Raw genomic sequence first — 72,089 nt, forward strand, 5'->3', positions numbered from 1 at the left:
TCCTTCCCTTTCCAAACCTGAGAGCCGTTCTATAGCATGAGATGTGATAACCAGGTCCTTCCCATTCCAATCCTTAGACCCTTCCTACAGCATGCAATATGATATCTCAATGATTCTAATAACAAACCTGAGACCCGTACTATAGCATGAGATATGATATCCAAGTCCTTCCCATTCCAATCCTGAGACCCTTCCTATAACACGAAATGTGATATCCAACTCCTTCCCATTCCAACCTGAGACCCTTCCTATAGCATGAGATGGGATATCCAACTTCTTCCAAATCCAATACTGATACCCTTCCGATAGCATGAGATGTGATATCCCAATGCTTCTACCAAACCTGAGACCCATACTATGGCATGAGATGTGATATCAAACTCCTTCCCATTCCAATCCTGAGACCCTTCCTATAGCTTGAGGTGTGATATCCAACTCCTTCCCATTCCAATTCTGAGACCCTTCTTATACCATGAGACTTGATATCTCAATGCTTCTAATATTAAACCTGAGACCCGTCCTATAACATGAGATGTGATATCCAAATCCTTCCCCTTCCAAACCTTAGACCCTTCCTTTATCATGAGATGTGATATCCAAATCCTTCACATTCCAATCCTGAGACCCTTCCTATAGCATGAGATGTGATATCTCAATGCTTCTAATACCAAACCTGAGATCCTTCCTATAACATGAGATGTGATATCCAATTCCTTCCCATTCCAAACCTGAGACCCTTCCTATTGGATGAGATGTGATATCCAACTCCTTCCCATTCCAACCTTGAGACCCTTCCTATAGCATGAGATGTGATGTCTCAATGCTTCTAATACCAAACCTGAGATCCTTCCTATAGCATGAGATGTGATATCTCAAGGCTTATACCAAACCTGAGACCCTTCCTATAGCATGAGATGTGATATCCAACTGCTTCCCATTCCAATCCTGAGACCCTTCCTATAGCATGCAATATGATATCTCAATGATTCTAATAACAAACCTGAGACCCGTCCTATAGCATGAGATATGATATCCAAGTCCTTCGCATTCCAATCCTGAGACCCTTCCTATAACATGAAATGTGATATCCAACTCCTTCCCATTCCAACCTGAGACCATTCCTATAGCATGAGATGGGATATCCAACTTCTTCCAAATCCAATACTGATACCCTTCCGATAGCATGAGATGTGATATCCCAATGCTTCTACCAAACCTGAGACCCATACTATGGCATGAGATGTGATATCAAACTCCTTCCCATTCCAATCCTGAGACCCTTCCTATAGCTTGAGGTGTGATATCCAACTCCTTCCCATTCCAATTCTGAGACCCTTCTTATACCATGAGACTTGATATCTCAATGCTTCTAATATTAAACCTGAGACCCGTCCTATAACATGAGATGTGATATCCAAATCCTTGCCATTCAAATCCTGAGACCCTTCCTATAGCATGAGAAGGGATATCCAACTCCTTCCCAATCCAATCCTGAGACCCTTCCGATAGCAGCGACGTGATATCTCAATGCTTCTACCAAACCTGAGACCCTTCCTTTAGCATGAGATGTGATATCCAAATCCTTCACATTCCAATCCTGAGACCCTTCCTATAGCATGAGATGTGATATCTCAATGCTTCTAATACCAAACCTGAGATCCTTCCTATAACATGAGATGTGATATCCAATTCCTTCCCATTCCAAACCTGAGACCCTTCCTATTGGATGAGATGTGATATCCAACTCCTTCTCATTCCAACCCTGAGACCCTTCCTATAGCATGAGATGTGATGTCTCAATGCTTCTAATACCAAACCTGAGATCCTTCCTATAACATGAGATGTGATATCCAACTGCTTCCATTCCAACCCTGAGACCCGTCCTATAGCATGAGATGTGATATCTCAATGCTTATACCAAACCTGAGACCCTTCCTATAGCATGAGATGTGATATCCAACTGCTTCCCATTCCAATCCTGAGACCCTTCCTATAGCATGAGATGTGATATCTCAATGCTTCTAATACCAAACCTGAGATCCTTCCTCTAACATGAAATGTGATATCCAACTCCTTCCCTTTCCAAACCTAAGAGCCTTCCTACAGCATGCAATATGATATCTCAATGATTCTAATAACAAATGTCTCAATGCTTCTAATACCAAACCTGAGATCCTTCCTATAACATGAGATGTGATATCCAACTCCTTCCATTCCAACCCTTAGACCCTTCCTACAGCATGCAATATGATATCTCAATGATTCTAATAACAAACCTGAGACCCGTCCTATAACATGAGATGGGATATCCAACTCCTTCCCATTCCAATCCTGAGACACTTCCGATAGCAGAGATGTGATATCTCAATGCTTATACCAAACCTGAGACCCTTCCTATAACATGAGATGTGATATCCAAATCCTTCCCGTTCCAAACCTGAGACCCTTCCTTTAGCATGAGATGTGATATCCAGCTCCTTCCCATTCCAATCCTGAGACACTTCCGATAGCATGAGATGTGATATCTCAATGCTTCTAATATCAAAACTGAGACCCTCCCTATAGCATGATATGTGATATCTAAGTCCTTCCCATTCTAATCCTGAGACCCTCCCTATAGCATGAGATGTGATATCCAACTCCTTCCCATTCCAATCCTGAGACCCTTCCTATAGCATGAGATGTGATATCTCAATGCTTCTACCAAACCTGAGACCCTTCCTTTAGCATGAGATGTGATATGCAACTCCTTCCCATTCCAATCCTGAGACCCTTCCTATAGCATGAGATGTGATATCTCAATACTTCTAATACCAAACCTGAGATCCTTCCGATAACATGAGATGTGATATCTCAATACTTCTATTACCAAACCTGAGATCCATCCTATAACATGAGATGTGATATCCAACTCCTTCCCTTTCCAAACCTGAGAGCCGTTCTATAGCATGAGATGTGATAACCAGGTCCTTCCCATTCCAATCCTTAGACCCTTCCTACAGCATGCAATATGATATCTCAATGATTCTAATAACAAACCTGAGACCCGTACTATAGCATGAGATATGATATCCAAGTCCTTCCCATTCCAATCCTGAGACCCTTCCTATAACACGAAATGTGATATCCAACTCCTTCCCATTCCAACCTGAGACCCTTCCTATAGCATGAGATGGGATATCCAACTTCTTCCAAATCCAATACTGATACCCTTCCGATAGCATGAGATGTGATATCCCAATGCTTCTACCAAACCTGAGACCCATACTATGGCATGAGATGTGATATCAAACTCCTTCCCATTCCAATCCTGAGACCCTTCCTATAGCTTGAGGTGTGATATCCAACTCCTTCCCATTCCAATTCTGAGACCCTTCTTATACCATGAGACTTGATATCTCAATGCTTCTAATATTAAACCTGAGACCCGTCCTATAACATGAGATGTGATATCCAAATCCTTCCCCTTCCAAACCTTAGACCCTTCCTTTATCATGAGATGTGATATCCAAATCCTTCACATTCCAATCCTGAGACCCTTCCTATAGCATGAGATGTGATATCTCAATGCTTCTAATACCAAACCTGAGATCCTTCCTATAACATGAGATGTGATATCCAATTCCTTCCCATTCCAAACCTGAGACCCTTCCTATTGGATGAGATGTGATATCCAACTCCTTCCCATTCCAACCTTGAGACCCTTCCTATAGCATGAGATGTGATGTCTCAATGCTTCTAATACCAAACCTGAGATCCTTCCTATAGCATGAGATGTGATATCTCAAGGCTTATACCAAACCTGAGACCCTTCCTATAGCATGAGATGTGATATCCAACTGCTTCCCATTCCAATCCTGAGACCCTTCCTATAGCATGCAATATGATATCTCAATGATTCTAATAACAAACCTGAGACCCGTCCTATAGCATGAGATATGATATCCAAGTCCTTCGCATTCCAATCCTGAGACCCTTCCTATAACATGAAATGTGATATCCAACTCCTTCCCATTCCAACCTGAGACCATTCCTATAGCATGAGATGGGATATCCAACTTCTTCCAAATCCAATACTGATACCCTTCCGATAGCATGAGATGTGATATCCCAATGCTTCTACCAAACCTGAGACCCATACTATGGCATGAGATGTGATATCAAACTCCTTCCCATTCCAATCCTGAGACCCTTCCTATAGCTTGAGGTGTGATATCCAACTCCTTCCCATTCCAATTCTGAGACCCTTCTTATACCATGAGACTTGATATCTCAATGCTTCTAATATTAAACCTGAGACCCGTCCTATAACATGAGATGTGATATCCAAATCCTTCCCCTTCCAAACCTTAGACCCTTCCTTTATCATGAGATGTGATATCCAACTCCTTCCCATTCCAATCCTGAGACCCTTCCGATATCATGAGATTTGTTATCTCAATGCTTCTAATATCAAACTTGAGACCCTCCCTATAGCATGAGATGTGACATACAAGTCCTTCCCATTCCAACCTGAGACCCTTCCTATAGCATGAGATGGGATATCCAACTTCTTCCAAATCCAATACTGATACCCTTCCGATAGCATGAGATGTGATATCCCAATGCTTCTACCAAACCTGAGACCCATACTATGGCATGAGATGTGATATCAAACTCCTTCCCATTCCAATCCTGAGACCCTTCCTATAGCTTGAGGTGTGATATCCAACTCCTTCCCATTCCAATTCTGAGACCCTTCTTATACCATGAGACTTGATATCTCAATGCTTCTAATATTAAACCTGAGACCCGTCCTATAACATGAGATGTGATATCCAAATCCTTCCCCTTCCAAACCTTAGACCCTTCCTTTATCATGAGATGTGATATCCAAATCCTTCACATTCCAATCCTGAGACCCTTCCTATAGCATGAGATGTGATATCTCAATGCTTCTAATACCAAACCTGAGATCCTTCCTATAACATGAGATGTGATATCCAATTCCTTCCCATTCCAAACCTGAGACCCTTCCTATTGGATGAGATGTGATATCCAACTCCTTCCCATTCCAACCTTGAGACCCTTCCTATAGCATGAGATGTGATGTCTCAATGCTTCTAATACCAAACCTGAGATCCTTCCTATAGCATGAGATGTGATATCTCAAGGCTTATACCAAACCTGAGACCCTTCCTATAGCATGAGATGTGATATCCAACTGCTTCCCATTCCAATCCTGAGACCCTTCCTATAGCATGCAATATGATATCTCAATGATTCTAATAACAAACCTGAGACCCGTCCTATAGCATGAGATATGATATCCAAGTCCTTCGCATTCCAATCCTGAGACCCTTCCTATAACATGAAATGTGATATCCAACTCCTTCCCATTCCAACCTGAGACCATTCCTATAGCATGAGATGGGATATCCAACTTCTTCCAAATCCAATACTGATACCCTTCCGATAGCATGAGATGTGATATCCCAATGCTTCTACCAAACCTGAGACCCATACTATGGCATGAGATGTGATATCAAACTCCTTCCCATTCCAATCCTGAGACCCTTCCTATAGCTTGAGGTGTGATATCCAACTCCTTCCCATTCCAATTCTGAGACCCTTCTTATACCATGAGACTTGATATCTCAATGCTTCTAATATTAAACCTGAGACCCGTCCTATAACATGAGATGTGATATCCAAATCCTTCCCCTTCCAAACCTTAGACCCTTCCTTTATCATGAGATGTGATATCCAACTCCTTCCCATTCCAATCCTGAGACCCTTCCGATATCATGAGATTTGTTATCTCAATGCTTCTAATATCAAACTTGAGACCCTCCCTATAGCATGAGATGTGACATACAAGTCCTTCCCATTCCAATCCTGAGACCCTTCCTATAGCATGAGATGTGATATCTCTATGCTTCTAATACCAAACCTGAGACCCTTCCTATAACATGAGATGGGATATCCAACTCCTTCCCATTCCAATCCTGAGACCTTTCCAATAGCAGAGATGTGATATCTCAATGCTTATACCAAACCTGAGAACCTTCCTATGGCCTGAGATGTCATATACAACTCCTTCCCATTCCAATCCTGAGACCCTTCCTTTAGCATGAGATGTGATATCTCAATGCTTATACCAAATCTGAGACCCTTCCTATAGCATGAGATGTGATATCCAATTCCTTCCCATTCCAATCCTGAGACCCTTCCTATAGCATGAGATGTGATATCTCAATGCTTATACCAAACCTGAGAGCCTACCTATAACATGAGATGTGATATCCAAGTCTATCCCATTCCAATCCTTAGACCCTTCCTACAGCATGCGATGTGATATCTCAATAATTCTAATACCAAACCAGAGACTCTTCCTATAACATGAGATGGGATATCCAACTCCTTCCCATTCCAATCCTGAGCCGCTTCCGATAGCAGAGATGTGATATCTCAATGCTTATACCAAACCTGAGACCCTTCCTATAACATGAGATGTGATATCCAACTCCTTCCCGTTCCAAACCTGAGACACTAACTATAGCATATGTGATATCCAACTCCTTCCCATTCCAAACATGAGACCCTTCCTATAGCAAGAAAGTAATATCCAACTCCTACCCATTCCAATCCTGAGACCCTTCCTATAGCAAGAGATGTGATATCCAAATCCTTCCCATTCCAATCCTGAGACCCTTCCTATAACATGAGATGTGATATCCAACTCCTTCCCATTCCAACCTGAGACACTTCCTATAGCATGAGAAGGGATATCCAACTCCTTCCCAATCCAATCCTGAGACCCTTCCGATAGCAGAGATGTGATATCTCAATGCTTATACCAAACCTGAGTCCCTTCCTATGGCATGAGATGTGATATCCAACTCCTTGCCATTCAAATCCTGAGACCCTTCCTATAGCATGAGAAGGGATATCCAACTCCTTCCCAATCCAATCCTGAGACCCTCCCGATAGCAGCGACGTGATATCTCAATGCTTCTACCAAACCTGAGACCCTTCCTTTAGCATGAGATGTGATATCCAAATCCTTCACATTCCAATCCTGAGACCCTTCCTATAGCATGAGATGTGATATCTCAATGCTTCTAATACCAAACCTGAGATCCTTCCTATAACATGAGATGTGATATCCAATTCCTTCCCATTCCAAACCTGAGACCCTTCCTATTGGATGAGATGTGATATCCAACTCCTTCCCATTCCAACCTTGAGACCCTTCCTATAGCATGAGATGTGATGTCTCAATGCTTCTAATACCAAACCTGAGATCCTTCCTATAACATGAGATGTGATATCCAACTCCTTCCATTCCAATCCTGAGACCCGTCCTATAGCATGAGATGTGATATCTCAAGGCTTATACCAAACCTGAGACCCTTCCTATAGCATGAGATGTGATATCCAACTGCTTCCCATTCCAATCCTGAGACCCTTCCTATAGCATGAGATGTGATATCTCAATGCTTCTAATATCAAACCTGAGTTCCTTCCTCTAACATGAAATGTGATATCCAACTCCTTCCCTTTCCAAACCTAAGAGCCTATCTATAGCATGAGATGTGATATCCAAGTCCTTCACATTCCAACCCTTAGACCCTTCCTACAGCATGCAATATGATATCTCAATGATTCTAATAACAAACCTGAGACCCGTCCTATAACATGAGATGGGATATCCAACTCCTTTCCATTCCAATCCTGAGACACTTCCGATAGCAGAGATGTGATATCTCAATGCTTATACCAAACCTGAGACCCTTCCTATAACATGAGATGTGATATCCAAATCCTTCCCGTTCCAAACCTGAGACCCTTCCTTTAGCATGAGATGTGATATCCAGCTCCTTCCCATTCCAATCCTGAGACACTTCCGATAGCATGAGATGTGATATCTCAATGCTTCTAATATCAAAACTGAGACCCTCCCTATAGCATGATATGTGATATCTAAGTCCTTCCCATTCCAATCCTGAGACCCTCCCTATAGCATGAGATGTGATATCCAACTCCTTCCCATTCCAATCCTGAGACCCTTCCTATAGCATGAGATATGATATCTCAATACTTCTAATACCAAACGTGAGATCCTTCCGATAACATGAGATGTGATATCCAAATCCTTCCCCTTCCAAACCTGAGACCCTCCCTTTAGCATGAAATGTGATATCCAACTCCTTCCTATTCCAATCCTGAGACTCTTCTGATAGCATGAGATGTGATATCTCAATGCTTCTAATACCAAACCTGAGATCCTTCCGATAGCATGAGATGTGATATCTCAATGCTTCTAATACCAAACCTGAGATCCTTCCTATAACATGAGATGTGATATCCAAATCCTTCCCCTTCCAAACCTGAGACCCTCCCTTTAGCATGAGATGTGATATCTAACTCCTTCCCATTCCATTCCTGAGACCCTTCTGATAGCATGAGATGTGATATCTCAATGCCTCTAATACCAAACCTGAGATCCTACCTCTAACATGAAATGAGATATCCAACTCTTTCCCCTTCCAAACCTGAGAGCCTTCCTATAGCATGAGCTGTGATATCCAAGTCCTTCCCATTCCAATACTGAGACCCTTCCTATAGCTTGAGATGTGATATCCAACTCCTTCCCATTCCAATTCTGAGACCCTTCCTATAGCATGAGATGTGATATCTCAATGCTTATACCAAACCTGAGAGCCTACCTATAACATGAGATGTGATATCCAAGTCCATCCCATTCCAATCCTTAGACCCTTCCTACAGCATGCGATGTGATATCTCAATGATTCTAATACCAAACCAGAGACTCTTCCTATAACATGAGATGGGATATCCAACTCCTTCCCATTCCAATTCTGAGACCCTTCCTATACTATGAGACTTGATATCTCAATGCTTCTAATACCAAACCTGAGACCCGTAATATAACATGAGATGTGATATCCAAATCCTTCCCCTTCCAAACCTCAGACCCTTCCTTTATCATGAGATGTGATATCCAACTCCTTCCCATTCCAATCCTGAGACCCTTCCGATATCATGAGATGTGATATCTCAAAGCTTCTAATATCAAACTTGAGACCCTCCCTATAGCATGAGATGTGATATCCAAGTCCTTCCCATTCCAATCCTGAGACCCTTCCTATAGCATGAGATGTGATATCTCAATGCTTCTAATACCAAACCTGAGACCCTTCCTATAACATGAGATGGGAATATCCAACTCCTTCCCATTCCAATCTTGAGACCCTTCCGATAGCAGAGATGTGATATCTCAATGCTTATACCAAACCTGAGATCCTTCCTATAACATGAGATGTGATATCCAACTCCTTCCCATTCCAATCCTGAGACACTTCCTATAGCATGAGATGTGATATCTCACTGCTTATACCAAACCTGAGACCCTTCCCATAGCAGGAGATGTGATATCCAACTCCTTCCCATTCCAATCCTCAGACCCTTCCTATAGCATGAGATGTGATATCTCAATGCTTCTAATGTCAAACTTGAGACCCTACCTATAGCATGAGATGTGATATCCAAGTCCTTCCCATTCCAATCCTGAGACACTTCCTATAGCATGAGATGTGATATCTCAATGCTTCTAATACCAAACTTGAGACTCTTCCTATAACATGAGATGGGATATCCAACTCATTCCCATTCCAATCCTGAGACCCTTTTGATAGCAGAGATGTGATATCTCAATGTTTATACCAAACCTGAGACCCTTCCTACGGCATGAGATGTCATATTCAACTCCTTCCCATTCCAATCCTGAGACCCTTCCTATAGCATGAGATTTGATATCCAACTCCTTCCCATTCCAATCCTGAGACCCTTCCTATAGCATGAGATGTGATGTCTCAATGCTTCTAATACCAAACCTGAGATCCTTCCTATAACATGAGATCTGATATCCAACTCCTTCCATTCCAATCCTGAGACCCTTCCTATAGCATGAGATGTGATATCTCAATGCTTATACCAAACCTGAGACCCTTCCTATAGCATGAGATGTGATATCCAACTCCTTCCCATTCCAATCCTGAGACCCTTCCTATAGCATGAGATGTGATATCTCAATGCTTCTAATACCAAACCTGAGATCCTTCCTCTAACATGAAATGTGAGATCCAACTCCTTCCCTTTCCAAACCTAAGAGCCTATCTATAGCATGAGATGTGATATCCAAGTCCTTCACATTCCAACCCTTAGACCCTTCCTACAGCATGCAATATGATATCTCAATGATTCCAATAACAAACCTGAGACCCGTCCTATAACATGAGATGGGATATCCAACTCCTTCCCATTCCAATCCTGAGACACTTCCGATAGCAGAGATGTGATATCTCAATGTTTATACCAAACCTGAGACCATTCCTATAACATGAGATGTGATATCCAACTCCTTCCCGTTCCAAACCTGAGACCCTTCCTTTAGCATGAGATGTGATATCCAGCTCCTTCCCATTCCAATCCTGAGACACTTCCGATAGCATGAGATGTGATATCTCAATGCTTCTAATATCAAAACTGAGACCCTCCCTATAGCATGATATGTGATATCTAAGTCCTTCCCATTCCAATCCTGAGACCCTTCCTATAGCATGAGATGTGATATCTCAATGCTTCTACCAAACCTGAGACCCTTCCTTTAGCATGAGATGTGATATCCAACTCCTTCCCATTCCAATCCTGAGACCCTTCCTATAGCATGAGATGTGATATCTCAATACTTCTAATACCAAACCTGAGATCCTTCCGATAACATGAGATGTGATATCTCAATACTTCTAATACCAAACCTGAGATCCATCCTATAACATGAGATGTGATATCCAACTCCTTCCCTTTCCAAACCTGAGAGCCGTTCTATAGCATGAGATGTGATAACCAGGTCCTTCCCATTCCAATCCTTAGACCCTTCCTACAGCATGCAATATGATATCTCAATGATTCTAATAACAAACCTGAGACCCGTCCTATAGCATGAGATATGATATCCAAGTCCTTCCCATTCCAATCCTGAGACCCTTCCTATAACACGAAATGTGATATCCAACTCCTTCCCATTCCAACCTGAGACCCTTCCTATAGCATGAGATGGGATATCCAACTTCTTCCAAATCCAATACTGATACCCTTCCGATAGCATGAGATGTGATATCCCAATGCTTCTACCAAACCTGAGACCCCTACTATGGCATGAGATGTGATATCAAACTCCTTCCCATTCCAATCCTGAGACCCTTCCTATAGCTTGAGGTGTGATATCCAACTCCTTCCCATTCCAATTCTGAGACACTTCTTATACCATGAGACTTGATATCTCAATGCTTCTAATATTAAACCTGAGACCCGTCCTATAACATGAGATGTGATATCCAAATCCTTCCCCTTCCAAACCTTAGACCCTTCCTTTATCATGAGATGTGATATCCAACTCCTTCCCATTCCAATCCTGAGACCCTTCCAATATCATGAGATTTGTTATCTCAATGCTTCTAATATCAAACTTGAGACCCTACCTATAGCATGAGATGTGACATCCAAGTCCTTCCCATTCCAATCCTGAGACCCTTCCTATAGCATGAGATGTGATATCTCTATGCTTCTAATACCAAACCTGAGACCCTTCCTATAACATGAGATGGGATATCCAACTCCTTCCCATTCCAATCCTGAGACCTTTCCGATAGCAGAGATGTGATATCTCAATGCTTATACCAAACCTGAGAACCTTCCTATGGCCTGAGATGTCATATACAACTCCTTCCCATTCCAATCCTGAGACCCTTCCTTTAGCATGAGATGTGATATCTCAATGCTTATACCAAATCTGAGACCCTTCCTATAGCATGAGAGGTGATATCCAATTCCTTCCCATTCCAATCCTGTGACCCTTCCTATAGCATGAGATGTGATATCTCAATGCTTATAGCAAACCTGAGAGCCTACCTATAACATGAGATGTGATATCCAAGTCCATCCCATTCCAATCCTTAGACCCTTCCTACAGCATGCGATGTGATATCTCAATGATTCTAATACCAAACCAGAGACTCTTCCTATAACATGAGATGGGATATCCAACTCCTTCCCATTCCAATCCTGAGCCGCTTCCGATAGCAGAGATGTGATATCTCAATGCTTATACCAAACCTGAGACCCTTCCTATAACATGAGATGTGATATCCAACTCCTTCCCGTTCCAAACCTGAGACACTAACTATAGCATATGTGATATCCAACTCCTTCCCATTCCAAACATGAGACCCTTCCTATAGCAAGAAAGTAATATCCAACTCCTACCCATTCCAATCCTGAGACCCTTCCTATAGCAAGAGATGTGATATCCAAATCCTTCCCATTCCAATCCTGAGACCCTTCCTATAACATGAGATGTGATATCCAACTCCTTCCCATTCCAACCTGAGACACTTCCTATAGCATGAGAAGGGATATCCAACTCATTCCCAATCCAATCCTGAGACCCTTCCGATAGCAGAGATGTGATATCTCAATGCTTATACCAAACCTGAGACCCTTCCTATGGCATGAGATGTGATATCCAACTCCTTGCCATTCAAATCCTGGGACCCTTCCTATAGCATGAGAAGGGATATCCAACTCCTTCCCAATCCAATCCTGAGACCCTTCCTACAGCATGCGATGTGATATCTCAATGATTCTAATACCAAACCAGAGACTCTTCCTATAACATGAGATGGGATATCCAACTCCTTCCCATTCCAATTCTGAGACCCTTCCTATACTATGAGACTTGATATCTCAATGCTTCTAATACCAAACCTGAGACCCGTAATATAACATGAGATGTGATATCCAAATCCTTCCCCTTCCAAACCTTAGACCCTTCCTTTATCATGAGATGTGATATCCAACTCCTTCCCATTCTAATCCTGAGACCCTTCCGATATCATGAGATGTGATATCTCAAAGCTTCTAATATCAAACTTGAGACCCTCCCTATAGCATGAGATGTGATATCCAAGTCCTTCCCATTCCAATCCTGAGACCCTTCCTATAGCATGAGATGTGATATCTCAATGCTTCTAATACCAAACCTGAGACCCTTCCTATAACATGAGATGGGAATATCCAACTCCTTCCCATTCCAATCTTCAGACCCTTCCGATAGCAGAGATGTGATATCTCAATGCTTATACCACACCTGAGATCCTCCCTATAACATGAGATGTGATATCCAACTCCTTCCCATTCCAATCCTGAGACACTTCCTATAGCATGAGATGTGATATCTCACTGCTTATACCAAACCTGAGACCCTTCCCATAGCAGATGTGATATCCAACTCCTTCCCATTCCAATCCTCAGACCCTTCCTATAGCATGAGATGTGATATCTCAATGCTTCTAATGTCAAACTTGAGACCCTACCTATAGCATGAGATGTGATATCCAAGTCCTTCCCATTCCAATCCTGAGACACTTCCTATAGCATGAGATGTGATATCTCAATGCTTCTAATACCAAACCTGAGACTCTTCCTATAACATGAGATGGGATATCCAACTCCTTCCAATTCCAATCCTGAGACCCTTTTGATAGCAGAGATGTGATATCTCAATGTTTATACCAAACCTGAGACCCTTCCTACGGCATGAGATGTCATATTCAACTCCTTCCCATTCCAATCCTGAGACCCTTCCTATAGCATGAGATTTGATATCCAACTCCTTCCCATTCCAATCCTGAGACCCTTCCTATAGCATGAGATGTGATGTCTCAATGCTTCTAATACCAAACCTGAGATCCTTCCTATAACATGAGATGTGATATCCAACTCCTTCCATTCCAATCCTGAGACCCTTCCTATAGCATGAGATGTGATATATCAATGCTTATACCAAACCTGAGACCCTTCCTATAGCATGAGATGTGATATCCAACTCCTTCCCATTCCAATCCTGAGACCCTTCCTATAGCCTGAGATGTGATATCCAATTCCTTCCCATTCCAATCCTGAGACCCTTCCTATAGCATGAGATGTGATATCGCAATGCTTATACCAAACCTGAGAGCCTACCTATAACATGAGATGGGATATCCAACTCCTTCCCATTCCAATCCTGAGCCGCTTCCGATAGCAGAGATGTGATATCTCAATGCTTATACCAAACCTGAGACCCTTCCTATAACATGAGATGTGATATCCAACTCCTTCCCGTTCCAAACCTGAGACACTAACTATAGCATATGTGATATCCAACTCCTACCTATTCCAATCCTGAGACCCTTCCTATAGCAAGAGATGTGATATCCAACTCCTTCCCATTCCAACCTGAGACACTTCCTATAGCATGAGAAGGGATATCCAACTCCTTCCCAATCCAATCCTGAGACCCTTCCGATAGCAGAGATGTGATATCTCAATGCTTATACCAAACCTGAGACCCTTCCTATGGCATGAGATGTGATATCCAACTCCTTGCCATTCAAATCCTGAGACCCTTCCTATAGCATGAGAAGGGATATCCAACTCCTTCCCAATCCAATCCTGAGACCCTTCCGATAGCAGCGACGTGATATCTCAATGCTTCTACCAAACCTGAGACCCTTCCTTTAGCATGAGATGTGATATCCAAATCCTTCACATTCCAATCCTGAGACCCTTCCTATAGCATGAGATGTGATATCTCAATGCTTCTAATACCAAACCTGAGATCCTTCCTATAACATGAGATGTGATATCCAATTCCTTCCCATTCCAAACCTGAGACCCTTCCTATTGGATGAGATGTGATATCCAACTCCTTCCCATTCCAACCCTGAGACCCTTCCTATAGCATGAGATGTGATGTCTCAATGCTTCTAATACCAAACCTGAGATCCTTCCTATAACATGAGATGTGATATCCAACTCCTTCCATTCCAATCCTGAGACCCGTCCTATAGCATGAGATGTGATATCTCAATGCTTATACCAAACCTGAGACCCTTCCTATAGCATGAGATGTGATATCCAACTGCTTCCCATTCCAATCCTGAGACCCTTCCTATAGCATGAGATGTGATATCTCAGTGCTTCTAATACCAAACCTGAGATCCTTCCTCTAACATGAAATGTGATATCCAACTCCTTCCCTTTCCAAACCTAAGAGCCTATCTATAGCATGAGATGTGATATCCAAGTCCTTCACATTCCAACCCTTAGACCCTTCCTACAGCATGCAATATGATATCTCAATGATTCTAATAACAAACCTGAGACCCGTCCTATAACATGAGATGGGATATCCAACTCCTTCCCATTCCAATCCTGAGACACTTCCGATAGCAGAGATGTGATATCTCAATGCTTATACCAAACCTGAGACCCTTCCTATAACATGAGATGTGATATCCAAATCCTTCCCGTTCCAAACCTGAGACCCTTCATTTAGCATGAGATGTGATATCCAGCTCCTTCCCATTCCAATCCTGAGACACTTCCGATAGCATGAGATGTGATATCTCAATGCTTCTAATATCAAAACTGAGACCCTCCCTATAGCATGATATGTGATATCTAAGTCCTTCCCATTCCAATCCTGAGACCCTCCCTATAGCATGAGATGTGATATCCAACTCCTTCCCATTCCAATCCTGAGACCCTTCCTATAGCATGAGATATGATATCTCAATACTTCTAATACCAAACGTGAGATCCTTCCGATAACATGAGATGTGATATCCAAATCCTTCCCCTTCCAAACCTGAGACCCTCCCTTTAGCATGAAATGTGATATCCAACTCCTTCCTATTCCAATCCTGAGACTCTTCTGATAGCATGAGATGTGATATCTCAATGCTTCTAATACCAAACCTGAGATCCTTCCGATAGCATGAGATGTGATATCTCAATGCTTCTAATACCAAACCTGAGATCCTTCCTATAACATGAGATGTGATATCCAAATCCTTCCCCTTCCAAACCTGAGACCCTCCCTTTAGCATGAGATGTGATATCTAACTCTTTCCCATTCCATTCCTGAGACCCTTCTGATAGCATGAGATGTGATATCTCAATGCCTCTAATACCAAACCTGAGATCCTACCTCTAACATGAAATGAGATATCCAACTCTTTCCCCTTCCAAACCTGAGAGCCTTCCTATAGCATGAGATGTGATATCCAAGTCCTTCCCATTCCAATACTGAGACCCTTCCTATAGCTTGAGATGTGATATCCAACTCCTTCCCATTCCAATTCTGAGACCCTTCCTATAGCATGAGATGTGATATCTCAATGCTTATACCAAACCTGAGAGCCTACCTATAGCATGAGATGTGATATCCAAGTCCATCCCATTCCAATCCTTAGACCCTTCCTACAGCATGCGATGTGATATCTCAATGATTCTAATACCAAACCAGAGACTCTTCCTATAACATGAGATGGGATATCCAACTCCTTCCCATTCCAATTCTGAGACCCTTCCTATACTATGAGACTTGATATCTCAATGCTTCTAATACCAAACCTGAGACCCGTAATATAACATGAGATGTGATATCCAAATCCTTCCCCTTCCAAACCTTAGACCCTTCCTTTATCATGAGATGTGATATCCAACTCCTTCCCATTCCAATCCTGAGACCCTTCCGATATCATGAGATGTGATATCTCAAAGCTTCTAATATCAAACTTGATACCCTCCCTATAGCATGAGATGTGATATCCAAGTCCTTCCCATTCCAATCCTGAGACCCTTCCTATAGCATGAGATGTGATATCTCAATGCTTCTAATACCAAACCTGAGACCCTTCGTATAACATGAGATGGGAATATCCAACTCCTTCCCATTCCAATCTTGAGACCCTTCCGATAGCAGAGATGTGATATCTCAATGCTTATACCACACCTGAGATCCTTCCTATAACATGAGATGTGATATCCAACTCCTTCCCATTCCAATCCTGAGACACTTCCTATAGCATGAGATGTGATATCTCACTGCTTATACCAAACCTGAGACCCTTCCCATAGCAGATGTGATATCCAACTCCTTCCCATTCCAATCCTCAGACCCTTCCTATAGCATGAGATGTGATATCTCAATGCTTCTAATGTCAAACTTGAGACCCTACCTATAGCATGAGATGTGATATCCAAGTCCTTCCCATTCCAATCCTGAGACACTTCCTATAGCATGAGATGTGATATCTCAATGCTTCTAATACCAAACCTGAGACTCTTCCTATAACATGAGATGGGATATCCAACTCCTTCCAATTCCAATCCTGAGACCCTTTTGATAGCAGAGATGTGATATCTCAATGTTTATACCAAACCTGAGACCCTTCCTACGGCATGAGATGTCATATTCAACTCCTTCCCATTCCAATCCTGAGACCCTTCCTATAGCATGAGATTTGATATCCAACTCCTTCCCATTCCAATCCTGAGACCCTTCCTATAGCATGAGATGTGATGTCTCAATGCTTCTAATACCAAACCTGAGATCCTTCCTATAACATGAGATGTGATATCCAACTCCTTCCATTCCAATCCTGAGACCCTTCCTATAGCATGAGATGTGATATATCAATGCTTATACCAAACCTGAGACCCTTCCTATAGCATGAGATGTGATATCCAACTCCTTCCCATTCCAATCCTGAGACCCTTCCTATAGCCTGAGATGTGATATCCAATTCCTTCCCATTCCAATCCTGAGACCCTTCCTATAGCATGAGATGTGATATCTCAATGCTTATACCAAACCTGAGAGCCTACCTATAACATGAGATGGGATATCCAACTCCTTCCCATTCCAATCCTGAGCCGCTTCCGATAGCAGAGATGTGATATCTCAATGCTTATACCAAACCTGAGACCCTTCCTATAACATGAGATGTGATATCCAACTCCTTCCCGTTCCAAACCTGAGACACTAACTATAGCATATGTGATATCCAACTCCTTCCCATTCCAAACATGAGACCCTTCCTATAGCAAGAAAGTAATATCCAACTCCTACCCATTCCAATCCTGAGACCCTTCCTATAGCAAGAGATGTGATATCCAAATCCTTCCCATTCCAATCCTGAGACCCTTCCTATAACATGAGATGTGATATCCAACTCCTTCCCATTCCAACCTGAGACACTTCCTATAGCATGAGAAGGGATATCCAACTCCTTCCCAATCCAATCCTGAGACCCTTCCGATAGCAGAGATGTGATATCTCAATGCTTATACCAAACCTGAGACCCTATCTATGGCATGAGAGGTGATATCCAACTCCTTGCCATTCAAATCCTGAGACCCTTCCTATAGCATGAGAAGGGATATCCAACTCCTTCCCAATCCAATCCTGAGACCCTTCCGATAGCAGCGACGTGATATCTCAATGCTTCTACCAAACCTGAGACCCTTCCTTTAGCATGAGATGTGATATCCAAATCCTTCACATTCCAATCCTGAGACCCTTCCTATAGCATGAGATGTGATATCTCAATGCTTCTAATACCAAACCTGAGATCCTTCCTATAACATGAGATGTGATATCCAATTCCTTCCCATTCCAAACCTGAGACCCTTCCTATTGGATGAGATGTGATATCCAACTCCTTCCCATTCCAACCCTGAGACCCTTCCTATAGCATGAGATGTGATGTCTCAATGCTTCTAATACCAAACCTGAGATCCTTCCTATAACATGAGATGTGATGTCCAACTCCTTCCATTCCAATCCTGAGACCCGTCCTATAGCATGAGATGTGATATCTCAATGCTTATACCAAACCTGAGACCCTTCCTATAGCATGAGATGTGATATCCAACTGCTTCCCATTCCAATCCTGAGACCCTTCCTATAGCATGAGATGTGATATCTCAATGCTTCTAATACCAAACCTGAGATCCTTCCTCTAACATGAAATGTGATATCCAACTCCTTCCCTTTCCAAACCTAAGAGCCTATCTATAGCATGAGATGTGATATCCAAGTCCTTCACATTCCAACCCTTAGACCCTTCCTACAGCATGCAATATGATATCTCAATGATTCTAATAACAAACCTGAGACCCGTCCTATAACATGAGATGGGATATCCAACTCCTTCCCATTCCAATCCTGAGACACTTCCGATAGCAGAGATGTGATATCTCAATGCTTATACCAAACCTGAGACCCTTCCTATAACATGAGATGTGATATCCAAATCCTTCTCGTTCCAAACCTGAGACCCTTCCTTTAGCATGAGATGTGATATCCAGCTCCTTCCCATTCCAATCCTGAGACACTTCCGATAGCATGAGATGTGATATCTCAATGCTTCTAATATCAAAACTGAGACCCTCCCTATAGCATGATATGTGATATCTAAGTCCTTCCCATTCCAATCCTGAGACCCTCCCTATATCATGAGATGTGATATCCAACTCCTTCCCATTCCAATCCTGAGACCCTTCCTATAGCATGAGATATGATATCTCAATACTTCTAATACCAAACGTGAGATCCTTCCGATAACATGAGATGTGATATCCAAATCCTTCCCCTTCCAAACCTGAGACCCTCCCTTTAGCATGAAATGTGATATCCAACTCCTTCCTATTCCAATCCTGAGACTCTTCTGATAGCATGAGATGTGATATCTCAATGCTTCTAATACCAAACCTGAGATCCTTCCGATAGCATGAGATGTGATATCTCAATGCTTCTAATACCAAACCTGAGATCCTTCCTATAACATGAGATGTGATATCCAAATCCTTCCCCTTCCAAACCTGAGACCCTCCCTTTAGCATGAGATGTGATATCTAACTCCTTCCCATTCCATTCCTGAGACCCTTCTGATAGCATGAGATGTGATATCTCAATGCCTCTAATACCAAACCTGAGATCCTACCTCTAACATGAAATGAGATATCCAACTCTTTCCCCTTCCAAACCTGAGAGCCTTCCTATAGCATGAGATGTGATATCCAAGTCCTTCCCATTCCAATACTGAGACCCTTCCTATAGCTTGAGATGTGATATCCAACTCCTTCCCATTCCAATTTTGAGACCCTTCCTATAGCATGAGATGTGATATCTCAATGCTTATACCAAACCTGAGAGCCTACCTATAGCATGAGATGTGATATCCAAGTCCATCCCATTCCAATCCTTAGACCCTTCCTACAGCATGCGATGTGAATATCTCAATGATTCTAATACCAAACCAGAGACTCTTCCTATAACATGAGATGGGATATCCAACTCCTTCCCATTCCAATTCTGAGACCCTTCCTATACTATGAGACTTGATATCTCAATGCTTCTAATACCAAACCTGAGACCCGTAATATAACATGAGATGTGATATCCAAATCCTTCCCCTTCCAAACCTTAGACCCGTCCTTTATCATGAGATGTGATATCCAACTCCTTCCCATTCCAATCCTGAGAAACTTCCGATATCATGAGATGTGATATCTCAAAGCTTTTAATATCAAACTTGAGACCCTCCCTATAGCATGAGATGTGATATCCAAGTCCTTCCCATTCCAATCCTGAGACCCTTCCTATAGCATGAGATGTGATATCTCAATGCTTCTAATACCAAACCTGAGACCCTTCCTATAACATGAGATGGGAATATCCAACTCCTTCCCATTCCAATCTTGAGACCCTTCCGATAGCAGAGATGTGATATCTCAATGCTTATACCACACCTGAGATCCTTCCTATAACATGAGATGTGATATCCAACTCCTTCCCATTCCAATCCTGAGACACTTCCTATAGCATGAGATGTGATATCTCACTGCTTATACCAAACCTGAGACCCTTCCCATAGCAGGAGATGTGATATCCAACTCCTTCCCATTCCAATCCTCAGACCCTTCCTATAGCATGAGATGTGATATCTCAATGCTTCTAATGTCAAACTTGAGACCCTACCTATAGCATGAGATGTGATATCCAAGTCCTTCCCATTCCAATCCTGAGACACTTCCTATAGCATGAGATGTGATATCTCAATGCTTCTAATACCAAACCTGAGACTCTTCCTATAACATGAGATGGGATATCCAACTCCTTCCAATTCCAATCCTGAGACCCTTTTGATAGCAGAGATGTGATATCTCAATGTTTATACCAAACCTGAGACCCTTCCTACGGCATGAGATGTCATATTCAACTCCTTCCCATTCCAATCCTGAGACCCTTCCTATAGCATGAGATTTGATATCCAACTCCTTCCCATTCCAATCCTGAGACCCTTCCTATAGCATGAGATGTGATGTCTCAATGCTTCTAATACCAAACCTGAGATCCTTCCTATAACATGAGATGTGATATCCAACTCCTTCCATTCCAATCCTGAGACCCTTCCTATAGCATGAGATGTGATATCTCAATGCTTATACCAAACCTGAGACCCTTCCTATAGCATGAGATGTGATATCCAACTCCTTCCCATTCCAATCCTGAGACCCTTCCTATAGCCTGAGATGTGATATCCAATTCCTTCCCATTCCAATCCTGAGACCCTTCCTATAGCATGAGATGTGATATCTCAATGCTTATACCAAACCTGAGAGCCTACCTATAACATGAGATGTGATATCCAAGTCCATCCCATTCCAATCCTTAGACCCTTCCTACAGCATGCGATGTGATATCTCAATGATTCTAATACCAAACCAGAGACTCTTCCTATAACATGAGATGGGATATCCAACTCCTTCCCATTCCAATCCTGAGCCGCTTCCGATAGCAGAGATGTGATATCTCAATGCTTATACCAAACCTGAGACCCTTCCTATAACATGAGATGTGATATCCAACTCCTTCCCGTTCCAAACCTGAGACACTAACTATTGCATATGTGATATCCAACTCCTTCCCATTCCAAACATGAGACCCTTCCTATAGCAAGAAAGTAATATCCAACTCCTACCCATTCCAATCCTGAGACCCTTCCTATAGCAAGAGATGTGATATCCAAATCCTTCCCATTCCAATCCTGAGACCCTTCCTATAACATGAGATGTGATATCCAACTCCTTCCCATTCCAACCTGAGACACTTCCTGTAGCATGAGAAGGGATATCCAACTCCTTCCCAATCCAATCCTGAGACCCTTCCGATAGCAGAGATGTGATATCTCAATGCTTATACCAAACCTGAGACCCTTCCTATGGCATGAGATGTGATATCCAACTCCTTGCCATTCAAATCCTGAGACCCTTCCTATAGCATGAGAAGGGATATCCAACTCCTTCCCAATCCAATCCTGAGACCCTTCCGATAGCAGCGACGTGATATCTCAATGCTTCTACCAAACCTGAGACCCTTCCTTTAGCATGAGATGTGATATCCAAATCCTTCACATTCCAATCCTGAGACCCTTCCTATAGCATGAGATGTGATATCTCAATGCTTCTAATACCAAACCTGAGATCCTTCCTATAACATGAGATGTGATATCCAATTCCTTCACATTCCAAACCTGAGACCCTTCCTATTGGATGAGATGTGATATCCAACTCCTTCCCATTCCAACCCTGAGACCCTTCCTATAGCATGAGATGTGATGTCTCAATGCTTCTAATAGCAAACCTGAGATCCTTCCTATAACATGAGATGTGATATCCAACTCCTTCCATTCCAATCCTGAGACCCGTCCTATAGCATGAGATGTGATATCTCAATGCTTATACCAAACCTGAGACCCTTCCTATAGCATGAGATGTCATATCCAACTGCTTCCCATTCCAATCCTGAGACCCTTCCTATAGCATGAGATGTGATATCTCAATGCTTCTAATACCAAACCTGAGATCCTTCCTCTAACATGAAATGTGATATCCAACTCCTTCCCTTTCCAAACCTAAGAGCCTATCTATAGCATGAGATGTGATATCCAAGTCCTTCACATTCCAACCCTTAGACCCTTCCTACAGCATGCAATATGATATCTCAATGATTCTAATAACAAACCTGAGACCCGTCCTATAACATGAGATGGGATATCCAACTCCTTCCCATTCCAATCCTGAGACACTTCCGATAGCAGAGATGTGATATCTCAATGCTTATACCAAACCTGAGACCCTTCCTATAACATGAGATGTGATATCCAAATCCTTCTCGTTCCAAACCTGAGACCCTTCCTTTAGCATGAGATGTGATATCCAGCTCCTTCCCATTCCAATCCTGAGACACTTCCGATAGCATGAGATGTGATATCTCAATGCTTCTAATATCAAAACTGAGACCCTCCCTATAGCATGATATGTGATATCTAAGTCCTTCCCATTCCAATCCTGAGACCCTCCCTATAGCATGAGATGTGATATCCAACTCCTTCCCATTCCAATCCTGAGACCCTTCCTATAGCATGAGATATGATATCTCAATACTTCTAATACCAAACGTGAGATCCTTCCGATAACATGAGATGTGATATCCAAATCCTTCCCCTTCCAAACCTGAGACCCTCCCTTTAGCATGAAATGTGATATCCAACTCCTTCCTATTCCAATCCTGAGACTCTTCTGATAGCATGAGATGTGATATCTCAATGCTTCTAATACCAAACCTGAGATCCTTCCGATAGCATGAGATGTGATATCTCAATGCTTCTAATACCAAACCTGAGATCCTTCCTATAACATGAGATGTGATATCCAAATCCTTCCCCTTCCAAACCTGAGACCCTCCCTTTAGCATGAGATGTGATATCTAACTCCTTCCCATTCCATTCCTGAGACCCTTCTGATAGCATGAGATGTGATATCTCAATGCCTCTAATACCAAACCTGAGATTCTACCTCTAACATGAAATGAGATATCCAACTCTTTCCCCTTCCAAACCTGAGAGCCTTCCTATAGCATGAGATGTGATATCCAAGTCCTTCCCATTCCAATACTGAGACCCTTCCTATAGCTTGAGATGTGATATCCAACTCCTTCCCATTCCAATTCTGAGACCCTTCCTATAGCATGAGATGTGATATCTCAATGCTTATACCAAACCTGAGAGCCTACCTATAGCATGAGATGTGATATCCAAGTCCATCCCATTCCAATCCTTAGACCCTTCCTACAGCATGCGATGTGAATATCTCAATGATTCTAATACCAAACCAGAGACTCTTCCTATAACATGAGATGGGATATCCAACTCCTTCCCATTCCAATTCTGAGACCCTTCCTATACTATGAGACTTGATATCTCAATGCTTCTAATACCAAACCTGAGACCCGTAATATAACATGAGATGTGATATCCAAATCCTTCCCCTTCCAAACCTTAGACCCTTCCTTTATCATGAGATGTGATATCCAACTCCTTCCCATTCCAATCCTGAGACCCTTCCGATATCATGAGATGTGATATCTCAAAGCTTCTAATATCAAACTTGAGACCCTCCCTATAGCATGAGATGTGATATCCAAGTGCTTCCCATTCCAATCCTGAGACCCTTCCTATAGCATGAGATGTGATATCTCAATGCTTCTAATACCAAACCTGAGACCCTTCCTATAACATGAGATGGGAATATCCAACTCCTTCCCATTCCAATCTTGAGACCCTTCCGATAGCAGAGATGTGATATCTCAATGCTTATACCACACCTGAGATCCTTCCTATAACATGAGATGTGATATCCAACTCCTTCCCATTCCAATCCTGAGACACTTCCTATAGCATGAGATGTGATATCTCACTGCTTATACCAAACCTGAGACCCTTCCCATAGCAGGAGATGTGATATCCAACTCCTTCCCATTCCAATCCTCAGACCCTTCCTATAGCATGAGATGTGATATCTCAAAGCTTCTAATGTCAAACTTGAGACCCTACCTATAGCATGAGATGTGATATCCAAGTCCTTCCCTTTCCAATCCTGAGACACTTCCTATAGCATGAGATGTGATATCTCAATGCTTCTAATACCAAACCTGAGACTCTTCCTATAACATGAGATGGGATATCCAACTCCTTCCAATTCCAATCCTGAGACCCTTTTGATAGCAGAGATGTGATATCTCAATGTTTATACCAAACCTGAGACCCTTCCTACGGCATGAGATGTCATATTCAACTCCTTCCCATTCCAATCCTGAGACCCTTCCTATAGCATGAGATTTGATATCCAACTCCTTCCCATTCCAATCCTGAGACCCTTCCTATAGCATGAGATGTGATGTCTCAATGCTTCTAATACCAAACCTGAGATCCTTCCTATAACATGAGATGTGATATCCAACTCCTTCCATTCCAATCCTGAGACCCTTCCTATAGCATGAGATGTGATATATCAATGCTTATACCAAACCTGAGACCCTTCCTATAGCATGAGATGTGATATCCAACTCCTTCCCATTCCAATCCTGAGACCCTTCCTATAGCCTGAGATGTAATATCCAATTCCTTCCCATTCCAATCCTGAGACCCTTCCTATAGCATGAGATGTGATATCTCAATGCTTATACCAAACCTGAGAGCCTACCTATAACATGAGATGTGATATCCAAGTCCATCCCATTCCAATCCTTAGACCCTTCCTACAGCATGCGATGTGATATCTCAATGATTCTAATACCAAACCAGAGACTCTTCCTATAACATGAGATGGGATATCCAACTCCTTCCCATTCCAATCCTGAGCCGCTTCCGATAGCAGAGATGTGATATCTCAATGCTTATACCAAACCTGAGACCCTTCCTATAACATGAGATGTGATATCCAACTCCTTCCCGTTCCAAACCTGAGACACTAACTATAGCATATGTGATATCCAACTCCTTCCCATTCCAAACATGAGACCCTTCCTATAGCAAGAAAGTAATATCCAACTCCTACCCATTCCAATCCTGAGACCCTTCCTATAGCAAGAGATGTGATATCCAAATCCTTCCCATTCCAATCCTGAGACCCTTCCTATAACATGAGATGTGATATCCAACTCCTTCCCATTCCAACCTGAGACACTTCCTATAGCATGAGAAGGGATATCCAACTCCTTCCCAATCCAATCCTGAGACCCTTCCGATAGCAGAGATGTGATATCTCAATGCTTATACCAAACCTGAGACCCTTCCTATGGCATGAGATGTGATATCCAACTCCTTGCCATTCAAATCCTGAGACCCTTCCTATAGCATGAGAAGGGATATCCAACTCCTTCCCAATCCAATCCTGAGACCCTTCCGATAGCAGCGACGTGATATCTCAATGCTTCTACCAAACCTGAGACCCTTCCTTTAGCATGAGATGTGATATCCAAATCCTTCACATTCCAATCCTGAGACCCTTCCTATAGCATGAGATGTGATATCTCAATGCTTCTAATACCAAACCTGAGATCCTTCCTATAACATGAGATGTGATATCCAATTCCTTCCCATTCCAAACCTGAGACCCTTCCTATTGGATGAGATGTGATATCCAACTCCTTCCCTTTCCAACCCTGAGACCCTTCCTATAGCATGAGATGTGATGTCTCAATGCTTCTAATACCAAACCTGAGATCCTTCCTATAACATGAGATGTGATATCCAACTCCTTCCCATTCCAAACCTGAGACCCTTCCTATTGGATGAGATGTGATATCCAACTCCTTCCCATTCCAACCCTGAGACCCTTCCTATAGCATGAGATGTGATATCTCAATGCTTCTAATACCAAACCTGAGATCCTTCCTCTAACATGAAATGTGATATCCAACTCCTTCCCTTTCCAAACCTAAGAGCCTTTCTATAGCATGAGATGTGATATCCAAGTCCTTCACATTCCAACCCTTAGACCCTTCCTACAGCATGCAATATGATATCTCAATGATTCTAATAACAAACCTGAGACCCGTCCTATAACATGAGATGGGATATCCAACTCCTTCCCATTCCAATCCTGAGACACTTCCGATAGCAGAGATGTGATATCTCAATGCTTATACCAAACCTGAGACCCTTCCTATAACATGAGATGTGATATCCAAATCCTTCTCGTTCCAAACCTGAGACCCTTCCTTTAGCATGAGATGTGATATCCAGCTCCTTCCCATTCCAATCCTGAGACACTTCCGATAGCATGAGATGTGATATCTCAATGCTTCTAATATCAAAACTGAGACCCTCCCTATAGCATGATATGTGATATCTAAGTCCTTCCCATTCCAATCCTGAGACCCTCCCTATATCATGAGATGTGATATCCAACTCCTTCCCATTCCAATCCTGAGACCCTTCCTATAGCATGAGATATGATATCTCAATACTTCTAATACCAAACGTGAGATCCTTCCGATAACATGAGATGTGATATCCAAATCCTTCCCCTTCCAAACCTGAGACCCTCCCTTTAGCATGAAATGTGATATCCAACTCCTTCCTATTCCAATCCTGAGACTCTTCTGATAGCATGAGATGTGATATCTCAATGCTTCTAATACCAAACCTGAGATCCTTCCGATAGCATGAGATGTGATATCTCAATGCTTCTAATACCAAACCTGAGATCCTTCCTATAACATGAGATGTGATATCCAAATCCTTACCCTTCCAAACCTGAGACCCTCCCTTTAGCATGAGATGTGATATCTAACTCCTTCCCATTCCATTCCTGAGACCCTTCTGATAGCATGAGATTTGATATCTCAATGCCTCTAATACCAAACCTGAGATCCTACCTCTAACATGAAATGAGATATCCAACTCTTTCCCCTTCCAAACCTGAGAGCCTTCCTATAGCATGAGATGTGATATCCAAGTCCTTCCCCTTCCAATACTGAGACCCTTCCTATAGCTTGAGATGTGATATCCAACTCCTTCCCATTCCAATTCTGAGACCCTTCCTATAGCATGAGATGTGATATCTCAATGCTTATACCAAACCTGAGAGCCTACCTATAGCATGAGATGTGATATCCAAGTCCATCCCATTCCAATCCTTAGACCCTTCCTACAGCATGCGATGTGAATATCTCAATGATTCTAATACCAAACCAGAGACTCTTCCTATATCATGAGATGGGATATCCAACTCCTTCCCATTCCAATTCTGAGACCCTTCCTATACTATGAGACTTGATATCTCAATGCTTCTAATACCAAACCTGAGACCCGTAATATAACATGAGATGTGATATCCAAATCCTTCCCCTTCCAAACCTTAGACCCGTCCTTTATCATGAGATGTGATATCCAACTCCTTCCCATTCCAATCCTGAGACCCTTCCGATATCATGAGATGTGATATCTCAAAGCTTCTAATATCAAACTTGAGACCCTCCCTATAGCATGAGATGTGATATCCAAGTCCTTCCCATTCCAATCCTGAGACCCTTCCTATAGCATGAGATGTGATATCTCAATGCTTCTAATACCAAACCTGAGACCCTTCCTATAACATGAGATGGGAATATCCAACTCCTTCCCATTCCAATCTTGAGACCCTTCCGATAGCAGAGATGTGATATCTCAATGCTTATACCACACCTGAGATCCTTCCTATAACATGAGATGTGATATCCAACTCCTTCCCATTCCAATCCTGAGACACTTCCTATAGCATGAGATGTGATATCTCACTGCTTATACCAAACCTGAGACCCTTCCCATAGCAGGAGATGTGATATCCAACTCCTTCCCATTCCAATCCTCAGACCCTTCCTATAGCATGAGATGTGATATCTCAATGCTTCTAATGTCAAACTTGAGACCCTACCTATAGCATGAGATGTGATATCCAAGTCCTTCCCATTCCAATCCTGAGACACTTCCTATAGCATGAGATGTGATATCTCAATGCTTCTAATACCAAACCTGAGACTCTTCCTATAACATGAGATGGGATATCCAACTCCTTCCAATTCCAATCCTGAGACCCTTTTGATAGCAGAGATGTGATATCTCAATGTTTATACCAAACCTGAGACCCTTCCTACGGCATGAGATGTCATATTCAACTCCTTCCCATTCCAATCCTCAGACCCTTCCTATAGCATGAGATTTGATATCCAACTCCTTCCCATTCCAATCCTGAGACCCTTCCTATAGCATGAGGTGTGATGTCTCAATGCTTCTAATACCAAACCTGAGATCCTTCCTATAACATGAGATGTGATATCCAACTCCTTCCATTCCAATCCTTAGACCCTTCCTATAGCATGAGATGTGATATCTCAATGCTTATACCAAACCTGAGACCCTTCCTATAGCATGAGATGTGATATCCAACTCCTTCCCATTCCAATCCTGAGACCCTTCCTATAGCCTGAGATGTGATATCCAATTCCTTCCCATTCCAATCCTGAGACCCTTCCTATAGCATGAGATGTGATATCTCAATGCTTATACCAAACCTGAGAGCCTACCTATAACATGAAATGTGATATCCAAGTCCATCCCATTCCAATCCTTAGACCCTTCCTACAGCATGCGATGTGATATCTCAATGATTCTAATACCAAACCAGAGACTCTTCCTATAACATGAGATGGGATATCCAACTCCTTCCCATTCCAATCCTGAGCCGCTTCCGATAGCAGAGATGTGATATCTCAATGCTTATACCAAACCTGAGACCCTTCCTATAACATGAGATGTGATATCCAACTCCTTCCCGTTCCAAACCTGAGACACTAACTATAGCATATGTGATATCCAACTCCTTCCCATTCCAAACATGAGACCCTTCCTATAGCAAGAAAGTAATATCCAACTCCTACCCATTCCAATCCTGAGACCCTTCCTATAGCAAGAGATGTGATATCCAAATCCTTCCCATTCCAATCCTGAGACCCTTCCTATAACATGAGATGTGATATCCAACTCCTTCCCATTCCAACCTGAGACACTTCCTATAGCATGAGAAGGGATATCCAACTCCTTCCCAATCCAATCCTGAGACCCTTCCGATAGCAGAGATGTGATATCTCAATGCTTATACCAAACCTGAGACCCTTCCTATGGCATGAGATGTGATATCCAACTCCTTGCCATTCAAATCCTGAGACCCATCCTATAGCATGAGAAGGGATATCCAACTCCTTCCCAATCCAATCCTGAGACCCTTCCGATAGTAGCGACGTGATATCTCAATGCTTCTACCAAACCTGAGACCCTTCCTTTAGCATGAGATGTGATATCCAAATCCTTCACATTCCAATCCTGAGACCCTTCCTATAGCATGAGATGTGATATCTCAATGCTTCTAATACCAAACCTGAGATCCTTCCTATAACATGAGATGTGATATCCAATTCCTTCCCATTCCAAACCTGAGACCCTTCCTATTGGATGAGATGTGATATCCAACTCCTTCCTATTCCAACCCTGACACCCTTCCTATAGCATGAGATGTGATGTCTCAATGCTTCTAATACCAAACCTGAGATCCTTCCTATAACATGAGATGTGATATCCAACTCCTTCCATTCCAATCCTGAGACCCGTCCTATAGCATGAGATGTGATATCTCAATGCTTATACCAAACCTGAGACCCTTCCTATAGCATGAGATGTCATATCCAACTGCTTCCCATTCCAATCCTGAGACCCTTCCTATAGCATGAGATGTGATATCTCAATGCTTCTAATACCAAACCTGAGATCCTTCCTCTAACATGAAATGTGATATCCAACTCCTTCCCTTTCCAAACCTAAGAGCCTATCTATAGCATGAGATGTGATATCCAAGTCCTTCACATTCCAACCCTTAGACCCTTCCTACAGCATGCAATATGATATCTCAATGATTCTAATAACAAACCTGAGACCCGTCCTATAACATGAGATGGGATATCCAACTCCTTCCCATTCCAATCCTGAGACACTTCCGATAGCAGAGATGTGATATCTCAATGCTTATACCAAACCTGAGACCCTTCCTATAACATGAGATGTGATATCCAAATCCTTCTCGTTCCAAACCTGAGACCCTTCCTTTAGCATGAGATGTGATATCCAGCTCCTTCCCATTCCAATCCTGAGACACTTCCGATAGCATGAGATGTGATATCTCAATGCTTCTAATATCAAAACTGAGACCCTCCCTATAGCATGATATGTGATATCTAAGTCCTTCCCATTCCAATCCTGAGACCCTCCCTATAGCATGAGATGTGATATCCAACTCCTTCCCATTCCAATCCTGAGACCCTTCCTATAGCATGAGATATGATATCTCAATACTTCTAATACCAAACGTGAGATCCTTCCGATAACATGAGATGTGATATCCAAATCCTTCCCCTTCCAAACCTGAGACCCTCCCTTTAGCATGAAATGTGATATCCAACTCCTTCCTATTCCAATCCTGAGACTCTTCTGATAGCATGAGATGTGATATCTCAATGCTTCTAATACCAAACCTGAGATCCTTCCGATAGCATGAGATGTGATATCTCAATGCTTCTAATACCAAACCTGAGATCCTTCCTATAACATGAGATGTGATATCCAAATCCTTCCCCTTCCAAACCTGAGACCCTCCCTTTAGCATGAGATGTGATATCTAACTCCTTCCCATTCCATTCCTGAGACCCTTCTGATAGCATGAGATGTGATATCTCAATGCCTCTAATACCAAACCTGAGATCCTACCTCTAACATGAAATGAGATATCCAACTCTTTCCCCTTCCAAACCTGAGAGCCTTCCTATAGCATGAGATGTGATATCCAAGTCCTTCCCATTCCAATACTGAGACCCTTCCTATAGCTTGAGATGTGATATCCAACTCCTTCCCATTCCAATTCTGAGACCCTTCCTATAGCATGAGATGTGATATCTCAATGCTTATACCAAACCTGAGAGCCTACCTATAGCATGAGATGTGATATCCAAGTCCATCCCATTCCAATCCTTAGACCCTTCCTACAGCATGCGATGTGAATATCTCAATGATTCTAATACCAAACCAGAGACTCTTCCTATAACATGAGATGGGATATCCAACTCCTTCCCATTCCAATTCTGAGACCCTTCCTATACTATAAGACTTGATATCTCAATGCTTCTAATACCAAACCTGAGACCCGTAATATAACATGAGATGTGATATCCAAATCCTTCCCCTTCCAAACCTTAGACCCTTCCTTTATCATGAGATGTGATATCCAACTCCTTCCCATTCCAATCCTGAGACCCTTCCGATATCATGAGATGTGATATCTCAAAGCTTCTAATATCAAACTTGAGACCCTCCCTATAGCATGAGATGTGATATCCAAGTCCTTCCCATTCCAATCCTGAGACCCTTCCTATAGCATGAGATGTGATATCTCAATGCTTCTAATACCAAACCTGAGACCGTTCCTATAACATGAGATGGGAATATCCAACTCCTTCCCATTCCAATCTTGAGACCCTTCCGATAGCAGAGATGTGATATCTCAATGCTTATACCACACCTGAGATCCTTCCTATAACATGAGATGTGATATCCAACTCCTTCCCATTCCAATCCTGAGACACTTCCTATAGCATGAGATGTGATATCTCACTGCTTATTCCAAACCTGAGACCCTTCCCATAGCAGGAGATGTGATATCCAACTCCTTCCCATTCCAATCCTCAGACCCTTCCTATAGCATGAGATGTGATATCTCAATGCTTCTAATGTCAAACTTGAGACCCTACCTATAGCATGAGATGTGATATCCAAGTCCTTCCCATTCCAATCCTGAGACACTTCCTATAGCATGAGATGTGATATCTCAATGCTTCTAATACCAAACCTGAGACTCTTCCTATAACATGAGATGGGATATCCAACTCCTTCCAATTCCAATCCTGAGACCCTTTTGATAGCAGAGATGTGATATCTCAATGTTTATACCAAACCTGAGACCCTTCCTACGGCATGAGATGTCATATTCAACTCCTTCCCATTCCAATCCTGAGACCCTTCCTATAGCATGAGATTTGATATCCAACTCCTTCCCATTCCAATCCTGAGACCCTTCCTATAGCATGAGATGTGATGTCTCAATGCTTCTAATACCAAACCTGAGATCCTTCCTATAACATGAGATGTGATATCCAACTCCTTCCATTCCAATCCTGAGACCCTTCCTATAGCATGAGATGTGATATCTCAATGCTTATACCAAACCTGAGACCCTTCCTATAGCATGAGATGTGATATCCAACTCCTTCCCATTCCAATCCTGAGACCCTTCCTATAGCCTGAGATGTGATAATCAATTCCTTCCCATTCCAATCCTGAGACCCTTCCTATAGCATGAGATGTGATATCTCAATGCTTATACCAAACCTGAGAGCCTACCTATAACATGAGATGTGATATCCAAGTCCATCCCATTCCAATCCTTAGACCCTTCCTACAGCATGCGATGTGATATCTCAATGATTCTAATACCAAACCAGAGACTCTTCCTATAACATGAGATGGGATATCCAACTCCTTCCCATTCCAATCCTGAGCCGCTTCCGATAGCAGAGATGTGATATCTCAATGCTTATACCAAACCTGAGACCCTTCCTATAACATGAGATGTGATATCCAACTCCTTCCCGTTCCAAACCTGAGACACTAACTATAGCATATGTGATATCCAACTCCTTCCCATTCCAAACATGAGACCCTTCCTATAGCAAGAAAGTAATATCCAACTCCTACCCATTCCAATCCTGAGACCCTTCCTATAGCAAGAGATGTGATATCCAAATCCTTCCCATTCCAATCCTGAGACCCTTCCTATAACATGAGATGTGATATCCAACTCTTTCCCATTCCAACCTGAGACACTTCCTATAGCATGAGAAGGGATATCCAACTCCTTCCCAATCCAATCCTGAGACCCTTCAGATAGCAGAGATGTGATATCTCAATGCTTATACCAAACCTGAGACCCTTCCTATGGCATGAGATGTGATATCCAACTCCTTGCCATTCAAATCCTGAGACCCTTCCTATAGCATGAGAAGGGATATCCAACTCCTTCCCAATCCAATCCTGAGACCCTTCCGATAGCAGCGACGTGATATCTCAATGCTTCTACCAAACCTGAGACCCTTCCTTTAGCATGAGATGTGATATCCAAATCCTTCACATTCCAACCCTTAGACCTTTCCTACAGCATGCAATATGATATCTCAATGATTCTAATAACAAACCTGAGACCCGTCCTATAACATGAGATGGGATATCCAACTCCTTCCCATTCCAATCCTGAGACACTTCCGATAGCAGAGATGTGATATCTCAATGCTTATACCAAACCTGAGACCCTTCCTATAACATGAGATGTGATATCCAAATCCTTCTCGTTCCAAACCTGAGACCCTTCCTTTAGCATGAGATGTGATATCCAGCTCCTTCCCATTCCAATCCTGAGACACTTCCGATAGCATGAGATGTGATATCTCAATGCTTCTAATATCAAAACTGAGACCCTCCCTATAGCATATGTGATATCTAAGTCCTTCCCATTCCAATCCTGAGACCCTCCCTATAGCATGAAATGTGATATCCAACTCCTTCCCATTCCAATCCTGAGACCCTTCCTATAGCATGAGATATGATATCTCAATACTTCTAATACCAAACGTGAGATCCTTCCGATAACATGAGATGTGATATCCAAATCCTTCCCCTTCCAAACCTGAGACCCTCCCTTTAGCATGAAATGTGATATCCAACTCCTTCCTATTCCAATCCTGAGACTCTTCTGATAGCATGAGATGTGATATCTCAATGCTTCAAATACCAAACCTGAGATCCTTCCGATAGCATGAGATGTGATATCTCAATGCTTCTAATACCAAACCTGAGATCCTTCCTATAACATGAGATGTGATATCCAAATCCTTCCCCTTCCAAACCTGAGACCCTCCCTTTAGCATGAGATGTGATATCTAACTCCTTCCCATTCCATTCCTGAGACCCTTCTGATAGCATGAGATGTGATATCTCAATGCCTCTAATACCAAACCTGAGATCCTACCTCTAACATGAAATGAGATATCCAACTCTTTCCCCTTCCAAACCTGAGAGCCTTCCTATAGCATGAGATGTGATATCCAAGTCCTTCCCATTCCAATACTGAGACCCTTCCTATAGCTTGAGATGTGATATCCAACTCCTTCCCATTCCAATTCTGAGACCCTTCCTATAGCATGAGATGTGATATCTCAATGCTTATACCAAACCTGAGAGCCTACCTATAGCATGAGATGTGATATCCAAGTCCATCCCATTCCAATCCTTAGACCCTTCCTACAGCATGCGATGTGAATATCTCAATGATTCTAATACCAAACCAGAGACTCTTCCTATAACATGAGATGGGATATCCAACTCCTTCCCATTCCAATTATGAGACCCTTCCTATACTATGAGACTTGATATCTCAATGCTTCTAATACCAAACCTGAGACCCGTAATATAACATGAGATGTGATATCCAAATCCTTCCCCTTCCAAACCTTAGACCCTTCCTTTATCATGAGATGTGATATCCAACTCCTTCCCATTCCAATCCTGAGACCCTTCCGATATCATGAGATGTGATATCTCAAAGCTTCTAATATCAAACTTGAGACCCTCCCTATAGCATGAGATGTGATATCCAAGTCCTTCCCATTCCAATCCTGAGACCCTTCCTATAGCATGAGATGTGATATCTCAATGCTTCTAATACCAAACCTGAGACCCTTCCTATAACATGAGATGGGAATATCCAACTCCTTCCCATTCCAATCTTGAGACCCTTCCGATAGCAGAGATGTGATATCTCAATGCTTATACCACACCTGAGATCCTTCCTATAACATGAGATGTGATATCCAACTCCTTCCCATTCCAATCCTGAGACACTTCCTATAGCATGAGATGTGATATCTCACTGCTTATACCAAACCTGAGACCCTTCCCATAGCAGGAGATGTGATATCCAACTCCTTCCCATTCCAATCCTCAGACCCTTCCTATAGCATGAGATGTGATATCTCAATGCTTCTAATGTCAAACTTGAGACCCTACCTATAGCATGAGATGTGATATCCAAGTCCTTCCCATTCCAATCCTGAGACACTTCCTATAGCATGAGATGTGATATCTCAATGCTTCTAATACCAAACCTGAGACTCTTCCTATAACATGAGATGGGATATCCAACTCCTTCCAATTCCAATCCTGAGACCCTTTTGATAGCAGAGATGTGATATCTCAATGTTTATACCACACCTGAGACCCTTCCTACGGCATGAGATGTCATATTCAACTCCTTCCCATTCCAATCCTGAGACCCTTCCTATAGCATGAGATGTGATGTCTCAATGCTTCTAATACCAAACCTGAGATCCTTCCTATAACATGAGATGTGATATCCAACTCCTTCCATTCCAATCCTGAGACCCTTCCTATAGCATGAGATGTGATATCTCAATGCTTATACCAAACCTGAGACCCTTCCTATAGCATGAGATGTGATATCCAACTCCTTCCCATTCCAATCCTGAGACCCTTCCTATAGCATGAGATGTGATATCTCAATGCCTCTAATACCAAACCTGAGATGCTTCCTCTAACATGAAATGTGATATCCAACTCCTTCACTTTCCAAACCTGAGAGCCTATCTATAGCATGAGATGTGATATCCAAGTCCTTCCCATTCCAATCCTTAGACCCTTCCTATAGCATGCAATATGATATCTCAATGATTCTAATAAAAAACCTGAGACCCGTCCTATAACATGAGATGGGATATCCAACTCCTTCCCATTCCAATCCTGAGACACGTCCGATAGCAGAGATGTGATATCTCAATGTTTATACCAAACCTGAGACCCTTCCTATAACATGAGATGTGATATCCAACTCCTTCCCGTTCCAAACCTGAGACCCTTCCTTTAGCATGAGATGTGATATCCAGCTCCTTCCCATTCCAATCCTGAGACACTTCTGATAGCATAAGATGTGATATCTCAATGCTTCTAATATCAAAACTGAGACCCTCCCTATAGCATATGTGATATCTAAGTCCTTCCCATTCCAATCCTGAGACCCTTCCTATAGCATGAGATGTGATATCTCAATGCTTCTACCAAACCTGAGACCCTTCCTTTAGCATGAGATGTGATATCCAACTCCTTCCCATTCCAATCCTGAGACCCTTCCTATAGCATGAGATGTGATATCTCAATACTTCTAATACCAAACCTGAGATCCTTCCGATAACATGAGATGTGATATCTCAATACTTCTAATACCAAACCTGAGATCCATCCTATAACATGAGATGTGATATCCAAATCCTTCCCCTTCCAAACCTGAGACCCTTCCTTTAGCATGAGATGTGATATCCAACTCCTTCCCATTCCAATCCTGAGACCCTTCTGATAGCATAAGATATGATATCTCAATGCTTCTATACCAAACCTGAGATCCTTCTGATAGCATGAGATGTGATATCTCAATGCTTCTAATACCAAACCTGAGATCCTACCTCTAACATGAAATGTGATATCCAACTCTTTCCCCTTGCAAACCTGAGAGCCTTCCTATAGCATGAGATGTGATATCCAACTCCTTCCCATTCCAACCTGAGACCCTTCCTATAGCATGAGATGGGATATCCAACTCCTTCCAAATCCAATCCCGATACCCTTCCGATAGCATGAGATGTGATATCCCAATGCTTCTACCAAACCTGAGACCCATATTATGGCATGAGATGTGATATCAAACTCCTTCCCATTCTAATCCTGAGACCCTTCCTATAACATGAGATGTGATATCCAACTCCTTCCCATTCCAACCTGAGACCCTTCCTATAGCATGAGATGGGATATCCAACTCCTTCCAAATCCAATCCCGATACCCTTCCGATAGCATGAGATGTGATATCCCAATGCTTCTACCAAACCTGAGACCCATATTATGGCATGAGATGTGATATCAAACTCCTTCCCATTCTAATCCTGAGACCCTTCCTATACCATGAGACTTGATATCTCAATGCTTCTAATACCAAACCTGAGACCCGTCCTATAACATGAGATGAGATATCCAACTCTTTCCCCTTCCAAACCTGAGAGCCTTCCTATAGCATGAGATGTGATATCCAAGTCCTTCCCATTCTAATACTGAGACCCTTCCTATAGCTTGAGATGTGATATCCAACTCCTTCCCATTCCAATTCTGAGACCCTTCCTATAGCATGAGATGTGATATCTCAATGCTTATACCAAACCTGAGAGCCTACCTATAGCATGAGATGTGATATCCAAGTCCATCCCATTCCAATCCTTAGACCCTTCCTACAGCATGCGATGTGAATATCTCAATGATTCTAATACCAAACCAGAGACTCTTCCTATAACATGAGATGGGATATCCAACTCCTTCCCATTCCAATTATGAGACCCTTCCTATACTATGAGACTTGATATCTCAATGCTTCTAATACCAAACCTGAGACCCGTAATATAACATGAGATGTGATATCCAAATCCTTCCCCTTCCAAACCTTAGACCCTTCCTTTATCATGAGATGTGATATCCAACTCCTTCCCATTCCAATCCTGAGACCCTTCCGATATCATGAGATGTGATATCTCAAAGCTTCTAATATCAAACTTGAGACCCTCCCTATAGCATGAGATGTGATATCCAAGTCCTTCCCATTCCAATCCTGAGACCCTTCCTATAGCATGAGATGTGATATCTCAATGCTTCTAATACCAAACCTGAGACCCTTCCTATAACATGAGATGGGAATATCCAACTCCTTCCCATTCCAATCTTGAGACCCTTCCGATAGCAGAGATGTGATATCTCAATGCTTATACCACACCTGAGATCCTTCCTATAACATGAGATGTGATATCCAACTCCTTCCCATTCCAATCCTGAGACACTTCCTATAGCATGAGATGTGATATCTCACTGCTTATACCAAACCTGAGACCCTTCCCATAGCAGGAGATGTGATATCCAACTCCTTCCCATTCCAATCCTCAGACCCTTCCTATAGCATGAGATGTGATATCTCAATGCTTCTAATGTCAAACTTGAGACCCTACCTATAGCATGAGATGTGATATCCAAGTCCTTCCCATTCCAATCCTGAGACACTTCCTATAGCATGAGATGTGATATCTCAATGCTTCTAATACCAAACCTGAGACTCTTCCTATAACATGAGATGGGATATCCAACTCCTTCCAATTCCAATCCTGAGACCCTTTTGATAGCAGAGATGTGATATCTCAATGTTTATACCAAACCTGAGACCCTTCCTACGGCATGAGATGTCATATTCAACTCCTTCCCATTCCAATCCTGAGACCCTTCCTATAGCATGAGATGTGATGTCTCAATGCTTCTAATACCAAACCTGAGATCCTTCCTATAACATGAGATGTGATATCCAACTCCTTCCATTCCAATCCTGATACCCTTCCTATAGCATGAGATGTGATATCTCAATGCTTATACCAAACCTGAGACCCTTCCTATAGCATGAGATGTGATATCCAACTCCTTCCCATTCCAATCCTGAGACCCTTCCTATAGCATGAGATGTGATATCTCAATGCCTCTAATACCAAACCTGAGATGCTTCCTCTAACATGAAATGTGATATCCAACTCCTTCACTTTCCAAACCTGAGAGCCTATCTATAGCATGAGATGTGATATCCAAGTCCTTCCCATTCCAATCCTTAGACCCTTCCTATAGCATGCAATATGATATCTCAATGATTCTAATAAAAAACCTGAGACCCGTCCTATAACATGAGATGGGATATCCAACTCCTTCCCATTCCAATCCTGAGACACGTCCGATAGCAGAGATGTGATATCTCAATGTTTATACCAAACCTGAGACCCTTCCTATAACATGAGATGTGATATCCAACTCCTTCCCGTTCCAAACCTGAGACCCTTCCTTTAGCATGAGATGTGATATCCAGCTCCTTCCCATTCCAATCCTGAGACACTTCTGATAGCATAAGATGTGATATCTCAATGCTTCTAATATCAAAACTGAGACCCTCCCTATAGCATATGTGATATCTAAGTCCTTCCCATTCCAATCCTGAGACCCTTCCTATAGCATGAGATGTGATATCTCAATGCTTCTACCAAACCTGAGACCCTTCCTTTAGCATGAGATGTGATATCCAACTCCTTCCCATTCCAATCCTGAGACCCTTCCTATAGCATGAGATGTGATATCTCAATACTTCTAATACCAAACCTGAGATCCTTCCGATAACATGAGATGTGATATCTCAATACTTCTAATACCAAACCTGAGATCCATCCTATAACATGAGATGTGATATCCAAATCCTTCCCCTTCCAAACCTGAGACCCTTCCTTTAGCATGAGATGTGATATCCAACTCCTTCCCATTCCAATCCTGAGACCCTTCTGATAGCATAAGATATGATATCTCAATGCTTCTATACCAAACCTGAGATCCTTCTGATAGCATGAGATGTGATATCTCAATGCTTCTAATACCAAACCTGAGATCCTACCTCTAACATGAAATGTGATATCCAACTCTTTCCCCTTGCAAACCTGAGAGCCTTCCTATAGCATGAGATGTGATATCCAAGTCCTTCCCATTCCAATCCTGAGACCCTTCCTATAACATGAGATGTGATATCCAACTCCTTCCCATTCCAACCTGAGACCCTTCCTATAGCATGAGATGGGATATCCAACTCCTTCCAAATCCAATCCCGATACCCTTCCGATAGCATGAGATGTGATATCCCAATGCTTCTACCAAACCTGAGACCCATATTATGGCATGAGATGTGATATCAAACTCCTTCCCATTCTAATCCTGAGACCCTTCCTATACCATGAGACTTGATATCTCAATGCTTCTAATACCAAACCTGAGACCCGTCCTATAACATGAGATGTGATATCCAAATCCTTCCCCTTCCAAACCTTAGACCCTTCCTTTATCATGAGATGTGATATCCAACTCCTTCCCATTCCAATCTTGAGACCCTTCCGATATCATGAAATGTGATATCTCAATGCTTCTATCAAACTTGAGACCCTCCCTATAGCATGAGATGTGATATCCAAGTCCTTCCCATTCCAATCCTGAGACCCTTCCTATAGCATGAGATGTGATATCTCAATGCTTCTAATACCAAACCTGAGACCCTTCCTATAACATGAGATGGGAATATCCAACTCCTTCCCATTCCAATCCTTAGACCCTTCCTACAGCATGCAATATGATATCTCAATGATTTTAATAAAAAACCTGAGACCCGTCCTATAACATGAGATGGGATATCCAACTCCTTCCCATTCCAATCCTGAGACACTTCCGATGGTAGAGATGTGATATCTCAATGTTTATACCAAACCTGAGACCCTTCCTATAACATGAGATGTGATATCCAACTCCTTCCCATTCCAATCCTGAGACCCTTCCTATAGCATGAGATGTGATATCCAACTCCATCCCATTCCAATCCTGAGACCCTTCCTATAGCATGAGATGTGATGTCTCAATGCTTCTAATACCAAACCTGAGATCCTTCCTTTAACATGAGATGTGATATCCAACTCCTTCCATTCCAATCCTTAGACCCTTCCTACAGCATGCAATATATCTCAATGATTTTAATAAAAAACCTGAGACCCGTCCTATAACATGAGATGGGATATCCAACTCCTTCCCATTCCAATCCTGAGACACTTCCGATAGCAGAGATGTGATATCTCAATGTTTATACCAAACCTTAGACCCTTCCTTTATCATGAGATGTGATATCCAACTCCTTCCCATTCCAATCTTGAGACCCTTCCGATATCATGAAATGTGATATCTCAATGCTTCTATCAAACTTGAGACCCTCCCTATAGCATGAGATGTGATATCCAAGTCCTTCCCATTCCAATCCTGAGACCCTTCCTATAGCATGAGATGTGATATCTCAATGCTTCTAATACCAAACCTGAGACCCTTCCTATAACATGAGATGGGAATATCCAACTCCTTCCCATTCCAATCCTTAGACCCTTCCTACAGCATGCAATATGATATCTCAATGATTTTAATAAAAAACCTGAGACCCGTCCTATAACATGAGATGGGATATCCAACTCCTTCCCATTCCAATCCTGAGACACTTCCGATGGTAGAGATGTGATATCTCAATGTTTATACCAAACCTGAGACCCTTCCTATAACATGAGATGTGATATCCAACTCCTTCCCATTCCAATCCTGAGACCCTTCCTATAGCATGAGATGTGATATCCAACTCCATCCCATTCCAATCCTGAGACCCTTCCTATAGCATGAGATGTGATGTCTCAATGCTTCTAATACCAAACCTGAGATCCTTCCTTTAACATGAGATGTGATATCCAACTCCTTCCATTCCAATCCTTAGACCCTTCCTACAGCATGCAATATATCTCAATGATTTTAATAAAAAACCTGAGAACCGTCCTATAACATGAGATGGGATATCCAACTCCTTCCCATTCCAATCCTGAGACACTTCCGATAGCAGAGATGTGATATCTCAATGTTTATACCAAACCTGAGACCCTTCCTATAACATGAGATGTGATATCCAACTCCTTCCCGTTCCAAACCTGAGACCCTTCCTTTAGCATGAGATGTGATATCCAGCTCCTTCCCATTCCAATCCTGAGACACTTCCGATAGCATGAGATGTGATATCTCAAGGCTTCTAATATCAAAACTGAGACCCTCTCTATAGCATGATATGTGATATCTAAGTCCTTCCCATTCCAATCCTGAGACCCTATAGCATGAGATGTGATATCTCAATGCTTATCCTTGATTCCTGTAGTAAATTGATTTCCTTTGCAGGCCGACTCCTGTCACGAATGCCTTGTCTGCATGCATTCTCCCCTGGCCATTCGCTCACCGTGGCTATTTGCCTACCCCCTTCCTCTCTCAGTGGATGGACTTCTCCATCCTTGCCTCCTACCACTCAACTCCGCCTACTTGGAGAATTCAACATGAACCTGTATGCTTCCTGACCTGGACTTTTACGAGATCTGCAACTCTTCATGTCGCTGGCCCTACACACTGCAGGGAATACTCGGGATTTTCTGATCTCAGACCTCCCCCTCTGTAACCCTCTCAACAATCCTCTCCCGTGGTGATCAAGTTCTCATCTCCAAAGAAGGCTAACTGCCAGCTATTCCTCCTCAGAGGAGTTCTCCCTTTCTGTCCCTGCTCCCTGCACAGTTTCGCGTTGCAAACACTCGCTTTCCTGCTCTCTGGTTTAGACGCTTTTCCTTCTCAGAGGCCTTCTTCCTTTCTGCCCTTTTCGCGTTGCAAGTACTCGCTTCCCAGCTCTCTGGTTTAGACGCGTGTTCCCTGCCTTCTCTCCTCTTCCCGCTGCCTTCAAATCAAAAAATGAACTCCAAAAGATACACAGTGCTCAGAATGCTCTATAACACCCATTATTCAACATATAGCCGTAACCCGCTAGACGTATTGAAACGTGCTGTAAACTAGCAAAAACAGCTAGAAAATGTACTTTCCTCGCGTTTTTGTAAATGCTAATTCTGATGGGTTCCCATGTATGTACTGTCCGTGCGTTTGTTGTCGAATCCTGATGTTTTTAACCACTGTTCTCCCATACAAGGGGGGGGGGGGGTCAACGTCTACTGCTGTTCACAGGCTGAATGTATACGGCTGAAATCTTCAAGGCATTATCAGCTTTCCTGACTGTTTTGGAACGTGTATTTGCCATCTGTTAATGCAGTCGCCCTGTGTTCATCGTCCCTTCTACTTCACAGGCTGCACTCCCCTGGTGATCACATTCTCCTCTCCAGAGCAGGCTGACTACCAGCTGCTCCTCCTCATAGGCGTTCATCCTTTCTGTCCCTGCTCCCTGCACCGTTCCGCGTTGCATGTACTCGCTTCCCAGCTCTCTGGTTTAGATGCGTGTTCCCTGCCTTCTCTCCTCTTCCTACAGCCTTCCAATGAGCTCCACTAGATAGTGTTCAGAATGCTTTATAACCCCATTATTCAACATATAGCTGTAACCCGCTAGACGTATTGAAACGTGCTAAAAACGAGCAGAAACAGCTCGAAAATGTACTTTTCTCGCGTTTTGGTAAATGCGAATTCTGGTGGATTCCCATTTTGTACTCTGTTCGTGCGTTTGTTCAGTCGAATCCTGGTCTTTTGAACCACTCTTCTCCCATACAAAGGAGGGTCAAAATGTGTTGTTCACAGGCTGAATTTATACTGCTGAAATGCTCGCTTCCCTGCTCTCTGGTTTAGATGCGTGTTCCCTGCCTTCTCTCCTCTTCCTACAGCCTTCCAATGAGCTCCACTAGATAGTGTTCAGAATGCTTTATAACCCCATTATTCAACATATAGCTGTAACCCGCTAGACGTATTGAAACGTGCTAAAAACTAGCAAAAATAGCTAGAAAATGTACTTCCCTCGCGTTTTTGTAAAGGCGAATTCTGGTGGGTTCCCATGTTGTATGTACTGTGTCCGTGCCTTTGTGTCGAATCCTGAAGTTTTTAACCACTGTTCTCCCATACTAGGGAGGGGGGGTCAACATCTGCTGTTCACAGGCTGAATGTATACGGCTGAAATCTTCAAGGCATTATCAGCTTTCCTGACTGTTTTGGAACGTGTATTTGCCATCTGTTAATGCAGTCGCCCTTTGTTCATCGTTCCTTCTAGTTTACAGGCTGCACTCCCCTAGTGATCACATTCTTCTCTCCTTTGCAGGCTAACTACCAGCTGCTCCTCCTCATAGGTGTTCATCCTTTCTGTCCCTGCTCCCTGCACCGTTTCGCGTTGCATGTACTCGCGTCCCAGCTCTCTGGTTGAGATGCGTGTTCCCTGCCTTCTCTCCTCTTGCTACAGCCTTCCAATTTGCTCCACAAGATAGTGTTCAGAATGCTTTATAACACCCATTATTCAACATATAGCTGTAACCCGCTAGACGTATTGAAACGTGCTAAAAACTAGCAAAAACAGCTAGAAAATGTACTTCCCTCGCGTTTTGGTAAATGCAGGGTACACGCGTCTAAACCAGAGAGCAGGGAAGCGAGCATTTCAGCAGTATAAATTCAGCCTGTCAACAACACATTTTGACCCTCCCTTGTATGGGAGAAGAGTGGTTCAAAAGACCAGGATTCGACTGAACAAACGCACGAACAGAGTACAAAATGGGAATCCACCAGAATTCGCATTTACCAAAACGCGAGGAAAGTACATGTTCTAGCTGTTTCTGCTCGTTTTTAGCACGTTTCAATACGTCTAGCGGGTTACAGCTATATGTTGAATAATGGGTGTTATAAAGCATTCTGAACACTGTATCTTGTGGAGCTCATTGGAAGGCTGTAGGAAGAGGAGAGAAGGCAGGGAACACGCATCTAAACCAGAGAGCTGGGAAGCGAGTACATGTAACGCGAAACGGTGCAGGGAGCAGGGACAGAAAGGATGAACGCCTATGAGGAGGAGCAGCTGGTAGTCAGCCTGCTCTGGAGAGGAGAATGTGATCACCAGGGGAGTGCAGCCTATAAGTAGAAGGGACGATGAACACAGGGCGACTGCATTAACAGATGGCAAATACACGTTCCAAAACAGTCAGGAAAGCTGATAATGCCTTGAAGATTTCAGCCGTATACATTCAGCCTGTGAACAGCAGTAGACGTTGACCCCCCCCCCTTGTATGGGAGAACAGTGGTTAAAAACTTCAGGATTCGACAACAAACGCACGGACAGTATACATGGGAACCCATCAGAATTAGCATTTACAAAAACGCGAGGAAAGTACATTTTCTAGCTGTTTTTGCTAGTTTACAGCACGTATCAATACGTCTAGTGGGTTACGGCTATATGTTGAATAATGGGTGTTATAGAGCATTCTGAGCACTGTGTATCTTTTGGAGCTCATTTTTTGATTTGAAGGCAGCGGGAAGAGGAGAGAAGGCAGGGAACACGCGTCTAAACCAGAGAGCTGGGAAGCGAGTACTTGCAACGCGAAAAGGGCAGAAAGCAAGAAGGCCTCTGAGAAGAAAAAGCGTCTAAACAAGAGAGCAGGGAAGCGAGTGTTTGCAACGCGAAACGGTGCAGGGAGCAGGGACAGAAAGGGAGAACTCCTCTGAGGAGGAACAGCTGGCAGTTAGCCTTCTTTGAAGATGAGAACTTGATCACCACGGGAGAGGATTGTTGAGAGGGTTACAGAGGGGGAGGTCTGAGATCAGAAAATCCTGAGTATTCCCTGCAGTGTGTAGGGCCAGCGACATGAAGAGTTGCAGATCTCGTAAAAGTCCAGGTCAGGAAGCATACAGGTTCATGTTGAATTCTCCAAGTAGGCGGAGTTGAGTGGTAGGAGGCTAGGACGGAGAAGTCCATCCACTGAGAGAGGAAGGGGGTAGGCAAATAGCCACGGTGAGAGAATGGCCAAGAGAGAATGCATGCAGACAAGGCATTCGTGACAGGAGTCGGCCTGCAAAGGAAATCAATTTACTACAGGAATCAAGGATAAGCATTGAGATATCACATCTCATGCTATAGGAAGGGTCTCAGGATTGGAATGGGAAGGACTTAGATATCACATATCATGCTATAGGGAGGGTCTCAGTTTAGATATTAGAAGCATTGAGATATCACATCTCATGCTATCGGAAGTGTCTCAGGATTGGAATGGGAAGGAGCTGGATATCACATCTCATGCTAAAGGAAGGGTCTCTGGTTTGGAACGGGAAGGAGTTGGATATCACATCTCATGTTATAGGAAGGGTCTCAGGTTTGGTATAAACATTGAGATATCACATCTCTGCTATCGGAAGTGTCTCAGGATTGGAATGGGAAGGAGTTGGAGATCCCATCTCATGTTATAGGACGGGTCTCAGGTTTTTTATTAAAATCATTGAGATATCATATTGCATGCTGTAGGAAGGGTCTAAGGATTGGAATGGGAAGGACTTGGATATCACATCTCATGCTATAGATAGGCTCTCAGGTTTGGAAGGTGAAGGAGTTGGATATCACATTTCATGTTAGAGGAAGGATCTCAGGTTTGGTATTAGAGGCATTGAGATATCACATCTCAGGCTATAGGAAGGGTCTCAGGATTGGAATGGGAAGGAGTTGGATATCACATCTCATGCTATAGGAAAGGTCTCAGGTTTTGTTATAAGCATTGAGATATCACATCTCATGCTATAGGAAGGGTCTCAGGATTGGAATGGGAAGGACTTGAGTATCACATCTCATGCTATAGGGAGGGTCTCAAGTTTGATATTAGAAGCATTGAAATATCACATCTCATGCTATAGGAAGGGTCTCAGGATTGGAATGGGAAGGACTTGGATATCACATTCATGCTATAAGGAGGGTCTCAAGTTTGATATTAGAAGCATTGAGATATCACATTTCATGATATCGGAAGGGTCTCAAGATTGGAATGGGAAGGAGTTGGATATCACATCTCATGATAAAGGAAGGGTCTAAGGTTTGGAAGGGGAAGGATTTGGATATCACATCTCATGTTATAGGACGGGTCTCAGGTTTGGTATTAGAAGCATTGAGATATCAAGTCTCATGGTATAGGAAGGGTCTCAGAATTGGAATGGGAAGGAGTTGGATATCACATCTCAAGCTATAGGAAGGGTCTCAGGATTAGAATGGGAAGGACTTGGATATCACATCTCATGTTATAGGAAGGGTCTCAGGATTGGAATGGGAAGGACTTGGATATCACATCTCATGCTATAGGAAGGCTCTCAGGTTTGCAAGGGGAAAGAGTTGGATATCACATTTCATGTTAGAGGTAGGATCTCAGGTTTGGTATTAGAAGTATTGAGATATCACATCTCATGCTATCAGAAGGATGTCAGGTTTGGTATAGAAGCATTGAGATATCATATCTTATGCTATCAGAAGAGTCTCAGGATTGGAATGGGAAGGAGTTGGATATCACATCTCATGGTAAAGGAAGGGTCTCAGGTTTGGAAGATAAGGATTTGGATATCACATCTCATGTTATAGGAAGGATCTCAGGTTTGGTATTAGAAGTATTGAGATATCACATCTCATGTTATCGGAAGGATCTCAGGTTTGGTATAGAAGCATTGAGATATCACATCTCATGCTATAGGAAGGGTCTCAGGATTGGAATGGGAAGGAGTTGGATATCACATCTCATGCTAAAGGAAGGGTCTCAGGTTTGGTAGAAGCATTGAGATATCACATCTCATGCTATAGGAAGGCTCTCAGGATTGGAATGGGAAGGACTTAGATATCACATATCATGCTATAGGGAGGGTCTCACTTTTGATATTAGAAGCATTGAGATATCACATCTCATGCTATCGGAAGTGTCTCAGGATTGGAATGGGAAGGAGCTGGATATAACATCTCATGCTAAAGGAAGGGTCTCAGGTTTGGAACGGGAAGGAGTTGGATATCACATCTCATGTTATAGGAAGGGTCTCAGGTTTGGTATAAACATTGAGATATCACATCTCTGCTATCGGAAGTGTCTCAGGATTGGAATGGGAAGGAGTTGAATATCCCATCTCATGTTATAGATAGGCTCTCAGGTTTGGAAAGTGAAGGAGTTGGATATCACATTTCATGTTAGAAGAAGGATCTCAGGTTTGGTATTAGGGGCATTGAGATATCACATCTCAGGCTATAGGAAGGGTCTCAGGATTGGAATGGGAAGGAGTTGGATATCACATCTCATGCTATAGGAAGGGTCTCAGGATTGGAATGGAAGGAGTTGGATATCACATCTCATGTTATAGGAAGGATATCAGGTTTGGTATTAGAAGCATTGAGACATCACATCTCATGCTATAGGAAGGGTCTCAGGATTGGAATGGGAAGGAGTTGGATATCACATCTCATGCTATAGGAAGGGTCTCAGGATTGGAATGGGAAGGAGTTGAATATGACAACTCATGCCGTAGGAAGGGTCTCAGGTTTGGTATAAACATTGAGATATCAAATCTCTGCTATCAAAAGGGTCTCAGGATTGGAATGGGAAGGAGTTGTATTTCCCATCTCATGTTATAGGAAGAGTCTCAGGTTTGGTATTAGAAGCATTGAGATATCACATCTCATGCTATAGGAAGTGTCTCAGGATTGGAATGGGAAGGACTTGGATATCACATCTCATGCTATGGGAAGGGTCTCAGGTTTGGTATAAGCAGTGATATATCACATCTCATGCTATAGGAAGTGTCTCAGGACATCTCATGTTATAGGAAGGATCTCAGGTTTGGTATAAGCATTGAGATATCACATCTCTGCTATCGGAAGGGTCTCAGGATTGGAATGGGAAGGAGTTGGATATTCCCATCTCATGTTATAGGAAGGGTCTCAGGTTTGGTATTAGAAGCATTGAGATATCACATCTCATGCTATAGGAAGGGTCTCAGGATTGGAATGGGAAGGACTTGGATATCACATCTCATGCTATAGGGAGGGTCTCAAGTTTGATATTAGAAGCTTTGAGATATCACATCTCATGATATCGGAAGGGTCTCAGGATTGGAATGGGAAGGAGTTGGATATCACATCTCATGATAAAGGAAGGGTCTAAGGTTTGGAAGGGGAAGGATTTGGATATCACGTCTCATGTTATATTACGGGTCTCAGGTTTGGTATTAGAAGCATTGAGATATCAAGTCTCATAGTATAGGAAGGGTCTCAGAATTGGAATGGGAAGGAGTTGGATATCACATCTCAAGCTCTAGGAAGGGTCTCAGGATTGGAATGGGAAGGACTTGGATATCACATCTCATGCTATAGGAAGGCTCTCAGGTTTGGAAGGGGAAAGAGTTGGATATCACATTTCATGTTAGAGGTAGGATCTCAGGTTTGGTATTAGAGGCATTGAGATATCACATCTCATGCTATCAGAAGGGTCACAGGAATGGAATGGGAAGGAGTTGGATATCACATCTCATGCTAAAGGGAGGGTCTCAGGTTTGGAAGGGGAAGGATTTGGATATCACATCTCATGTTATAGGAAGGATCTCAGGTTTGGTATTAGAAGCATTGCGATATCACATCTCATGCTATCGGAAGGATCTCAGGTTTGGTAGTAGAAGTATTGAGATATCACATCTCATGCTATAGGAAGGGTCTCAGGATTGGAATGGGAAGGAGTTGGATATCACATCTCATGCTAAAGGAAGGGTCTCAGGTTTGGTAGAAGCATTGAGATATCACATCTCATGCTATAGGAAGGGTCTCAGGATTGGAATGGGAAGGACTTAGATATCACATATCATGCTATAGGGAGGGTCTCAGTTTTGATATTAGAAGCATTGAGATATCACATCTCATGCTATCGGAAGTGTCTCAGGATTGGAATGGGAAGGAGCTGGATATCACATCTCATGCTAAAGGAAGGGTCTCAGGTTTGGAACGGGAAGGAGTTGGATATCACATCTCATGTTATAGGACGGGTCTCAGGTTTTTTTATTAGAATCATTGAGATCTCATATTGCATGCTGCAGGAAGGGTCTAAGGATTGGAATGGGAAGCAGTTGGATATCACATCTCATGCTATAGGAAGGGTCTCAGGATTGGAATGGGAAGGAGTTGAATATGACATCTCATGCCGTAGGAAGGGTCTCAGGTTTGGTATAAACATTGAGATATCACATCTCTGCTATCAAAAGGGTCTCAGGATTGGAATGGGAAGGAGTTGAATTTCCCATCTCATGTTATAGGAAGAGTCTCAGGTTTGGTATTAGAAGCATTGAGATATCACATCTCATGCTATAGGAAGTGTATCAGGATTGGAATGGGAAGGACTTGGATATCACATCTCATGCTATGGGAAGGGTCTCAGGTTTGGTATAAGCAGTGAGATATCACATCTCATGCTATAGGAAGTGTCTCAGGATTGGAATGGGAAGGAGTTGGATATCACATCTCATGTTATAGGAAGTATCTCAGGTTTGGTATAAGCATTGAGATATCACATCTCTGCTATCGGAAGGGTCTCAGGATTGGAATGGGAAGGAGTTGGATATTCCCATCTCATGTTATAGGAAGGGTCTCAGGTTTGGTATTAGAAGCATTGAGATATCACATCTCATGCTATAGGAAGGGTCTCAGGATTGGAATGGGAAGGACTTGGATATCACATCTCATGCTATAGGGAGGGTCTCAAGTTTGATATTAGAAGCTTTGAGATATCACATCTCATGATATCGGAGGGGTCTCAGGATTGGAATGGGAAGGAGTTGGATATCACATCTCATGACAAAGGAAGGGTCTAAGGTTTGGAAGGGGAAGGATTTGGATATCACGTCTCATGTTATATTACGGGTCTCAGGTTTGGTATTAGAAGCATTGAGATATCAAGTCTCATAGTATAGGAAGGGTCTCAGAATTGGAATGGGAAGGACTTGGATATCACATCTCATGCTATAGGAAGGCTCTCAGGTTTGGAAGGGGAAAGAGTTGGATATCACATCTCATGCTATAGGGAGGGTCTCAGGATTGGAATGGGAAGGACTTAGATATCACATATCATGCTATAGGGAGGGTCTCAGTTTTGATATTAGAAGCATTAAGATATCACATCTCATGCTATCGGAAGTGTCTCAGGATTGGAATGGGAAGGATTTGGATATCACATCTCATGTTATAGGAAGGGTCTCAGGTTTGGTATAAGCATTGAGATATCACATCTCTGCTATCGGAAGTGTCTCAGGATTGGAATGGGAAGGAGTTGGATATCCCATCTCATGTTATAGGACGGGTCTCAGGTTTGTTATTAGAATCATTGAGATATCATATTGCATGCTGTAGGAAGGGTCTAAGGGTTGGAATGTGAAGGACTTGGATATCACATCTCATGCTATAGATAGGCTCTTAGGTTTGGAAAGGGAAGGAGTTGGATATCACATTTCATGTTAGAGGAAGGATCTCAGGTTTGGTATTAGAAGCATTGAGATATCACATCTCATGCTATAGGAAGGGTCTCAGGATTGGAATGGGAAGCAGTTGGATATCACATCTCATGCTATAGGAAGGGTCTCAGGTTTGGTATAAGCATTGAGATATCACATCTCATGCTATAGGACGGGTCTCAGGATTGGAATGGAAGGAGTTGGATATCACATCTCATGTTATAGGAAGGATCTCAGGTTTGGTATTAGAAGCATTGAGACATCACATCTCATGCTATAGGAAGGGTCTCAGGGTTGGAATGGGAAGGAGTTGGATATCACATCTCATCCAATAGGAAGGGTCTCAGGTTTGGAATGGGAAGGAATTGGATATCGCATCTCATGTTATAGGAAGGATCTCAGGTTTGGTATTAGAAGCATTGAGATATCACATCTCATGCTATAGGAAGGGTCTCAGGATTGGAATGTGAAGGATTTGGATATCGCATCTCATGCTAAAGGAAGGGTCTCAGGTTTGGTAGAAGCATTGAGATATCACGTCTCTGCTATCGGAAGGGTCTCAGGATTGGATTGGGAAGGAGTTGGATATCCCTTCTCATGCTATAGGAAGAGTCTCAGGATTTGAATGGCAAGGAGTTGGATATCACATCTCATGCCATAGGAAGGGTCTCAGGTTTGTTATAAGCATTGAGATATCACATCTCTGCTATCGGAAGGGTCTCAGGATTGGATTGGGAAGGAGTTGGATATCCCTTCTCATGCTATAGGAAGTGTCTCAGGTTGGAATGGGAAGGAGTTGGATATCACATCTCATGTTATAGGAAGGGTCTCAGGATTGGAATGGGAAGGATTTGGATATCACATCTCTTGCTATAGGAAGGGTCTCAGGATTGGAATGGGTAGGAGTTGGATATTACTTTCTTGCTATAGGAAGGGTCTCATGTTTGGAATGGGAAGGAGTTGGATATCACATATGCTATAGTTAGTGTCTCAGGTTTGGAACGGGAAGGAGTTGGAAATCACATCTCATGTTATAGGAAGGGTCTCAGGTTTGGTATAAGCATTGAGATATCACATCTCTGCTATCGGAAGCGGCTCAAGATTGGAATGGGAAGGAGTTGGATATCCCATCTAATGTTATAGGAAGAGTCTCTGGTTTGGTATTAGAATCATTGAGATATCACATCGCATGCTGTAGGAAGGGTCTAAGGATTGGAATGGGATGGACTTGGATATCACATCTCATGCTATAGGTAGGCTCTCAGGTTTGGTATAAGCATTGAGATATCACATCTCATGCTATAGGAAGGGTCTCAGGATTGGAATGGGAAGGAATTGGATATCACATCATGCTATAGGAAGGGTCTCAGATTTGGTATAAGCATTGAGATATCACATCTCATGCTAAAGGAAGGGTCTCAGGATTGGAATGGGAAGGAGTTGTATATGACATCTCAGGCCATAGGAAGGTTCTCAGGTTTGGTATAAGCATTGAGATATCACATCTCTGCTATCGGAAGTGTCTCAGGATTGGAATGGGAAGGAGTTGGATATCCCATCTCATGTTATAGGACGGGTCTCAGGTTTGTTATTAGAATCATTGAGATATCATATTGCATGCTGTTGGAAGGGTCTAAGGGTTGGAATGGGAAGGACTTGGATATCACATCTCATGCTATACATAGGCTCTTAGGTTTGGAAAGGGAAGGAGTTGGATATCACATTTCATGTTAGAGGAAGGATCTCAGGTTTGGTATTAGAAGCATTGAGATATCACATCTCATGCTATAGGAAGGGTGTCAGGATTGGAATGGGAAGCAGTTGGATATCACATCTCATGCTATAGGAAGGGTCTCAGGTTTGGTATAAGCATTGAGATATCACATCTCATGCTATAGGACGGGTCTCAGGATTGGAATGGAAGGAGTTGGATATCACATCTCATGTTATAGGAAGGATCTCAGGTTTGGTATTAGAAGCATTGAGACATCACATCTCATGCTATAGGAAGGGTCTCAGGGTTGGAATGGGAAGGAGTTGGATATCACATCTCATCCAATAGGAAGGGTCTCAGGTTTGGAATGGGAAGGAATTGGATATCACATCTCATGTTATAGGAAGGATCTCAGGTTTGGTATTAGAAGCATTGAGATATCACATCTCGTGCTATAGGAAGGGTCTCAGGATTGGAATGTGAAGGATTTGGATATCACATCTCATGCTAAAGGAAGGGTCTCAGGTTTGGTAGAAGCATTGAGATATCACGCCTCTGCTATCGGAAGGGTCTCAGGATTGGATTGGGAAGGAGTTGGATATCACATCTCATGCCATAGGAAGGGTCTCAGGTTTGGTATAAGCATTGAGATATCACATCTCTGCTATCGGAAGGGTCTCAGGATTGGATTGGGAAGGAGTTGGATATCCCTTTTCATGCTATAGGAAGTGTCTCAGGTTGGAATGGGAAGGAGTTGGATATCACATCTCATTCATGTTATAGGAAGGGTCTCAGGATTGGAATATGAAGGATTTGGATATCACATCTCTTGCTATAGGAAGGTTCTCAGGATTGGAATGGGTAGGAGTTGGATATTACTTTCTTGCTATAGGAGGGGTCTCATGTTTGGAATGGGAAGGAGTTGGATATCACATATGCTATAGTTAGTGTCTCAGGTTTGGAACGGGAAGGAGTTGGATATCACATCTCATGTTATAGGAAGGGTCTCAGGTTTGGTATAAGCATTGAGATATCACATCTCTGCTATCGGAAGCGGCTCATGATTGGAATGGGAAGGAGTTGGATATCCCATCTCATGTTATAGGAAGAGTCTCTGGTTTGTTATTAGAATCATTGAGATATCACATCGCATGCTGTAGGAAGGGTCTAAGGATTGGAATGGGATGGACTTGGATATCACATCTCATGCTATAGGTAGGCTCGCAGGTGGTTTGGTATAAGCATTGAGATATCACATCTCATGCTATAGGAAGGGTCTCAGGATTGGAATGGGAAGGAATTGGATATCACATCTCATGCTATAGGAAGGGTCTCAGATTTGGTATAAGCATTGAGATATCACATCTCATGCTAAAGGAAGGGTCTCAGGATTGGAATGGGAAGGAGTTGTATATGACATCTCAGGCCATAGGAAGGTTCTCAGGTTTGGTATAAGCATTGAGATATCACATCTCTGCTATCGGAAGGGTCTCAGGATTGGAATGGGAAGGAGTTGGATATCCCATCTCATGTTATAGGAAGGGTCTCAGGTTTGGTATTAGAAGCATAGAGATATCACATCTCATGCTATAGGAAGGGTCTCAGGATTTGAATGGCAAGGAGTTGGATATCACATCTCATGCCATAGGAAGGGTCTCAGGTTTGGTATAAGCATTGAGATATCACATCTCTGCTATCGGAAGGGTCTCAGGATTGGATTGGGAAGGAGTTGGATATCCCTTCTCATGCTATAGGAAGTGTCTCAGGTTGGAATGGGAAGGAGTTGGATATCACATCTCATGTTATAGGAAGGGTCTCAGGATTGGAATGGGAAGGATTTGGATATCACATCTCTTGCTATAGGAAGGGTCTCAGGATTGGAATGGGTAGGAGTTGGATATTACTTTCTTGCTATAGGAAGGGTCTCATGTTTGGAATGGGAAGGAGTTGGATATCACATATGCTATAGTTAGTGTGTCAGGTTTGGAACGGGAAGGAGTTGGATATCACATCTCATGTTATAGGAAGGGTCTCAGGTTTGGTATAAGCATTGAGATATCACATCTCTGCTATCGGAAGCGGCTCAGGATTGGAATGGGAAGGAGTTGGATATCCCATCTCATGTTATAGGAAGAGTCTCTGGTTTGGTATTAGAATCATTGAGATATCACATCGCATGCTGTAGGAAGGGTCTAAGGATTGGAATGGGATGGACTTGGATATCACATCTCATGCTATAGGTAGGCTCTCAGGTTTGGTATAAGCATTGAGATATCACATCTCATGCTATAGGAAGGGTCTCAGGATTGGAATGGGAAGGAATTGGATATCACATCTCATGCTATAGGAAGGGTCTCAGATTTGGTATAAGCATTGAGATATCACATCTCATGCTAAAGGAAGGGTCTCAGGATTGGAATGGGAAGGAGTTGTATATGACATCTCAGGCCATAGGAAGGTTCTCAGGTTTGGTATAAGCATTGAGATATCACATCTCTGCTATCGGAAGGGTCTCAGGATTGGAATGGGAAGGAGTTGGATATCCCATCTCATGTTATAGGAAGGGTCTCAGGTTTGGTATTAGAAGCATAGAGATATCACATCTCATGCTATAGGAAGGGTCTCAGGATTTGAATGGCAAGGAGTTGGATATCACATCTCATGCCATAGGAAGGGTCTCAGGTTTGGTATAAGCATTGAGATATCACATCTCTGCTATCGGAAGGGTCTCAGGATTGGATTGGGAAGGAGTTGGATATCCCTTATGCTATAGGAAGTGTCTCAGGTTGGAATGGGAAGGAGTTGGATATCACATCTCATGTTATAGGAAGGGTCTCAGGATTGGAATGGGAAGGATTTGGATATCACATCTCTTGCTATAGGAAGGGTCTCAGGATTGGAATGGGAAGGAGTTGTATATGACATCTCAGGCCATAGGAAGGTTCTCAGGTTTGGTATAAGCATTGAGATATCACATCTCTGCTATCGGAAAGGTCTCAGGATTGGAATGGGAAGGAGTTGGATATCCCATCTCATGTTATAGGAAGGGTCTCAGGTTTGGTATTAGAAGCATAGAGATATCACAGCTCATGCTATAGGAAGGGTCTCAGGATTGGAATGGGAAGGACTTGGATGTCACATCTCATGCTATAGGGAGGGTCTCAAGTTTGATATTAGAAGCATTGAGATAACAAATCTCATGATATCGGAAGGGTCTCAGGATTGGAATGGGAAGGAGTTGGATATCACATCTCATGATAAAGGAAGGGTCTAAGGTTTGGAAGGGGAAGGATTTGGATATCACATCTCATGTTATAGGACGGGTCTCAGGTTTGGTATTAGAAGCATTGAGATATCAAGTCTCATGGTATAAGAAGGGTCTCAGAATTGGAATGGGAAGGAGTTGGATATCACACCTCAAGCTATAGGAAGGGTCTCAGGATTGGAATGGGAAGGAGTTTGATATCACATCTCATGCCATAGTATGGGTCTCAGGTTTGGTAGAAGCATTGGGATATCACATCTCATGCTATCGGAAGGGTATCAGTATTGGATTTGGAAGAAGTTGGATATCCCATCTCATGCTATAGGAAAGGTCTCAGGTTGGAATGGGAAGGAGTTGGATATCACATTTCATGTTATAGGAAGGGTCGCAGGATTGGAATGGGAAGGACTTGGATATCATATCTCATGCTATAGGACGGGTCTCAGGTTTGTTATTAGAATCATTGAGATATCATATTGCATGCTGTAGGAAGGGTCTAAGGATTGGAATGGGAAGGACCTGGATATCACATCTCATGCTATATATATGCTCTTAGGTTTGGAAAGGGAAGGAGTTGGATATCACATTTCATGTTAGAGGAAGGATCTCAGGTTTGGTATTAGAAGCTTTGAGATATCACATCTCATGCTATAGGAAGGGTCTCAGGATTGGAATGGGAAGTAGTTGGATATCACATCTCATGCTATAGGAAGGGTCTCAGGTTTGGTATAAGCATTGAGATATCACATCTCATGCTATAGGACGGGTCTCAGGATTGGAATGGAAGGAGTTGGATATCACATCTCATGTTATAGGAAGGATCTCAGGTTTGGTATTAGAAGCATTGAGACATCACATCTCATGCTATAGGAAGGGTCGCAGGGTTGGAATGGGAAGGAGTTGGATATCACATCTCATCCAGTAGGAAGGGTCTCAGGTTTGGAATGGGAAGGAATTGGATATCACATCTCATGTTATAGGAAGGATCTCAGGTTTGGTATTAGAAGCATTGAGATATCACATCTCATGCTATAGGAAGGGTCTCGGGATTGGAATGTGAAGGATTTGGATATCACATCTCATGCTAAAGGAAGGGTCTCAGGTTTGGTAGAAGCATTGAGATATCACGTCTCTGCTATCGGAAGGGTCTCAGGATTGGATTGGGAAGGAGTTGGATATCCCTTCTCATGCTATAGGAAGGGTCTCAGGATTTGAATGGCAAGGAGTTGGATATCACATCTCATGCCATAGGAAGGGTCTCAGGTTTGGTATAAGCATTGAGATATCACATCTCTGCTATCGGAAGGGTCTCAGGATTGGAATGGGAAGGAGTTGGATATTCCCATCTCATGTTATAGGAAGGGTCTCAGGTTTGGTATTAGAAGCATTGAGATATCACATCTCATGCTATAGGAAGGATCTCAGGATTGGAATGGGAAGGACTTGATCACATCTCATGCTATAGGGAGGGTCTCAAGTTTCATATTAGAAGCTTTGAGATATCACATCTCATGATATCGGAAGGGTCTCAGGATTGGAATGGGAAGGATTTGGATATCACATCTCATGTTATATTACGGGTCCCAGGTTTGGTATTAGAAGCATTGAGATATCACATCACATGCTATAGGAAGGGTCTCAGGATTGGAATGGGAAGGACTTGGATATCACATCTCATGCTATAGGAAGGGTCTCAGTTTTGGTATTAGAAGCATTGAGATATCACATCTCATGCTATAGGAAGGGTCTCAGGATTGGAATGGAAGGACTTGGATATCACATCTCATGTTATAGGACGGGTCTCAGGTTTGTTATTAGAATCATTGAGATATCATATTGCATGCTGTTGGAAGGGTCTAAGGGTTGGAATGGGAAGGACTTGGATATCACATCTCATGCTATACATAGGCTCTTAGGTTTGGAAAGGGAAGGAGTTGGATATCACATTTCATGTTAGAGGAAGGATCTCAGGTTTGGTATTAGAAGCATTGAGATATCACATCTCATGCTATAGGAAGGGTCTCAGGATTGGAATGGGAAGCAGTTGGATATCACATCTCATGCTATAGGAAGGGTCTCAGGTTTGGTATAAGCATTGAGATATCACATCTCATGCTATAGGACGGGTCTCAGGATTGGAATGGAAGGAGTTGGATATCACATCTCATGTTATAGGAAGGATCTCAGGTTTGGTATTAGAAGCATTGAGACATCACATCTCATGCTATAGGAAGGGTCTCAGGGTTGGAATGGGAAGGAGTTGGATATCACATCTCATCCAATAGGAAGGGTCTCAGGTTTGGAATGGGAAGGAATTGGATATCACATCTCATGTTATAGGAAGGATCTCAGGTTTGGTATTAGAAGCATTGAGATATCACATCTCATGCTATAGGAAGGGTCTCAGGATTGGAATGTGAAGGATTTGGATATCACATCTCATGCTAAAGGAAGGGTCTCAGGTTTGGTAGAAGCATTGAGATATCACGCCTCTGCTATCGGAAGGGTCTCAGGATTGGATTGGGAAGGAGTTGGATATCACATCTCATGCCATAGGAAGGGTCTCAGGTTTGGTATAAGCATTGAGATATCACATCTCTGCTATCGGAAGGGTCTCAGGATTGGATTGGGAAGGAGTTGGATATCCCTTTTCATGCTATAGGAAGTGTCTCAGGTTGGAATGGGAAGGAGTTGGATATCACATCTCATTCATGTTATAGGAAGGGTCTCAGGATTGGAATGGGAAGGATTTGGATATCACATCTCTTGCTATAGGAAGGGTCTCAGGATTGGAATGGGTAGGAGTTGGATATTACTTTCTTGCTATAGGAGGGGTCTCATGTTTGGAATGGGAAGGAGTTGGATATCACATATGCTATAGTTAGTGTCTCAGGTTTGGAACGGGAAGGAGTTGGATATCACATCTCATGTTATAGGAAGGGTCTCAGGTTTGGTATAAGCATTGAGATATCACATCTCTGCTATCGGAAGCGGCTCAGGATTGGAATGGGAAGGAGTTGGATATCCCATCTCATGTTATAGGAAGAGTCTCTGGTTTGGTATTAGAATCATTGAGATATCACATCGCATGCTGTAGGAAGGGTCTAAGGATTGGAATGGGATGGACTTGGATATCACATCTCATGCTATAGGTAGGCTCTCAGGTGGTTTGGTATAAGCATTGAGATATCACATCTCATGCTATAGGAAGGGTCTCAGGATTGGAATGGGAAGGAATTGGATATCACATCTCATGCTATAGGAAGGGTCTCAGATTTGGTATAAGCATTGAGATATCACATCTCATGCTAAAGGAAGGGTCTCAGGATTGGAATGGGAAGGAGTTGTATATGACATCTCAGGCCATAGGAAGGTTCTCAGGTTTGGTATAAGCATTGAGATATCACATCTCTGCTATCGGAAGGGTCTCAGGATTGGAATGGGAAGGAGTTGGATATCCCATCTCATGTTATAGGAAGGGTCTCAGTTTTGGTATTAGAAGCATAGAGATATCACATCTCATGCTATAGGAAGGGTCTCAGGATTTGAATGGCAAGGAGTTGGATATCACATCTCATGCCATAGGAAGGGTCTCAGGTTTGGTATAAGCATTGAGATATCACATCTCTGCTATCGGAAGGGTCTCAGGATTGGATTGGGAAGGAGTTGGATATCCCTTCTCATGCTATAGGAAGTGTCTCAGGTTGGAATGGGAAGGAGTTGGATATCACATCTCATGTTATAGGAAGGGTCTCAGGATTGGAATGGGAAGGATTTGGATATCACATCTCTTGCTATAGGAAGGGTCTCAGGATTGGAATGGGTAGGAGTTGGATATTACTTTCTTGCTATAGGAAGGGTCTCATGTTTGGAATGGGAAGGAGTTGGATATCACATATGCTATAGTTAGTGTGTCAGGTTTGGAACGGGAAGGAGTTGGATATCACATCTCATGTTATAGGAAGGGTCTCAGGTTTGGTATAAGCATTGAGATATCACATCTCTGCTATCGGAAGCGGCTCAGGATTGGAATGGGAAGGAGTTGGATATCCCATCTCATGTTATAGGAAGAGTCTCTGGTTTGGTATTAGAATCATTGAGATATCACATCGCATGCTGTAGGAAGGGTCTAAGGATTGGAATGGGATGGACTTGGATATCACATCTCATGCTATAGGTAGGCTCTCAGGTTTGGTATAAGCATTGAGATATCACATCTCATGCTATAGGAAGGGTCTCAGGATTGGAATGGGAAGGAATTGGATATCACATCTCATGCTATAGGAAGGGTCTCAGATTTGGTATAAGCATTGAGATATCACTTCTCATGCTAAAGGAAGGGTCTCAGGATTGGAATGGGAAGGAGTTGTATATGACATCTCAGGCCATAGGAAGGTTCTCAGGTTTGGTATAAGCATTGAGATATCACATCTCTGCTATCGGAAGGGTCTCAGGATTGGAATGGGAAGGAGTTGGATATCCCATCTCATGTTATAGGAAGGGTCTCAGGTTTGGTATTAGAAGCATAGAGATATCACATCTCATGCTATAGGAAGGGTCTCAGGATTTGAATGGCAAGGAGTTGGATATCACATCTCATGCCATAGGAAGGGTCTCAGGTTTGGTATAAGCATTGAGATATCACATCTCTGCTATCGGAAGGGTCTCAGGATTGGATTGGGAAGGAGTTGGATATCCCTTCTCATGCTATAGGAAGTGTCTCAGGTTGGAATGGGAAGGAGTTGGATATCACATCTCATGTTATAGGAAGGGTCTCAGGATTGGAATGGGAAGGATTTGGATATCACATCTCTTGCTATAGGAAGGGTCTCAGGATTGGAATGGGAAGGAGTTGTATATGACATCTCAGGCCATAGGAAGGTTCTCAGGTTTGGTATAAGCATTGAGATATCACATCTCTGCTATCGGAAAGGTCTCAGGATTGGAATGGGAAGGAGTTGGATATCCCATCTCATGTTATAGGAAGGGTCTCAGGTTTGGTATTAGAAGCATAGAGATATCACAGCTCATGCTATAGGAAGGGTCTCAGGATTGGAATGGGAAGGACTTGGATGTCACATCTCATGCTATAGGGAGGGTCTCAAGTTTGATATTAGAAGCATTGAGATAACAAATCTCATGATATCGGAAGGGTCTCAGGATTGGAATGGGAAGGAGTTGGATATCACATCTCATGATAAAGGAAGGGTCTAAGGTTTGGAAGGGGAAGGATTTGGATATCACATCTCATGTTATAGGACGGGTCTCAGGTTTGGTATTAGAAGCATTGAGATATCAAGTCTCATGGTATAAGAAGGGTCTCAGAATTGGAATGGGAAGGAGTTGGATATCACACCTCAAGCTATAGGAAGGGTCTCAGGATTGGAATGGGAAGGAGTTTGATATCACATCTCATGCCATAGTATGGGTCTCAGGTTTGGTAGAAGCATTGGGATATCACATCTCATGCTATCGGAAGGGTATCAGTATTGGATTTGGAAGAAGTTGGATATCCCATCTCATGCTATAGGAAAGGTCTCAGGTTGGAATGGGAAGGAGTTGGATATCACATTTCATGTTATAGGAAGGGTCGCAGGATTGGAATGGGAAGGACTTGGATATCATATCTCATGCTATAGGACGGGTCTCAGGTTTGTTATTAGAATCATTGAGATATCATATTGCATGCTGTAGGAAGGGTCTAAGGATTGGAATGGGAAGGACCTGGATATCACATCTCATGCTATATATAGGCTCTTAGGTTTGGAAAGGGAAGGAGTTGGATATCACATTTCATGTTAGAGGAAGGATCTCAGGTTTGGTATTAGAAGCTTTGAGATATCACATCTCATGCTATAGGAAGGGTCTCAGGATTGGAATGGGAAGTAGTTGGATATCACATCTCATGCTATAGGAAGGGTCTCAGGTTTGGTATAAGCATTGAGATATCACATCTCATGCTATAGGACGGGTCTCAGGATTGGAATGGAAGGAGTTGGATATCACATCTCATGTTATAGGAAGGATCTCAGGTTTGGTATTAGAAGCATTGAGACATCACATCTCATGCTATAGGAAGGGTCGCAGGGTTGGAATGGGAAGGAGTTGGATATCACATCTCATCCAGTAGGAAGGGTCTCAGGTTTGGAATGGGAAGGAATTGGATATCACATCTCATGTTATAGGAAGGATCTCAGGTTTGGTATTAGAAGCATTGAGATATCACATCTCATGCTATAGGAAGGGTCTCGGGATTGGAATGTGAAGGATTTGGATATCACATCTCATGCTAAAGGAAGGGTCTCAGGTTTGGTAGAAGCATTGAGATATCACGTCTCTGCTATCGGAAGGGTCTCAGGATTGGATTGGGAAGGAGTTGGATATCCCTTCTCATGCTATAGGAAGGGTCTCAGGATTTGAATGGCAAGGAGTTGGATATCACATCTCATGCCATAGGAAGGGTCTCAGGTTTGGTATAAGCATTGAGATATCACATCTCTGCTATCGGAAGGGTCTCAGGATTGGAATGGGAAGGAGTTGGATATTCCCATCTCATGTTATAGGAAGGGTCTCAGGTTTGGTATTAGAAGCATTGAGATATCACATCTCATGCTATAGGAAGGATCTCAGGATTGGAATGGGAAGGACTTGATCACATCTCATGCTATAGGGAGGGTCTCAAGTTTCATATTAGAAGCTTTGAGATATCACATCTCATGATATCGGAAGGGTCTCAGGATTGGAATGGGAAGGATTTGGATATCACATCTCATGTTATATTACGGGTCCCAGGTTTGGTATTAGAAGCATTGAGATATCACATCTCATGCTATAGGAAGGGTCTCAGGATTGGAATGGGAAGGACTTGGATATCACATCTCATGCTATAGGAAGGGTCTCAGTTTTGGTATTAGAAGCATTGAGATATCACATCTCATGCTATAGGAAGGGTCTCAGGATTGGAATGGGAAGGACTTGGATATCACATCTCATGCTATAGGGAGGGTCTCAAGTTTGATATTAGAAGCTTTGAGATATCACATCTCATGATATCGGAAGGGTCTCAGGATTGGAATGGGAAGGAGTTGGATATCACATCTCATGATAAAGGAAGGGTCTAAGGTTTGGAAGGGGAAGGATTTGGATATCACATCTCATGTTATATTACGGGTCTCAGGTTTGGTATTAGAAGCATTGAGATATCAAGTCTCAGAGTATAGGAAGGGTCTCAGAATTGGAATGGGAAGGAGTTGGATATCACATCTCAAGCTATAGGAAGGGTCTCAGGATTGGAATGGGAAGGAGTTGGATATCACATCTCATGCTATAGGAAGGCTCTCAGGTTTGGAAGGGGAAAGAGTTGCATATCACATTTCATGTTAGAGGTAGGATCTCAGGTTTGGTATTAGAGGCATTGAGATATCACATCTCATGCTATCAGAAGGGTTTCAGGAATGGAATGGGAAGGAGTTGGATATCACATCTCATGCTAAAGGGAGGGTCTCAGGTTTGGAAGGGGAAGGATTTGGATATCACATCTCATGTTATAGGAAGGATCTCAGGTTTGGTATTAGAAGCATTGAGATATCACATCTCATGCTATCGGAAGGATCTCAGGTTTGGTATTAGAAGCATTGAGATATCACATCTCATGCTATCAGAAGAGTCTCAGGATTGGAATAGGAAGGAGTTGGATATCACATCTCATGCTAAAGGGAGGGTCTCAGGTTTGGAAGGGGAAGGATTTGGATATCACATCTCATGTTATCGGAAGGATCTCACGTTTGGTATTAGAAGTATTGAGATATCATATCTCATGCTATAGGAAGGGTCTCAGGATTGGAATGGGAAGGAGTTGGATATCACATGTCATGCTATAGGGAGGGTCTCAGGATTGGAATGGGAAGGAGTATGATATCACATCTCATGCCATAGTATGGGTCTCAGGTTTGGTAGAAGCATTGGGATATCACATCTCATGCTATCGGAAGGGTATCAGTATTGGATTTGGAAGGAGTTGGATATCCCATCTCATGCTATAGGAAGGGTCTCAGGTTTGGTATAAGCAGTGAGATATCACATCTCATGCTATAGGAAGTGTCTCAGGATTGGAATGGGAAGGAGTTGGATATTCCCATCTCATGTTATAGGAAGGATCTCAGGTTTGGTATAAGCATTGAGATATCACATCTCTGCTATCGGAAGGGTCTCAGGATTGGAATGGGAAGGAGTTGGATATTCCCATCTCATGTTATAGGAAGGGTCTCAGGTTTGGTATTAGAAGCATTGAGATATCACATCTCATGCTATAGGAAGGGTCTCAGGATTGGAATGGGAAGGACTTGGATATCACATCTCATGCTATAGGGAGGGTCTCAAGTTTGATATTAGAAGCTTTGAGATATCACATCTCATGATATCGGAAGGGTCTCAGGATTGGAATGGGAAGGAGTTGGATATCACATCTCATGATAAAGGAAGGGTCTAAGGTTTGGAAGGGGAAGGATTTGGATATCACGTCTCATGTTATATTACGGGTCTCAGGTTTGGTATTAGAAGCATTGAGATATCAAGTCTCATAGTATAGGAAGGGTCTCAGAATTGGAATGGGAAGGAGTTGGATATCACATCTCAAGCTCTAGGAATGGTCTCAGGATTGGAATGGGAAGGACTTGGATATCACATCTCATGCTATAGGAAGGCTCTCAGGTTTGGAAGGGGAAAGAGTTGGATATCACATTTCATGTTAGAGGTAGGATCTCAGGTTTGGTATTAGAGGCATTGAGATATCACATCTCATGCTATCAGAAGGGTCTCAGGAATGGAATGGGAAGGAGTTGGATATCACATCTCATGCTAAAGGGAGGGTCTCAGGTTTGGAAGGGGAAGGATTTGGATATCACATCTCATGTTATAGGAAGGATCTCAGGTTTGGTATTAGAAGCATTGCGATATCACATCTCATGCTATCGGAAGGATCTCAGGTTTGGTATTAGAAGTATTGAGATATCACATCTCATGCTATAGGAAGGGTCTCAGGATTGGAATGGGAAGGAGTTGGATATCACATCTCATGCTAAAGGAAGGGTCTCAGGTTTGGTAGAAGCATTGAGATATCACATCTCATGCTATAGGAAGGGTCTCAGGATTGGAATGGGAAGGACTTAGATATCACATATCATGCTATAGGGAGGGTCTCAGTTTTGATATTCGAAGCATTGAGATATCACATCTCATGCTATCGGAAGTGTCTCAGGATTGGAATGGGAAGGAGCTGGATATCACATCTCATGCTAAAGGAAGGGTCTCAGGTTTGGAACGGGAAGGAGTTGGATATCACATCTCATGTTATAGGAAGGGTCTCAGGCTTGGTATAAACATTGAGATATCACATCTCTGCTATCAGAAGTGTCTCAGGATTGGAATGGGAAGGAGTTGGATATCCCATCTCATGTTATAGGACGGGTCTCAGGTTTTTTTTATTAGAATCATTGAGATCTCATATTGCATGCTGTAGGAAGGGTCTAAGGATTGGAATGGGAAGGAGTTGGATATCACATCTCATGCTATAGGAAGGGTCTCAGGATTGGAATGGGAAGGAGTTGAATATGACATCTCATGCCGTAGGAAGGGTCTCAGGTTTGGTATAAACATTGAGATATCACATCTCTGCTATCAAAAGGGTCTCAGGATTGGAATGGGAAGGAGTTGGATTTCCCATCTCATGTTATAGGAAGAGTCTCAGGTTTGGTATTAGAAGCATTGAGATATCACATCTCATGCTATAGGAAGTGTCTCAGGATTGGAATGGGAAGGACTTGGATATCACATCTCATGCTATGGGAAGGGTCTCAGGTTTGGTATAAGCAGTGAGATATCACATCTCATGCTATAGGAAGTGTCTCGGGATTGGAATGGGAAGGAGTTGGATATCACATCTCATGTTATAGGAAGGATCTCAGGTTTGGTATAAGCATTGAGATATCACATCTCTGCTATCGGAAGGGTCTCAGGATTGGAATGGGAAGGAGTTGGATATTCCCATCTCATGTTATAGGAAGGGTCTCAGGTTTGGTATTAGAAGCATTGAGATATCACATCTCATGCTATAGGAAGGGTCTCAGGATTGGAATGGGAAGGACTTGGATATCACATCTCATGCTATAGGGAGGGTCTCAAGTTTGATATTAGAAGCTTTGAGATATCACATCTCATGATATCGGAAGGGTCTCAGGATTGGAATGGGAAGGAGTTGGATATCACATCTCATGATAAAGGAAGGGTCTAAGGTTTGGAAGGGGAAGGATTTGGATATCACGTCTCATGTTATATTACGGGTCTCAGGTTTGGTATTAGAAGCATTGAGATATCAAGTCTCATAGTATAGGAAGGGTCTCAGAATTGGAATGGGAAGGAGTTGGATATCACATCTCAAGCTCTAGGAAGGGTCTCAGGATTGGAATGGGAAGGACTTGGATATCACATCTCATGCTATAGGAAGGCTCTCAGGTTTGGAAGGGGAAAGAGTTGGATATCACATTTCATGTTAGAGGTAGGATCTCAGGTTTGGTATTAGGCATTGAGATATCACATCTCATGCTATCAGAAGGGTCTCAGGAATGGAATGGGAAGGAGTTGGATATCACATCTCATGCTAAAGGGAGGGTCTCAGGTTTGGAAGGGGAAGGATTTGGATATCACATCTCATGTTATAGGAAGGATCTCAGGTTTGGTATTAGAAGCATTGCGATATCACATCTCATGCTATCGGAAGGATCTCAGGTTTGGTATTAGAAGTATTGAGATATCACATCTCATGCTATAGGAAGGGTCTCAGGATTGGAATGGGAAGGAGTTGGATATCACATCTCATGCTAAAGGAAGGGTCTCAGGTTTGGTAGAAGCATTGAGATATCACATCTCATGCTATAGGAAGGGTCTCAGGATTGGAATGGGAAGGACTTAGATATCACATATCATGCTATAGGGAGGGTCTCAGTTTTGATATTAGAAGCATTGAGATATCACATCTCATGCTATCGGAAGTGTCTCAGGATTGGAATGGGAAGGAGCTGGATATCACATCTCATGCTAAAGGAAGGGTCTCAGGTTTGGAACGGGAAGGAGTTGGATATCACATCTCATGTTATAGGAAGGATCTCAGGTTTGGTATAAGCATTGAGATATCACATCTCTGCTATCGGAAGGGTCTCAGGATTGGAATGGGAAGGAGTTGGATATTCCCATCTCATGTTATAGGAAGGGTCTCAGGTTTGGTATTAGAAGCATTGAGATATCACATCTCATGCTATAGGAAGGGTCTCAGGATTGGAATGGGAAGGACTTGGATATCACATCTCATGCTATAGGGAGGGTCTCAAGTTTGATATTAGAAGCTTTGAGATATCACATCTCATGATATCGGAAGGGTCTCAGGATTGGAATGGGAAGGAGTTGGATATCACATCTCATGACAAAGGAAGGGTCTAAGGTTTGGAAGGGTAAGGATTTGGATATCACGTCTCATGTTATATTACGGGTCTCAGGTTTGGTATTAGAAGCATTGAGATATCAAGTCTCATAGTATAGGAAGGGTCTCAGAATTGGATTGGGAAGGACTTGGATATCACATCTCATGCTATAGGAAGGCTCTCAGGTTTGGAAGGGGAAAGAGTTGGATATCACATTTCATGTTAGAGGTAGGATCTCAGGTTTGGTATTAGAGGCATTGAGATATCACATCTCATGCTATCAGAAGGGTCTCAGGAATGGAATGGGAAGGAGTTGGATATCACATCTCATGCTAAAGGGAGGGTCTCAGGTTTGGAAGGGGAAGGATTTGGATATCACATCTCATGTTATAGGAAGGATCTCAGGTTTGGTATTAGAAGCATTGAGATATCACATCTCATGCTATCGGAAGAATCTCAGGTTTGGTATTAGAAGCATTGAGATATCACATCTCATGCTATCAGAAGAGTCTCAGGATTGGAATAGGAAGGAGTTGGATATCACATCTCATGCTAAAGGGAGGGCTCAGGTTTGGAAGGGGAAGGATTTGGATATCACATCTCATGTTATCGGAAGGATCTCACGTTTGGTATTAGAAGTATTGAGATATCATATCTCATGCTATAGGAAGGGTCTCAGGATTGGAATGGGAAGGAGTTGGATATCACATCTCATGCTATAGGGAGGGTCTCAGGATTGGAATGGGAAGGACTTAGATATCACATATCATGCTATAGGGAGGGTCTCAGTTTTGATATTAGAAGCATTGAGATATCACATCTCATGCTATCGGAAGTGTCTCAGGATTGGAATGGGAAGGAGCTGGATATCACATCTCATGCTAAAGGAAGGGTCTCAGGTTTGGAACGGGAAGGATTTGGATATCACATCTCATGTTATAGGAAGGGTCTCAGGTTTGGTATAAGCATTGAGATATCACATCTCTGCTATCGGAAGTGTCTCAGGATTGGAATGGGAAGGAGTTGGATATCCCATCTCATGTTATAGGACGGGTCTCAGGTTTGTTATTAGAATCATTGAGATATCATATTGCATGCTGTAGGAAGGGTCTAAGGGTTGGAATGTGAAGGACTTGGATATCACATCTCATGCTATAGATAGGCTCTTAGGTTTGGAAAGGGAAGGAGTTGGATATCACATTTCATGTTAGAGGAAGGATCTCAGGTTTGGTATTAGAAGCATTGAGATATCACATCTCATGCTATAGGAAGGGTCTCAGGATTGGAATGGGAAGCAGTTGGATATCACATCTCATGCAATAGGAAGGTCTCAGGTTTGGTATAAGCATTGAGATATCACACCTCATGCTATAGGACGGGTCTCAGGATTGGAATGGAAGGAGTTGGATATCACATCTCATGTTATAGGAAGGATCTCAGGTTTGGTATTAGAAGCATTGAGACATCACATCTCATGCTATAGGAAGGGTCTCAGGGTTGGAATGGGAAGGAGTTGGATATCACATCTCATCCAATAGGAAGGGTCTCAGGTTTGGAATGGGAAGGAATTGGATATCACATCTCATGTTATAGGAAGGATCTCAGGTTTGGTATTAGAAGCATTGAGATATCACATCTCATGCTATAGGAAGGGTCTCAGGATTGGAATGTGAAGGATTTGGATATCACATCTCATGCTAAAGGAAGGGTCTCAGGTTTGGTAGAAGCATTGAGATATCACGTCTCTGCTATCGGAAGGGTCTCAGGATTGGATTGGGAAGGAGTTGGATATCCCTTCTCATGCTATAGGAAGAGTCTCAGGATTTGAATGGCAAGGAGTTGGATATCACATCTCATGCCATACGAAGGGTCTCAGGTTTGTTATAAGCATTGAGATATCACATCTCTGCTATCGGAAGGGTCTCAGGATTGGATTGGGAAGGAGTTGGATATCCCTTCTCATGCTATAGGAAGTGTCTCAGGTTGGAATGGGAAGGAGTTGGATATCACATCTCATGTTATAGGAAGGGTCTCAGGATTGGAATGGGAAGGATTTGGATATCACATCTCTTGCTATAGGAAGGGTCTCAGGATTGGAATGGGCAGGAGTTGGATATTACTTTCTTGCTATAGGAAGGGTCTCATGTTTGGAATGGGAAGGAGTTGGATATCACATATGCTAAAGTTAGTGTCTCAGGTTTGGAACGGGAAGGAGTTGGATATCACATCTCATGTTATAGGAAGGGTCTCAGGTTTGGTATAAGCATTGAGATATCACATCTCTGCTATCGGAAGCGGCTCAGGATTGGAATGGGAAGGAGTTGGATATCCCATCTAATGTTATAGGAAGAGTCTCTGGTTTGGTATTAGAATCATTGAGATATCACATCGCATGCTGTAGGAAGGGTCTAAGGATTGGAATGGGATGGACTTGGATATCACATCTCATGCTATAAGTAGGCTCTCAGGTTTGGTATAAGCATTGAGATATCACATCTCATGCTATAGGAAGGGTCTCAGGATTGGAATGGGAAGGAATTGGATATCACATCATGCTATAGGAAGGGTCTCAGATTTGGTATAAGCATTGAGATATCACATCTCATGCTAAAGGAAGGGTCTCAGGATTGGAATGGGAAGGAGTTGTATATGACATCTCAGGCCATAGGAAGGTTCTCAGGTTTGGTATAAGCATTGAGATATCACATCTCTGCTATCGGAAGTGTCTCAGGATTGGAATGGGAAGGAGTTGGATATCCCATCTCATGTTATAGGACGGGTCTCAGGTTTGTTATTAGAATCATTGAGATATCATATTGCATGCTGTTGGAAGGGTCTAAGGGTTGGAATGGGACGGACTTGGATATCACATCTCATGCTATAGATAGGCTCTTAGGTTTGGAAAGGGAAGGAGTTGGATATCACATTTCATGTTAGAGGAAGGATCTCAGGTTTGGTATTAGAAGCATTGAGATATCACATCTCATGCTATAGGAAGGGTCTCAGGATTGGAATGGGAAGCAGTTGGATATCACATCTCATGCTATAGGAAGGGTCTCAGGTTTGGTATAAGCATTGAGATATCACATCTCATGCTATAGGACGGGTCTCAGGATTGGAATGGAAGGAGTTGGATATCACATCTCATGTTATAGGAAGGATCTCAGGTTTGGTATTAGAAGCATTGAGACATCACATCTCATGCTATAGGAAGGGTCTCAGGGTTGGAATGGGAAGGAGTTGGATATCACATCTCATCCAATAGGAAGGGTCTCAGGTTTGGAATGGGAAGGAATTGGATATCACATCTCATGTTATAGGAAGGATCTCAGGTTTGGTATTAGAAGCATTGAGATATCACATCTCATGCTATAGGAAGGGTCTCAGGATTGGAATGTGAAGGATTTGGATATCACATCTCATGCTAATGGAAGGGTCTCAGGTTTGGTAGAAGCATTGAGATATCACGTCTCTGCTATCGGAAGGGTCTCAGGATTGGATTGGGAAGGAGTTGGATATCCCTTCTCATGCTATAGGAAGTGTCTCAGGTTGGAATGGGAAGGAGTTGGATATCACATCTCATTCATGTTATAGGAAGGGTCTCAGGATTGGAATGGGAAGGATTTGGATATCACATCTCTTGCTATAGGAAGGGTCTCAGGATTGGAATGGGTAGGAGTTGGATATTACTTTCTTGCTATAGGAGGGGTCTCATGTTTGGAATGGG

Source organism: Ambystoma mexicanum, chromosome 1q (assembly GCF_040938575.1).
Source record: "Ambystoma mexicanum isolate Mex_15411 chromosome 1q, UKY_AmexF1_1, whole genome shotgun sequence".
NCBI classification, from domain to species: Eukaryota; Metazoa; Chordata; class Amphibia; order Caudata; family Ambystomatidae; genus Ambystoma; species Ambystoma mexicanum.